General features: G+C 49.6%; 1 protein-coding gene across 1 annotated transcript; it reads right to left on the bottom strand.

Annotated features, from left to right (window-relative positions):
* Nucleotides 1-26149: 26149 nt before the first annotated feature.
* Nucleotides 26150-41248, bottom strand: LOC122904118 (leptin). Its single transcript, XM_044244593.1, has 3 exons — nt 41234-41248; nt 30709-30880; nt 26150-28848 (listed from the first exon to the last, which is right to left on the bottom strand). Exons 2-3 carry the CDS (start codon nt 30850-30852, stop codon nt 28492-28494), a joined length of 501 nt encoding a protein of 166 aa, XP_044100528.1. The 5' UTR covers nt 30853-30880; nt 41234-41248; the 3' UTR covers nt 26150-28491.
* Between the last annotated feature and the right edge of the window lie 29637 nt (nt 41249-70885).

The following is a 70885-nucleotide window of genomic DNA, read 5'->3' as shown; positions in this document are numbered from 1 at the left end:
GCATCCACCACACGTGCTGGACTGGGCACCCCTCCTTCCTTGTCTGTTCCTTCAAGTGGACCATGACCTCCTGGGAGGCAGGCAGTAGCAAAATCTTTGTGCTTCCAGCATGATACCAATTAAAAATAATACTGATAATAAAATTAATAACTAACACTCTCTGAGTCCCAAGCCAGACACTGTTCTTTTTTTTTTTTTTTAAGATTTATTGTATTTATTGTAGAGCGAGAGCACAAGAAAAGGTGGGGCTAGGGCAGAGGGAGAGAATCTACAAGCAGACTCCGCACCGAGCACAGAGGCTGCAAGGGGGGAGTGGAGGGGGTGAGGGGGGTGGCGGGGGTGTGCTCCTCACAGGGCTTGATCTCCAGACCCTGCTTTAAATCCTTTCCACACATTCACTCATTGAATCCTCACCCTAAGAGATGAATGATATCCCCCACGCTGGGCTTACAGATGAGGAAAGGGAAGCCCGGCGTTACGTCACCTACCCGAGCCCTCTCAACTGATCACAGGCAGAGCCAAGACCTGGGCCCAGAGTTTGCTGCAGAGTCTGGGTCCTTAGCCGTACACCACAGGCACTCAGTGCTTCGTTTTGTTTTGTTGTTATTGTTGCTTGTTTTTTATTTTAATTCCAGTGTGGTTAGCATACCGTGTTGCGTTAGTCTCAGGTGTACCATACAGCGATTCTACAATTCTACGTATCACTCAGTCCTCACTGTGGTGAGGGCACCCTTAACCCCATCACCTCTTCCAGCACCCCCTCCCCCCTCTGGTAACTCTCTGTTTGTTCTCTGTAGTTAAGAGTCTGTTTTTTGGTTTGTCTCTTTTTTCCCCCTTTGTTTCAATGCCTCATTTTGAACAAATACATGGGTAGATATATGATACAGCCTTTACCTTAGTTGGGGTTCTCCAGAGAAGAGAGTGATTGATCGATTGATCTATCTATCTATCTTCTGTCTATTGAGACTTATGAAGAATCGGTTCATTCGATTATGGAGGCTGAGATGTCCCACAGTCTGCCATCGGCGAGCTGGACACCCAGAAAAGCCAGTTGTCTCCTTCAGTCTGAGTGCAGAGGCCTGAGGACCAGTGGGGTCCATTGTGTAAGCTGAGGCTAGGAGAAGTCTGAGGCTGGGGGAAGATGGGGTAGGTCTCCTCCTTTGGGGAGGCAGAGAGAGGGGCCCTCAGTGGACTGGATGAGGACAGTTGGGGAGGACAGTTCGGGAGGACAGTTGACCCGACAGAGTCCACTGATTCGGATGCCAGTCTCATCTGGAAACCCCCTCACTGGTATACCCAGGAGTAACATTGAATCTGGGTTAAATGTGGCCCAGCCAAGCAGACACATAAAATTAAGTCAACCATCCCATACAGCCTTTAAAACAACACCCTGAAGGGTTTGAGCCCCTAGGGAACAGTTTATCCCCTACTGTTAAGGGAAACAAGCTACGTGAAGGAAGCGAGCCAAGAAGACAGTCAACGAAGGGTGACTAGTGTTTGCTTCTGCATTATGGACCACGAGTCATTGTTTTTATAGTTCTTTCTATTTTTCTGCACTTTTCATATTTTTGGCAATGCACACGAATCACTGTGACAAGGAAAAGACTTAAGGAAGCAAACCCTGAGGGCTCAGAAATAGTGGCATCTCTTCGCTGCCCAGAAGATTCATTTTGGGGTGGGCGTGCTCCCCACCTTGTGGCCATGACCTTGTGGCTGGCCTCTTCCTGTAGACCCTCAGCTGGGCCGGCGGCCGCACCCTGTCCTCCTTGTGGAGCAACCCCCTAAGAGGAGAATCCAACTGTTGCATGGCGGGAATTCTGTCTGGGACTAGGGTGCTGGGGGGTCCTCTTGAGGGTGAGACCAAATGGAGGGATGTGGGGGAAAGGGCAGGCACAAGAGCACTGGGTCTTGTGTCCCTCGGTGCCACTTCTTGTCTGCTCTTCTCCACACACAGCCCGAGGAAACTGCCAGGAGCTGCCAGGTCCCCTCTGCGAAAGCACCTGAGGACACAGGGAGGGAACACCCCTATCCTGTCCTCCTGCGGTGGGGTGGGCTGGGGAAGAGCAGGGAGAGAGGCCTGGAGACTGGGGGGTAGGGGTGGGGCAGAAAGTAATGCTGACCCTGCAGGAGAACCACAGGCAGCAAGGGAGGCCCTGCCAAGGTCCCTTCTGCTTGCAGGTGGTTTTCAGAGAGGCCCTTGACTGTGGCAGGTACCTGTGACCGTGGCCACTGCACCAAGGTCCACGCTTCTTCCATCTCCTGGAGTCTCCCTGGGTAGCCAAGATGAGCTGCCAAGGGAAAACCACAGGCCACAGGACTCCATGGCTGCCCAGGAGAAAGCCCAACAGATAAACTCTAAATAAAACCGAACTCCACACTCTCTCCTTTCCAAATCCCCAAACACAGCTAAAAACCAAATACCTGGGAGGGCCTGGCCTTAATCGGTGGAGCACACGAATCTTGGCCTTGGGGTTGTGGGTTCGAGATGACTTAAATACAATGCTAAAAACCAAAACCAAAACCAAATACCCCTCGGCTGCAAACATCCACCCTGACCAAAAATATGCATGGGCAATTTTAATGTTACCTGGTCCCCGGGCTCATATCAGTGATTAAGAGTACAGATGGGTTTCTAGCCAAAGGACAAGTCAGATCGGAAAGATCACTGCCCAGGTCTTCTCTTGGCCCAGTTCTGGCCCTGAGGCTGGTGAGAGTGAGCTGGCTTCCAGGCCTGGAGGAAGGATTCACACTCAGGCAGAGCATTGCTGCCCCTGCCCTAGATCCAAGAGGCACAGAGAAGCCTCTGGCCTCCCGGGGAAGTGAAACAATACTTCTCTCCCTTTCCCTTCCCCCGGCCCCAAACTGCCATCTGTCTAATGTCCTTCTCCAGGGGCTACTCAGACAATGGGCCTGTGGCCTCAAGACTGCTGTTCTTTTTACAAACATTACTGGTTTTCTTTAGGCCTAAATCTGTTGGAGTAATAATACCAGAATTTTCTGTCTGGGGTGCAGGCTTCGGTTACTATAGTATTTCGTGGCCATAGTCCGCAGTGGCCCTCGTATTTGGTATCTATCCCAGATAGCGGTCACATTATTGAGTGGCTACAGAATCCGGTGACCTCCTGGAATCCAGTGATGAAGAATGTGCTCCGAGTTCCCTCTGCCGCCCCCGGACAAACCGCGTTCCCAGCAGTTCTTCTGTCTGCCCTGTCAGTTCAGCTGCTCCCTGGGCCCATGTCCTCTGCTCATAAGCAATTTTTCAGTCCCCTGGCACAGCTTCATGGAAAAATGCACTCCTCTGCAGCGCCCGAGAGATTTTTCTGCTGTTTTTCAAAGTTCAGCTGTTTCTGAATCATTTCCTAGCCTTTCTCCTTCCATTTCTCCCTTGCCCCCGTATTGAAGTTCTTTTCCAAGTGGAGTCTGGATTTTTCCGTCCCTTGCCTCTACCTGCAGAGCAAGAATGTGATTTGGCACAGTCTTTGGGACCACACTGGGCAGGTGTCTGTCCCAAGGGGTCACGGAGCTGGTGAGAAGACGGCTACTTGCCCTGACCTCAGTCGCAGGGTCTGCGGGGGAGGGGCGCGGCTGTGGGCTCAGGCTGGGAGGGCAGGTGGAGGTTCCTGGCCCAGACCCGCCCTGCGGCCAGTCAGCCAAGGCTCTCATAGAACAAGAGGGTCCTGACCGCCACAGTGGACGGAACAACTGTCCCTTCCACGGGATCGGCTCCTTGGAGGAAAGTCCTCAGGTCCGTGGCCCGGACTCACTCGCTGCGGATGAGAGCCGTGACCACAAGCAAGGTTACCTGACCTGGAACAGCAGTGTCCCCTAGGACAATTTGAGGAGCAAAGGGAAGGCTCTTCCCACCTTTTCTTCCCCAGCAAGAAAACCTTCCACTGAGAGCCGGCCGTCCACCATCGGAGAGTTAACTGTGCTCGTATTTCCTTCCCTCTCCTATCTTAAATTTAAAATCCCGCTGGAAGGGAAACGTAGCAGGCCCAACCCTTCCACTGAAACTCTCTCTCTCTCTTCAAGTAAATTCTGTTTAATTCTATAAACACTTGCTGAGCACCCACTAACCTACAGTATGCCTGACACTGGGCTCGGTAGCGCAAATACATAAGTGAGTAAGAAAGACATGGTTTCCGCAATTTGAAAATTCCCACCATCCTTACACTCCTAGGGATGTGAACAGGGGTTTTCCTGGGTCCCCATTTGGGTCCTTGGAGGCATCAGACTTGCTCAGCTCAGATCTGGTCCCACCTCCTGCCTTCGGGATGATGCATGCCCTTTGCCTTTGAAGCCTCCTCCCTTTGACTAGCCCAGTAGGCAGCCACTCTGGCCTGGGAGCGGCTGTCTGGGCGGGAGGGGTGGCCCAATGGACCGACAGGAGACTTTCGTTTTCTTGGTGACAGTTTGTCCTGTGCTTTGGGTTACGCTCTGAAGCATCTGATAAATTCAGACTCTTCTGACAATTTAAGAATCGCAGAGGCAGGAGTTTAGTCTGGCCCCTGGGGTAAATGAGATTCTTAGCCCAACCCTTTAGCCCTTTTGATTAAAATGCAGGCATTTAATATCATTAAATGGTGCTCCTAAACAGCCTCCAGCTTTATGAGTTAATTCCTCCTTCTTGTCTCTGCTCAGAAGGCTTTTCTTTTTTTTCTCCCTTGGTCCTTTTCTCCCTCCCCGATATCCCCTAATTCTCCCAGTACTCCCCCGACCCCCACTCTAAGCCTGCTGCCATCCCTGGAGACACCAGCCTCTGTGGAAATGGCCAGCTTCTGGCCTCTCACATCCTGGGCTCCTTGTGCCCAGGGCCCTAGCCTCTATTCCAGCCCATACCTGTGGCCAGGCTGTGTCCTGGGATCCACTGGGTCTAGACTGTGGATCTCCACCCCCCAGGACTGTGCCTGCGGAGGTTGTATCCCCTGAACGCAGCCGCCACTGTTGCCCTGAGTCCCTTGTAACAACCCCGCTCCTCAGGCTTCTGGGGACCCCTGGGTTACAGATGCCTCCACACCATCCCCATCAACCAGTCTCTGCTGCCTGCACATACCTCCCTTCCCAGCTCAGGGTCCACGCTCCAGCTTCAAGCACGGATGGTCTCTATCCTAGACTCCTTCTCTCCCTCCTGCCCTGGCAGGACCCCTGGCAAAATCCCGCTCTCAATAAAAGCCGGCAGCAGCTTTCCACAGTTCTAGGAAGATTGTGGAAGGGCCACCTTCAAGGGCCACCTTGAAGTTCTGGTCTCCACCTCAACTGAGCACACAGCAGAATCCAGCAACCCGACGACCCTGTGTTGAAAGACCCTTCCCCCAGTTAACTAATTAACTGCTCTTTTGCCTTTCTGTAACCGCTTGGCTTTTAGGGGGTGATACTGGTCTCCTGTTTGAACAAGATACCTTCTGCTAATAGCAAAGGCATAGGCAGGAGGCAGGGGGCCGCATAGTCACGTAGGCAGGATGCTTCTCTGCTGAGTAATAAGGTCCAGCTCCCCCTCTTCACTCCCCCTTCCCGCCTTTTTCTTCGGACGCGCGGGTCCTCCAAAGCCAATCCGCAAACACCAAGTATGCCTTTTTCAAATGTTCAAATTGTCAGCCAATCAGCTCTGCCCCATCCAAAACTTGTTTGTATCTGTCTATAAAAATCCTGCACCACCCCAGCCTGGTGTGCTCAGCTAGCAGGAGCTGCTGACCACCCGCAGGCGCCTGCGCTACAATAAAGAACCTCTTGCTGTTTGCATCCTGTGGCAGTGTTTAATTCTTGGGTAAGGGGATCCGCGGGTCTTACAGTGTCTCTAGACAACTCTTGATTCTGGGCCCTGGAAAGACGGGTCCACTTGCTCAGACTCCCAACAAGCCGCCGGGCCCGTGGTGAGCTGGTGGTTTTAACAGTTCGTCCGACTGAGACGCCAAGGCATCCCTTTAATGTATTTTTAAAGTAAACTTTATTTTGAGATCACTATAAATTCACACGGAGTTGTAACGATACAGAGATCTGTACCTCTATCCACTTTCGCCCAGGGGCGACAGTATAACGTCACAGCCAGGACACTAATGTCGACGCGGTCAAGATACAAAACACCTCCATTACCACAAGGATCACTTCTGACATCCTTTCACAGGGACCCGCGTTCTTCCTCATTCCATCCTTGACACTTGGCAACCATCATCTGTTCTCTACTTCTATCATTTTGTCATTTTGAGAGTGTTCTATAAGAGGACTCATAAAGGGAGGCTGGGATGGCTCAGTTGGTTGGGCGTCTGCCTTCGGCTCAGGTCACGATGCAGGGTCCATGATCCATGATCAAGCCCTGCATCGGGCTCCCTGCTCAGCGGGGAGACTGCTTCTCCCTCTGCCTGCCACTCTCCCTGCTTATGCTCTCCTTCTCTCTGACAAATAAATAAATAAAACCACTAAAAAAATAAATGGATGCCTAGAGTACAATATCTTTTGGAATGGGATTTTTTTCTTCCCCTACACAGGATGTTATGTTGAGTAAATAAAAAAGAAACACAGTTCCAAAAGAGCCTATACTGTGTGATCCAAGTTGCTATACATATCAAGGGTTTGTTCCTTTTTCTTGTTGGTTAGCATTTCATGGTAGGGATGCACCATTCACCCACTGAAGGACATCTGGGTTGTCTTTAGTTTTTTTACTATGACAAGCCGCTATGAACATTGCTGGGCAGATTTTTGTATGAATGTCAGTTTTCATTTCTCTGGGATAAATGCCCAAGAGCACAACTGCTGGGTTGGATTGTAGGCACATGTTTAGTTTTGTAAGAAACTTCCATGATCTTGTCCAAGGTGACTTTACCAGTTTGCATTCCCAGAAGGAATGTATAAGTGATTCAGTCTCTCCATAACCTTACCAGCATTTGCTGTTATTGTAACTTTTAGTTTTAGCCATTCTGGTAGGTGTGCCATGTTATCTTGTTGTGGTTTGAATTTGCATTTCCCAAGATGTTTAATGATCTTGAACGTGTTTTCACGTGCTATTCACTATCTGTATCTCCTTTTCAGTGAAACTTCCATTCATACCTTTTGCCCATTTTTCTAACTGAATTGTTTGTTTTTTGCACAGCTGAGTTTTGAGAGTTCTTTATGTATTTTAGATATTGGTCCTTCGTCAGATATGCAGTTTGCAATTATTTTCTCCCAGTCTGTAGCTTGTCTTCTGATTCTCACAGAGCAAAAGCTTTTCATTCTGATGTGGTCCAATTGCAATCACTCATTGAAAAAGCAAAGTGCTTTTGCATATTTTTAAAAATATTTTATTTATTTATTTGAGAGAGAGAGTGAGAGAAGAAAGCAGGAGAGTGGGGAGGGTCAGAGGGAGAAACGGACTCCCTGCTGAGCAAGGAGCCCAAGGATGGTCTTGATCCCAGGACCCTGGGATCATGACCTGAGCTGAAGGCAGATGCTTAACCAACTGAGCCACCCAGGTGCCCTGCTTTTGCATCTTTATAAAAAAATAGTTGAGCATTTTTGTGTGGATTTACTACAATTTAATTTTAATAACAGCTCTGTTTAATAATTGGCTCACAAAATCCTTGGAAACTTCACAGTAGGTTCTCTGAGCCATTATAGGCATATGCCAGGCCAGCCCCCCCATTTTGCCTACAGCCTCAGTATTTGACCTTGACCCCTGCTTCAGTGACAAAAAAGAAGTTGTGTGCAAATTCCATTCCCTCATCTCTAGACTTACAAACCCTGGTACTGCCCAACTCAGCCCTGCCCCTTCTTCTTCCCTCCTCCTAAGAAGAAAGGGGTCTATCCCTCCTCCCACGGGGCCAGGTCTCCTGGCTGCTAATTCTGGCTCCACCCACTTCCTTAGAAACCCCCCTCCCCCCCAATTGCTTCCCTCTCACCCTTGAGCCCTCCCACCCTGCCAGCCTAACCGCCCCCCCCCACCCCGTATTGCTTCTCCCTGAACAAACTTGTTCTGAGAATCAGTTTCTGCTTCTTCCTCCTCCTTTTCTCTTCCTCCTCCTCAATCTACCCCAATCTCCCTTCAGTCAAGCCCTATCCCCTCAGGGTCACTAGTGACTGACCTGTCCCTGAATCCGAGGGACACCTGTGTGTCCCCACCTGCCTGACTCCCTATGGCGTTCCACATGGTGGACCACACCATTTTGCTCAAGACACATCCAGTCATCCCCAGTTCTGTCATTCAGCCTGTCTGTCCCCTGAATCCTGCCTTTCTCTTCCCCCGTTGCCTGGTTCTGGTCCCTGTGATCCCTCATCCAGATATGGCAGCAGCCTCCTAACTGGTCTGTCCCGTCCTCCTTTTGATGCATCCTTCCCACTGCAGCCAGAGAGATCTTTCTAGTAATTTTTAAAAAAATTATTTCTCTATTTGACAGAGAGAGATCACAAGTAGGTAGAAAGGTAGGTAGCGAGAGGGGGGAATCAGGCTCCTTGCTGAGCAGAGAGCCCAACATGGGGCTACATCCCAGGACACTGAGATCACGACCTGAGCCAAAGGCAGAGGCTTTAACCCACTGAGCCACCCAGGTGCCCTGAGAGATCTTTCTAAAGTGCCAATCAGGGTATCTGGGTGGCTCAGGGGGTTAAGCCTCTGCCTTCGGCTCAGGTCATGATCTCAGGGTCCTGGGATCGAGTCCCACATCGGGCTCTCTGCTCGGCAGGGAGCCTGCTTCCCCTCTCTCTCTCTCTCTGCCGGACTCTCTGCCTACTTGTGATCTCTCTGTGTGTGTCAAATAAATAAATGAAATCTTAAAAAAAAAATAAAGTGCCAATCGGACCATGGGGCCCAGCTTCAAAGCTCCCCTTGGTTTTCACAGCTCCCAGGTCCAGTCCATCTGAGGTGGTCCAGCACGAACTGGCCTGGCTGACTCTCTTTTTTGTCCCATATGCTCTGGGCTTCATTCAGGTGCTCATTGGGCCTCCTACCCACCCACCCCCACTTTGTAAAAAATGGAGATGTCATTCACAGACCATACAATTCACCATTTTAAGGCGTAAAAGGAAAATTCGTCAGTTTTAGGATATTCGCAAGGTTGTGCAGCCATCACCACTAGCTAACATTTTATCCCCAAAAGAAACGCAATCCCTTTAGCAGTCACTCCTTATTTGTCCCCTCCCAGCCCTGACAACCTTAATCTCCTTTCTTTATGCACTGACAGATTCTGAACGTTTTGTATAAATAGAATCATACCACATAGGGCCTTTTGTGTCTGGCTGTTTTCTCTTGGCATCACGTTTCCAAGGTTCCAAATCCTCTCTCTTGCTTTGGGGACTTCAGAAACACTGTTACTCTCACCCCAAGCCACCTCCTGCGTCCCCTCTACCTGGAGAACTTCTGCTCAGCCCCTGGGTTTTTAGCTCACCTCTTCTTTTGGGGGTCCTTCTCTGCTGTAGTCCCCTGGTCACTGGGCGCCGCTGGGACCCTGCTGTAGGTTTTCTCCCAGCAGAAACCCCCATCACAAGGTGTAACTTCCCTAGTAATTTGTTTTCCTGCTAGACATAACGCTCCATCAGGACAAGGCCCCATGCTTGACTCTCCTTCACTCCAGTCCCTAAGGCCCGGCGCCTAAGCACGCGCAGCTTGAAAAAAATCAGTCCACTGGCCTTCTGGCAGGGTCCCCCGGTAATTCAGCAGAAACATCTCAAAGCCTCGTTGCTTGTCCTCCTGTTCTTTTCTGCCTTTCTCCTCTCTGGCATCAGGATGGCATTAGGGGTGGGAAGGGCTCTGGACAAGGCCCTGTATCCTTTTGTAGCATGCGAGGTGGCTAGCTATGGGGCAATCTGCTTCCCCGGGCAAGGGTGGGGTGAGGCCTTGTGAATTTGGGAAGAGGCTGTAGAGCTGGGGAGAGAGGGAAGAAGAGATCCTGGTGAGTGTAATCAGCAGAAGGGAAAGGAAATAGGAGTGACCTGGGCTCCCCACCCCCAGCCACAGCTGGGGTCCTGGCATTTCTAGGTAGGTGAGGCCTCTGTGCAGGCTTGAGGCAGGGTCCATAAGGCTAGGATTGCCAAATTTAGCAAAGAAAAATACAGGGCACTAGTTAAATCTGAATTGTACCAGCGATGAATCCTTTTTTAGTACAAGTATATCCCAGACGAGCAACAGAGCAATTCTGCATGGGACACACTTCTCCTAAATACATACACTGGTAAGCTTCGGGACCTGAGTGTGGGGTGATATTTCTGTGGGTAGGGACCTTTCGAATATCCCTTCAAATCTTCATGCAAAGACGAAAAATTGCTGGTTTGCTCTACTCTGATTATTATATTATGATTGCTCGGTTTGGCTGCTGACAGCAACAGTGTGGGATAATAACAGATCAGGCACAGACTGGTGGAGAGACTGAAATGAGCTCAAGGTAAAGCACTAATTAAAGGGTCTGGACTCTGCGAGGTTCGCAGAGCTGAGGAGAAAGGAGGAGCCTTTGCGGGGGAGGGAGCTGCAGGCAGGCAGGGTTCTGACCCGGACAACGCAGGTGACTGGCGCCCGCCTTCCCGGCCAGAGAGCCCTCCGACCCGTCCTGGAGTTGGCGGACAGCACTGAGTTCCTCCGGCGTCGGCAGCGCGGGGCCGGCCCGCTTGGACTAGGCGGGACCTGGGGGCGCCGGGGCGCCTCTAGCCCCCTTCACCCCATCTGCTTCGCTGGACTCCGTGTTGCTGACTCAAGAGAAGAAAGGAAGAAGAGAAAGAGGGGGAAAAGCCAACAGACAAAACCAACAATAAAGGGAAATTTGCTGAGCCGGTGGAATTCTCTCCCCAGACGCAGCAAGTGAGCGCGCGTCTGGGACTCAGCCGGCCAGGCGGCGGCGCGCTTCTCACCCGCGCCGCATCCGCGCCTCCCCAGGCCAGGAGCGGGGATCGGCATGGGCCTGGGGATCGGGAGGAAGACCCTTACCCGAAGAGGACTGAGTCCCTCGCGGACCCGCTCAGCGGGCGGGCAACTGCCACCCGCTTCCCGCCATCTGGCCCGAGAAAGGGGTAGAGGGTGCGGGCAGCAAAGGCATTTCTGGAAATGATAAATCTCCAGGATAAAAAGAAGAGGGAAAGAGCAACTTAGCTGTTCCACGAGGATTTGGGGGTGGGCTGTCTCCTCTCACTCGTTTCTATCCTGTTGAGATTCCTAATCACTTTTCCGGGGAGAAACAGAGAAAACAGCCAGCGTGATCACTGGGTTGAGAAGGAGATAATGTAACAGGGCAGGTGCCTGTGCATATCTCCTTCCAGGACCCTCCCAGACCCACCAAAGACAGCTCTGGCCATCTTCCTGGAGCATGGGTTATGTGCCTGATCCCGCGCAAAGATTTTGGGGGCATTATCTCATGCATCATCACAAATAGCCCAGAGCTGGGAGAGATTAAGTAATTTGCCCAAATCATGCAGCTCATAAATGGAGGGCTGTCTGCGTCTGAGCCCATTTTTTTTTTAAGATTTTATTTATTTATTTGACAGAGAGAGAGAGAGAGAGAGAGTGTGCACAGGAACAGGGGGAGCAGCAGGCGGAGGGAGACTGGAGAAACAGGCTCCCTGCTGAGCAGAGAACCAGGATGTATTCGGGACTGGATCCCAGGATCCTGGGATTATGACCTGAGCCCAAGGCAGACACTTAACTGGCTGAGCCACCCAGGTGCCCCCTGAACCTAGCTTTTAACCCTAAACCATCCTGTCCCTTGCTGTACTGAGAGAAGGCTTCAGACTCCTTCTCAACACAGCACTCCAGATAGCCACTGCTCACAGACCCAAGTTGGTGCATGAAATAAAACTTGTTTTCCAAATGCCTTATGTTGGTGTGTGGGCTCAAGCAAATAATTGTGGCTGTTGGATGACTTGACTGGGTGTCTTCCCACCTGATACATTTATTTATGGGATTGCATAATAGTAAATCTAGAACAGACCTAAGAAATGGAGTCCACGGGGCGCCTGGGTGGCTCAGTGGGTTAAAGCCTCTGCCTTCAGCTCAGGTCATGATCCTGGGGTCCTGGGATGGAACCCCACATTGGGCTCTCTGCTCAGCAGGGAGCCTGCTTCCTCTCTCTCTCTGCTTGCCTCTCTGCCTACTTGTGATCTCTGTCTGTCAAATAAATAAATAAAATCTTTAAAAAAAAAATAAAGAAATGGAGTCCAGGATGCAGATATGCAATAAGGAACCCGAGGCCCAGAGAAGTGAACACACGTGCCCAGGGCTACCCAGCTTCAGGATTAGAAGCTTCCCAGCGCAAGACCCTTGTTAGCCCTCCTATGTGGCTTTGTTTCTCTCCCTAAGACCAGGCTGCGTACCTGAACCCCAGACTTTAGACTACTTCCTGACCTCCCCCTTCAGATGGGCTTGGAAGCCCAGAGGCCGACCAGGTCCCTGGGCAACTCTGTTCCCATCTCACCTGTTTTAGATGGCCCCAAGGCTGTTTTTTCAGATGCTTGGCGCATGGTCACGAAATGTAGCAATCACAAAGATATCCCACTTACACACACACACACACACCTTTTTATTTACCCTCATTAAATATTGTATTATTTCAACAACTATTTGTATATAAATGAGTGTGAACAGTGCTGAGTATAAAACTCAGCAGCAGGGCACCTGGGAGATTCATTTGGAAGAGCTCAGGCTCCTAAGTTCGAGCCCCATGTTGGGTATAGAGAGCACTTAGAATAAATAAATAAGATTTAAAAGCCAACAGGAAGGGCTCCCACAGATGAGACCTGCCTGAGCTGCCCCAGGTTCTGTGCGTCTCCATTTCCTCTCCCACCTGTCTATCATCTAAACAGCACAGAGACTCTAGAGGGTTGACTAGAGAGCTTCGGTGACTTGTCCCACTCACCCTGCTGGAGTGACAAGACATGGACCAAACCCCAGGTGTCCTGACTCAGGCCAGTATGTGATTTATTGAAGATGATCCCCCAAATTCCTCCCCCTTAACAGATCTGTCAGGATTCCTGAAAAATTGCCATTAGAGTTCCCCAACTCCCTTACTATTGGAGGGTTTGGGGGGGGGCTTCAAGAACATCCCTTTAAAGAAATCATGGTGGAAGGAACCTTTCATTAGCACTGTGACTGGACAAGGATTTTGGCTCCTACAGAGGTGAAGGCATGAGGGAGGGCATGGCAGGGCATCAAGGACCTCAAAGGCCACTTCTGCATGCTTCCCACATCTCCGGGAACCCCTGTTCCCTTGGTGCAGCTGTCTGCTCCACTCGGTTCTCTTTTTGCTCCTTTTCGCTTTCTCCAGGGTCCGGCATATAGTAGGCACTCAAGAAATGTTTACAGCTATCTTTACCCCAGCTCCGCCTATGCCCGGTTTTAAAGGGCCTGATCAGAACCTGCCAGGATTGGCCAAAGGGCTGCCCTTAGCGCTCCTCCCCCAACCCTCCCACCCACACGCAGCCTGAAGATGAGCACAGCGACTAGGAGGCCACAGGATTCCTCTAGAAATGTTTTTCATAATCGAGGCTCCAGCAAGGGACTTGGGAATTCCTTAAACAGCCAGTGTGCATTTGGGCATAAACACTTGGCCTGCCAGCTCCCCAGCATGTCTATTAAAGGCATCAATCAACCAGCCCTCCTGGGCAGGCAGCGCTGAGCAGGGCAGCTCCAGACCTCCAGGATGATGCTGCCCCGGGCCCCCTGGGGCTGCCGGTTCTGGGCCAGTGCCTCCTTCTTCGCCCTGGGCCCCCTGCAGCCCACAGCTGGCCCCAGAGACAGCAGCTGCTCATCCTCCCTCCCGGGCTGGGGACACATCTGCGCTTGGCAGCGCCCAGATTAATCCCTATTACCTTCCCCGCTGACTGTGCAGGAGTGGAGCCGTGCCTCCCATTCCCACCCCTGTCTCCTGGGAAAACAAAGCCGAATGTTCCCGCAGCCAATGTCCTCGCTAACCAAGGAGATTATGACTGCATCCTGTTCTCGGAAGAGCGAGGCCAGAGTGTGTTCTGGGCAGGCAGGCACCGAGGGATCTCGGAGCTCCCCAAACGGGGCAAGCGGAGCTAGGCTGCGAGACTGAGTGATGCAACACTGGCGAGTGGAGACGGGAGAAAATTCAAGAGAGGAAGGGGTGAGGGAGGAGGAGGAAGGCTCTTTTGTGGGAGATTTTATTTATTTTAATTATCTTGGAAGTCAGACTGCAAGTAGCATCAGGAGTGGAAAAGCAATAGAGAAGCAGGGAATGGAAAAAGTTGAGATCTCGGGCAACTGGTGTGTGCCTTGGGGAACCTGTGGGGTTGGGGGGCTTGCTGCGTGCCCAACCCCATACCAAAGGCAGAATGCCAGGAGTCACCCACCCTGGACACAGACAGGTGACCATGAGAGAGGAACTTCCTGCCAGCATTTTGCTAGGAGACAATAACGTCCTGGAGAGGGAGGATCACGGCACTCTGGTTCATTTCTATAGCTAATACGCCAGCTACAGAGCCTGGTATAGAGTAATTGCTCAATAAATAAGAGCTACGTGCTAGGAGCTCCTCGAAGCGCTTCGCACAGGTTAACCCATTTTTATCCTTTCACAAAGTTATGAGATAAATACTATCATCTTCATTTTTCAGAAGTGGAAGGACAGAAAGGTTAAGTAACTTGCTCAAGGTCACAGAGTTAGAAAACAGCAGAGCTTGGATATGAACCCATGCAGATCGGTTTGAGAGATGGTGCTTTTACCGTGCTCTACAGACTCTTGAAAGGAAGAGAGCAGAAAGAAAGAAAAATATCTTTGCCATGGAGCTGAAAGAGACCTGGATGTCATTTAGAGGCAACTCTTTGTTTTATCAGCTAAGAATTAAAGAGGAGAAGAGACTGGTCCAAGAGCCTTGGCACCAGCCAGCGACTGGCAGAGCTTGGATTAAAACCCACATCTCCCTGGGCCTCCTTTCTCTCCCACCTGCTTGTCTTGGAAAAGAACAACCAGTGCCCTCTAGTGTTCTTGCCAACTGGCCTTTTAATAGCTTTGGTGCTGGGCACCTGGGTGGCTCAGTTGGTTAGGTGTTTGCCTTTGGCTGAGGTCATGATCCCAGGGTCCTGGGACTGAGTCTTGCATCAGGATCCCTGCTCAGTGGAGAGTCTGCTTCTCCTTTTCCCTCTGCTCCTCCCTTCTGCTTTGTGCTCTCTCCCTCTCTCAAATAAATAAAATCTTAAAAAAAAAATAGCATTGATGTCCACCAGGCTTGGGCCTCTTTCCTCTCTCCCCAACACCTCCGCCACCATCCTGCTCTGGGCTGTTTTCATGTGAGGTCTTCAGGCCTCGGCAGCCCAGCTGAGCAAGAAGACAGCAATGCCAGGGAGGTGAGCACAAGGAGTCACTGTGGGAAGCCACCCAGGCTGGTCCTCAGCAACCAGGGCTCAAAGCTGTCTGAGGTGCCTGGCCTTCTTTGGCCGGGCCCGGGGCGTGTGGGTGTCCAGGGTGGACGCTCTGTTCTCACACTGAGGCATCAATTACCAGTTCTTTGGCCACCTGAATACTTAACATTTTCAGGGTAATTTTTCTCCCAAGGCATTTGTTCTGGATCGCTAATGTCTGATATGTAGGATATCATTTTTGATTTAACATATTTAAAACTCATTTTTCCCCTAGACAAGACAAATTGAATTTGTATCTTCCCATATGGAGCTTTTCAAAAAGATCAGTGCTGGGATGCACTGGGTTCCCAGAGTGATGTCATTTGATTAGTCCTGACATTCTTTTTCCACTTATGGGGGGGGGGGTGAGTAATTGCAGACATTCCCACTGGGAGAAGTGTGATTGGGTTTTTTTCTCCTATGGGGGAAATCCTTTCAGATGGATAAGTTTCTGGCATCTGATATTTTCCTCTGCCACCTGGCGGAAGCTTCTAGAAAAGAAGCGTCCCAACAGCATGTAACCTGATCATCTAGGGAAGGCTTCAGCTAGGTCAGGGAAGGCATAGTTAGCTGTCTAGGCTCCTTCTCTTCTGGCCCATGCAGGTTTTGAGAAGTCCTGTCCCATTCACCTCAGACAATGCTAGAAAGGGGTTCTGATCTACTAACCCCCCATCTTTGTGGGGCCTGGGGCCAACACAGTAGGTTTCCCAGAGTGCTCTTGGGCTGGGTCATTTCCTCTCTGGCCTGTTTGTCCTGCTGAGTGGAGGGACAGGACTGGATGGGTGGGGACAGGGCCTACTTTTGTAGGGGGCACCATTTACCTCTTCCCTCTGGCTTTCTCTGGATACTGGCGGAATGTTGGGATGAGAGGATGGCATGGAAGTTTCCAGGGACAGGACAAGGAATGGAAGGTTCCCCAGAAGCTCTTCCTCCTGTGAAAGGGACTCCATCTCTTCTAGTTCCTCTGGGTCCATTCTTCCTTTGGTAGCGAGCAGAATTTGTGAGTTGTGTGGAAACCAAACCAACGAGGACAGCCAGGCAGCTCTCTGACTGGGCATTTCAGTACAGAGGACAGGCCCAGAGGGGAAAGGCAAGGAGGTGGGTAAGGAAGAGCAGAGTCCTCGGAAGGGAAGCCCTCAGCCTCTCAGGGTGGGGTTTCTACCCAGGCCTGCAATTTTCCCAGCATTCCAGGCCCTTCCAGACTTGTCCCTTCCCTGTCTGTAGGCCAAAGTCTCAATTCCATGCGTGGCCCAGCCGCCAGCCTCTCTGAGAAGAGAAGGAGCTAGGGAGGAGTGCAGGGCTTCCCCAGCACTCCTGAAGCATAGACTTGGGCCCCTGGGTGCTTGTCCTGTACCTAGAATTTCTCTCCAGGGGACCGGGCTGGGACTGCCTCTCTTGGACTTGCTCATGGGTGAGTCCAAGGGCAGACAGGCTGGGCTGGGCTCCAGTCATACCCGTTGGTGCCTCTGTGACCCTGTGTTCATGTTTGGGTCCTTCTGACCTACCATAGTTTACATACTGCAAAATAGCTCTTTGGGGAATTTAGCTTTGATTAGCTTTGCAGCAATAAAGTCTAATCTTGGTAAATAGACGAAACCTAGAATAAATGTCTGTCTAATCCTTGCCAATATTTTCCTTCTACCCTAGGCAGCATAGCTCTGTGACCTTTAGTCAGTCACTTAACCTCTTGAATCTATTTCTATATCTAAAGAAAACGAGGGTAATACCATACTCCTCCAGCCTAGTTATTGGGGGGATCAAATACAGTAATGTGTGCGAACAGCCTTTCTAGATGGCAAGGTGTTAGTCCATTGTAAAGGGTCATTATGGTCGTCATACTTATTGCAAAGCCCAGAGAACAGCCATGCCTTCTAAGATAAAGTCTTGGCTGCATGACCTCCATTGTAAGGGAGGAAAAAAAGGAACCAATTTTCTCAATGGAAAAGAGTGACCCTGGACAGAGCAGAGAGACCAATCCAATAACCCGAATGAGAGCAATGACAATTTGGCTGATTTCATAGCAAGGCCCAGTCCAGTATAACCAATAACGAAAATGGTCTCCATTCTTATCAGAAATTCTCAGAGCCTAGGACGATTGCTTCACCTTCTTCAAAGCCGAAGGTCAAACATCATTTTTTATTTGATGCTGTGTGGTTGAAGTTAAGAGCCAACTGAAATTGGTTCTGGTTCTCCAGACAAGAAAGTATAGGATCAAAGTGAGAGCCTCCTGTCTTCATTCTCCTTGAAAGAGATCATATGGGAACAAGGCTCTGGAAGGCCGTCAAGAATCAGAGAGGCAGGGTGCCTCGGTGGCTCAGTGGGTTAAAGCCTCTGCCTTCAGCTCAGGTCACGATCCCATGTTCCTGGGGTGGAGCCCCGCATCAGGCTCTGCTCTGCGGGGAGCCTGCTTCCCCCTCTCTCTCTGCCTGCCTCTCTGCCTACTTGTGATCTCTGTCTGTCAAATAAATAAACAAAATCTTAAAAAAAAAAAAAAGAGAATCGGAGAGGCAGAACGGAGAGGCTCAGAGCATTGTTAGAGACATTGTCTGTTGTTTCTGCCTCCCCAGAATAAACTCCTTTTTCTTTTTGGTAATGGAACCCTTTTTTCCTTTGGAAAATTACCCCTTACACTTCTCATTCCAACTGGGACTGAGCCCTTCCCCAGTTTCTGGGATGACTCAAACCTCTCCCAGCAGAGGCCAGCGTGACAGGCTCAGAGAGAGGCATGTGATCCAAACTAGGCCAGTGAGAGCCAGCCCTGAGACTTTGGCTGGAACAATCAGCAATCCAGTGTCCACAAGGCCCCCAAATGGCAAAGTATCAGACAGTCCAGATAATTAAAAACGTGCTTCATACAGCGGGGATGGTTGCAGCTCCTCTCCACTTGGTAGCTCATCCTCTGGGAGGCTAGTCTGGGCTGGCTCTGGGATGGCTGAAGGCTTTCCAGCAATGAGAGAGGACAAGCCTCAGAGTGCAAGCAATTTTCCAGGCTCGTGTAAGGCATGCCATTGTGCCATTGGACAAAACAGGTCACATGGTCAAGCCCCAAGTCACGTGACAAGAGACTGCCTAAGGAGGTGGAAACCAGAAGGCAGGACTCATGGGAGCCATCACTGCCGTAGTCCACGGTAGGACAGCTCCCCCTGTGAGATTAAGTCCAAGTTTGCCTTCTGTAGAATTCTACCTGTTGATCTTCAAACTTCCTCCAGTCTTGTCCACATGGCAAGGCTTCAGCAACTGTATCTGGCTTGGGACAGACTGCCCAGAATTCTGCCTCCCCTCATGGGGCTTCTTTTGCTTCTACACTTAATGGCCCAGATGCAAATATCTATGGGTGGCTCAGCTCTTGAAGTCAGGTGCTTATTCAGGCAACAAATAACTGTTTTGTACGTACTCTGTGCCAGGATCTGGTCAAGGTGCTAGCGATACAGTAGAAAATAAAACAGACCCAGAGACCATCCTTGCTTACGAGGAGCTGACACATGTTGACTGGGGGCGGTGGGCAGTAGAGAGGGAAATGTGAATTTAAAAATGTCCAGTAGGAGTGTCTGGGTGGCTCAGTGGATTAAGCCTCTGCCTTCCGCTCAGGTCGTGATTCCAGAGTCCCGGGATAAGCCCCATATCGGGCTCTCTGCTCAGCAGGGAGCCTGCTTCCCTTCCTCTCTCTCTGCCTGCCTCTCTGCCTATTTGTGATCTCTGTCTGTCAGATAAATAAATTTTTAAAAAATCTTTTAAAAAAATGTCCAGTAAAATATAAGCAAGCAAGAGAAGCTGGATAGATGAGGGTCGGTTTCCTGATCTGTGATTTAAAGAGTTCCTCACCCAAGAAAAGTAGCAGGAGAGTTGACTAATTCAGGGATCTTCTAGAGTGCTGATGGGGAAGGTAAGCAGACCTATGAGTGAACCCTGGAGTCAGCTGTGTAGGCATCTGTTTCCATGACGTGTGTGTGTGTGTGTGTGTGTGTGTGTGTGTGTGTGTGTAAAAACAGTCCATGCCACAAGCTCCAAGCTCCTCAGCACCAGGACAGTGACATGGCCAGCCAACTTTTCCAGAAGGCTGTCTCGCTGATGGGGAGAGGTGGTGATGGAAAAAATTGGAAATCCATATGTGTGTTCCATATATATCCAGCCTGGCCATATATATCCAGCCTGGCCATATATATCCAGCCTGGGTATTGCAAAGCTGAAGGCTCAGGTTCTAATCCTCAGATGGGAGTCTCGGGCAAGTCTTGTTGAGACCTCTAGGCCATCATCCAATGCATGGGATAAGTCACAAACACCCTGACTTGCTCCTCCAAGGGGCAAAGGGAGGGGACTGGTTCTGGGCCATTACCGTGAACTCCAAATCATTACAGGGCTGTGATTTTGAGACAGGTGCAAGGTCCAAGCCCAAGTGTGAAAGGGAAGGGAGCAGAGGTTTCCCCTGCCGTCAGGGTCTCAGGCCTGGCAGGGTGGGGGTGGGGAGCTCCACTCCGGCTACACCGGCCAGTGTTCCCGCAGGTAAATCCACACATTTTATGAACAGAGAAAGGGAAGCCGTGACAGTTGGTATTTCCTCAGGAATGATGGCCAAAAAGAGGGTAGGAGGGTGGAGGCAACTTCAGGGTTGGTTTTCTGGTCTGTGAATCTCCCTGGGGACAGCCGCCTCAGATGAAACCCTGGCCATTGACAGGAAGGCCCCATCTGAGGTTCCACAGTGTTCTGTGCCAAGGGAAGCCTCGCTGACCTCTGAGTCGGTCCGTTGGCTCGCCCTCCTCTGCACTCTCAGGTGTACTGAAGTGTGTGTAGGGGGTGTGCGGGGCTAGGTAGAGGTGCGCCGTGATTTGCTCCTGCACTCGGCGGGCTCTGACGTAAGCCAGCAGAGAAATGGGAGAGCCCGCTGCGGGTTGCAGCCCGAGGCAGAGCCCAGGGACAAGGTTTTGAAGGTTGGGATGGAGTACCTTTTCATTACAATGGCTGAAGTGGGAAAATGAGACAGGAATCCTATTTTCCTTCACAAGTGGTCCCAGGGCTCCTCACCCTGTAGAGTCTATTTAATATGGAGGGATAACCATGGAGACGTTGGACACCACGACGCCCCCTTGCAGAGGGAGAAGGGGAGTTCTGTGGCCTCCATGGGGCACCCCACGGCCCAGCAGGGCTAAGACAATGCCAGAGGCTCTCATTTCCACTCCTTTGGCTTTTTCTTCTAAGCGTCAGGACTCGCCTTTCCAGTATCTTTTTTTTTTTTTTTTTAAGATTTTATTTGTTTATTTGACAGAGAGAGATCACAAGCAGGCAGAGAGGCAGGCAGAGAGAGAGGAGGAGCAGGGAGCCTGATGCGGGGCTCGATCCCAGGACCCCGAGATCATGACCTGAGCCAAAGGCAGCGCTTAACCCACTGAGCCACCCAGGCGCCCCGCCTTTCCAGTATCTTGCAGCTGGTTCTTACCACTGTCTCCTTGTTTGATTTGTCAAATCTCTGTCTTAGTTCAGTTTCACACCCACTGTGACGGGCTGTCGCCCCTTCCCCTCCTCCCTGCCCTGGGACATCTGCCAGGCAGTAAGAGCAAATGTGAAGTTAAACACAGCTCAGTCCCACATGCTGTTCTCCTTCTTTCTCTTCCCTGCACTGCCCCCTCCTCCCCTACCCTGAACACACAACACCCAGGTGGCCGAGGGGCTGGGGTAGACTGCACTTTACCCCAAAATGTTTCTTCTGGAAATTCAGCCCCAAAGTAGAGGGCTTGCCGTAATAAAGTCTTATGTCCCTGTCACCCAATTTTAACAATTACCAACATTTTACTTTATTTTTTAAGATTTTATTTATTTATTTGAGAAAGAGAGAGAGAGAGAGCGAGAGTGGGGTTAGGGGCAGAGGGAGAGGGAGAAGCAGACTCCCCGCTGAGCAGGCAGTCCAACCTTGGGTTCCATTCCAGGACCCTGTAATCATGACCTGAGCTGAGGGCAGACACTTAATTGACTGCGCCACCCAGGTGCCCAATTACCAACATTTTACTGAGCTTGTTTATCTACCCTCTTACATATATTTTTTTTCTGAAATATTTTAAGGTAAATCCCAGACATCACTGCATTTCATCCTAAATGAGTTCAGTTTGAATTTCTAATAAGGAAGCATTTAAAAATAGAGGTACCTGGCTGGCTCAGTTGGTAGAGCATGTGACTCTTGATCTCAGTGTTGTGGGTTTGAGTCCCAAATTGGGTGGAGAGGCTAAAGACAAAATCTTTAAAAGTTTAAAAAAAAAAAAAATAGGGACGCCTGGGTGGCTCAGTGGGTTAAAGCCTCTGTCTTCAGCTCAGGTCATGGTCCCAGGGTCCTGAGATGGAGCACCACATCAGGCTTTCTGCTCTAGCAGGGAGCCTGCTTCCTCCTCTCTCTCTGCCTGCCTCTCTGCCTACTTGTGATCTCTAGCTGTCAAATAAATAAATAAAATCTTTAAAAAAAAAAAATAGGGGCACCTGAGTGGCTGAATCTGTTAAGAGTCCGACTTGGGCGCAGGTCATGATCTCGGGATCCTGGGTTCAAGCCCTGGGGCTCCCGGCTCAGTGTGGAGTCTGCTCTCACCCTCTCCCTCTGCCCCTCCCCGCCCTTGTGCTCACTCTGTGTCAAATAAACACAAAATTTTTTTTAATTCTTTTTTTTTTAAGATTTTTTTCTTTCTTTCTTTTTTTTTTTTTTTGTCTGTTTGACAAAGAGAGCACAAGCCGAGGGAGTGACAGGCAGAGGGATAGGGAGTCGCAGGCTCCCGGCTGAACAGAGAGCCGGATTCTGGGGCTGGGCTCAATCCCGGGACCCTGAGATCATGACCTGAGCTGAAGGCAGCCACTTTAACCGACTGAGTCACCCAGGTGCCCCCTAAATAAAATCTTTTTTAAAAATAAAAAAAAAATTAAAATAATGACCATGCCATCACCCCAGCTAACACAATTAGTGACTATTCCTTTCATCATCTAACACAGAATCCATACTCAACTTGCCATCACTGTCTCAACACTGTCTTTTACAGTTGGTTTGGGCTTATATCTTTTTTTTTTTTTTAAAGATTTTATTTATTTATCAGAGAGAGAGAGGGAGAGAGAGCAAGCACAGGCAGACAGAATGGCAGGCAGAGGCAGAGGTGGAAGCAGGCTCCCTGCTGAGCAAGGAGCCCGATGTGGGACTCGATCCCAGGACCCTGGGACCATGACCTGAGCCGAAGGCAGCTGCTTAACCAACTGAGCCTCCTAGGCGTCCCTGGGCTTATATCTTTGAACTAAAAAGGAAGAGGTTTGCTGAGCAAGTTAAGAGTGACCAGAATTTTAAGAAGTTTAACCTTTAATGGTCTGGACAGCGTTCAGGCTTTTGACTGAATTAGCAGACATGATAAAATGGGCTTGGTAATAATACAGGAGTCTCCTTTCCTTTGGTCACCCTGCGATAGCGGAAGGGCTGCGCTGGGTGGGACACAGCAGCCAAGCTCCGGGAGTGGGGCGGGGGGGCGCCGAGACGGGGGTGGGGGGGGTTGATCCCGCCCGCACAGTGTCCCAGCCAGGCAGGGAAAGGTACAGCGCTCAGTGACCAGGGGCCCTGGGAGTTCAGTGGAAGGAAGAAATGCTAATAGAGGTCCCTTTCTTGTAAAAAGACATCTGAGGCAGGTAGTAGTCAGTGATGGAGGCTCCCTTGATTTGGCCTCATCTTTCCTCTAATCGGTGATCATAGAGTGATGCCCTAGAGTGAATGTGTCACCCCCAAATTCATACGTTAAATCTTAACCTCCAAGGTTAGGTATTCAGAGGTGGGGCCTTTGGGAGGTGATTAGTGTTATTTTAAGTAATAATTGTATATATAATAATCAACGACGAGATTAGTGCCCTTGTAAAAAAGACCCCAGACAGCTCACCTGCCCCTTTTGCCAGGTGAGGACATAGTGAGACACGTGGTCTGTGTACCAGGAAGCAGGTGCTCACCAGACAGGGGATCTGCTGGCCTCTTGATCTTGGATTTCAAGCCTCCAGAAGTGTGAGAAATAAATTTCTGTTGTCTATAAGCGCCCCAGACCTCTTTATTCAGTAATAGCAGCCCAAGGCAGTAAGGCGATATTAAATTTATATGCATGTCTTCTCTTTTCATTTGCCCCTCCTTCCCTTCTTCCTTCCTCCCTCCTTCCCTTCTTTCCTCCCTTCCTTCCCTCCTTCCTTCCGCTTTCCTCTGTCCCTCCCTTCCTTATTAATCTTGTCATTATTTCATTTCGTAGACTCCTCATTCTGTCCTGTTGTCTTTCTCATGTCAAGCTTTCCTGTAGTGGATTTCCCCTCAGGGGGCCTCTCTTCTTCTTCTTCTTTTTTTTTTTTTTTAAGATTTTATTTATTTATTTGACAGACAGAGATCACAAGTAGGCAGAGAGGCAGGCAGAGAGAGAGGAAGAAGCAGGCTCCCTGCTGAGCAGAGAGCCCAATGCGGGGCTTGATCCCAGAACCCTGGGATCATGACCTGAGCTGAAGGCAAAGGCTTTAACCCACTGAGCCACCCAGGCACCCCTCTTTTCTTTTCTATTAGGCCTGCCTCTTGGGGACGGTTGTGAGTTTTGCTGTATGGTGCCTACCCCTCTCAGGAATCTGGCTTCAAGATTCTCCCCGAATCCAAGCCCATCTCCGCTTGCCTTGCAGTTTTCTTACTCTGTTCCTCCATGAGCAGCACCAGAGACAAGGGTTCAAGTGCAGTAGGTGTATTTGGGAGGTGACCCCAGGAAGCAGGAGTGAGGAGCAGGGAGAATGGGAATGGGAAGGAGGAGACCCAGTCAGGAGTGCCCCCATGGACATGATGCCTGTGGGCACCCAGGGCTCAGTCCTACAAAATGCACCTTTGAATTGCTCCTGTGGGGAGGGTGGGAGGCAAAAGCATTTATCCACAGACCTTTATTCTCCGCTGGTTCAGATTTGCCCCTCTGGGAACTTCCCCTTCTCCCTCCCCTTCTGCCCTGTGTGGGCTGAGAGGCTCTCTAAGGAGCCAAGGGGAGCGGTGCAGGGAGTCCAGTTCCCCGGGCGTCCACACCACAGCTGTGGCTATCTCATGGAGGACTGTCCGGTACAGCAAGTCTCACTCCTTTGGCTTCTCTGACACTTCAGTACCAATAACAACATCATTTATTGACTGCTTTTTTGTATATCAGTCATTGGGCGAATAGCTTTCCAAATATTTTATCATCTAATCTTCTAAAGACTTGAGATGAAGAGGGCTATTATATTCCCATTGTACAGATGGCAAAACAAGCCTCCGAGTGGTTAAATAACTCACTTAAGGGTTCAGCCTCCTCTTCGCTGGGAGCTGGGTTGAGATGAGGCCTGGGCATGGAGGCTCCCTTGACTCTACCATCTTCAGGTCTGAGAGGGTGTGTTCCCGGGGTAAGGACACCGGAGGGCTGAGGACGTCAGTGTGCCCGTGAGCTTCACCCAGGTGGATGTGTTTGTCAGACAGCACCAGACTCAGATCCTGTTGGTAAAAGCCTGGAATTACTACTCCCTGTTCTTTTTGGGAAAGTGGGGTCTAACTTTTTGGTCATGTGCTGTTGTGCAGGAATATAGGATGGGTTCTTTGGAAATAACCTGCTGGACTGACCTGACTTCTTTCTCCCTAGACTCTGCAGAAGTCCTGCCTTCAGAGGTTGGACATGGTCAGAAGCTGCCCCCAGAGTCTGCCTGCTCTTTGGGAGATGTGAGCTCTGCCTCAGGGGAGAGCAAGAGAATGCCCAAGGATGGAAAAGTTTCTGGAAGGGTAACTTAGAGAACATGCCCTTCCACTGTGACCCTGGCAGTGACCTCCCAGAGCGGGCTGACTTCTGGAGCCACCTGGGGATTGTGGGGGTGGGGGGAGCTTCCTCGTGCCTGCTCAAAACAAGACATCTCCTGCAGTCCAAGACAGCCACCGAGGGGCAAACACATTGTCCCCGAGCCCTGTTCCCCATCTTAGTCTGGCAGAGACTGGGGCGGGACATGGCACAGGTACCTTTCTAGGTCCTTGGGGATGTGTGCAGAGAAAGTCTTCTAAGGGACGGACCATGACCTAGACTTTTCAGCAATGTGGGCCAAAAATTCTTTTTTATTTAAATTGGTTTGCACTGGATTTCTGTCATTTGCAGCTAAAGAAGTCTTGACTGGTACAGAGGCCAGCCACTTCCCTGAGCTGCCAAGTGGCCCACTTAGGCTGTTCCAGCCAGATCTGACAACCCCCCACCCACACCCCAGCCTGCTGAGGATTCCCCTTCTTCAGGAGTTCTGCCTCCCTTTCCTCCACCACTTAAACGAGTGCTCAGGAAAGGGTTGGCAACTGTCAACTATCCTTTGAGATCACCCATGGAAGTGACTGCTCGATGGGTTAGCCCCGTCTCCCCCCCCACCCCCGCCCGGCTCCCAGTCCTCTCCAGAACTTGGGTTGAAACTGTCAAGTTCTAATTGCACTGCAGAGATGACTATCTCTGCTCTGTGCCTGCAATGAGGTAAGTCTTGTCTTTTCGAGAATCTACGGCCCTAGTTGGGTCTGCTGTTGGGCTGCATGTTGTTGTTTGTAGGTTTTTGTTGTTGTTGTTGTTCTTTTTTGTTTGAAAAATTATTTGGTGCTTCTCAAGGCTGATTTGCAGACCTGCACGGACTCTGGTGCAGAATGTGCTCGTTTTGCCAGCTCTGTGCTTTGGGGGAATCCTTTAGCCTGGATAACTGGTGGCCGGCTGTGGCCAAGCCTGGGCAGAGCTGATGCCAGTGAGGGATGGAGGCCAGCCAGGCCTTGCCCTGTCACACACAAATAGCTCTTCTAAAGCCCCTCCAGAAAGGTTGACAAAACAAAGACCAGTCGGCAAAGTTAATTTATTTGGATTTTATTTTTTTTTAACAATAACAATTTTTTTTTAAGTTACAAAAGAAGACAATCATTTACATTTTAGAACTTTCACACTCTGAGAATAAGCCCTGGTACCAGGTTTTGGAAAGTGAGAGGCTTAAAAAATCCCAGCCTGACTGGGTAGTCATGATTGATGGTAATGATTACCTAGGTCCTAGTCTCCAGAAGGGGTCTGACTCGGCCCATCTCATGAATCTCTGTTCTGGAACTAACGACATTAATGCTTTTGATATCAAACTTCTTTGCACCTGAAAGCCTCTTCAACACATCCCCTTCCCTCCAGTCTTGTCTTTCCTTTGTCTGACTTTCTTTGTAACCACATACCTTCACCCCCGTCTCAGCACAAACAAAACAACCCCCTCCCTCCAGACAATTCACATCCCTCGCCTCCTGCAAAGTCGCAAAGTCACCTCCAACTCCTTTCTCACGGTAAGCAATCCTGGTCCACCCTGCCCAACGCTGTTGGCACCTCCAGGGAGCATAACCTCGCTCCAGAACACTCTGGGAGTCAGAGGACCTGAACTCTAATCTGAGCCCTGCCACCTGCCGGAGGTTGTGGTCTTAGGTTATGTTCTTATTTTTTAAATTGTCAGCTGCGCTGCTTCAAAGGGAGGTGGCTACGCAGGAGGAAAAGCTGGCGTGCCCTGCAAAGCAAAAATGCTACCACAAGCAAGCAGGGCTGGCCTGGGGGCCCCTGATCACTGGCATCCTCAGCTCCGTGTTTCCTGCCTGCTGAACAGGATGCTGGTTCACCTGCTCTGTTGCCATGGTGAAAAGACCAGCCTTTACATCCTGGTGTGTAAACTTTTTACCATCTGGAATTCAAGGTCCCTGAGGGTAAGACTATTTTAACGTTTACTTGGTGAGCTTCTCTAGCCCATAGCACCCATCGGGCCGAGCGCCAAAGAGGTGCTCAGTCTCCAAGCTGATAGCTTTGATTCAAATCTCCTTGGACAGATCCACCGCTGAGAGTGTGATGGCCTTATCACAGCGGCAGGATGGTGGAAAACCCAAGCCTCCCGGTTTGTCACCCCCAGACATGATCTCCAGTGGGAAGGGCACTCCTGGAGGCCTGGCCTGGCAGTCTGGCACCAAGTGGTGTTGGCCCAGGTCCTGGGACTGCCCACGAAGGCCCACAGACCTTCCCACTGGAATCAAAATCCACTCTGAAGGAGTGGGAAACACGGTCTTGCTTTAGGGGAGCCAGTCAGATGAGAGCCACAATTCAGTAGGTACATCCCAAGTAGGGCTCCTGCCGTGTTACAAGTCCAGTGTGGGATCATCTCTAGACCATTCCAAGGCCCCTACCAAGGACCCCTGTTCCGGGGATTGCCATCTCCAGAGAGTGAGCGTCACCCCAATAAGAAAGACCTCCCTCCAGTAATGGGAGAAGACCGGAGCTCACAACTGCCCCAAGAGACAGTCTTCAGTGCCACTCCCTCCATGCGTGGCTGGCAAAGTCCCCCACGACCTCCCTGAAGGAGTCATCTTTTCATGAAAACCACACCAAGTGGTTGCAGAGATGAGAAATGACTCCCCCAATCCCAAGAGCCCATTGCACAAATGTGATTCAGAAAACACACTCCCGCTAACACGTGCACATTATCTATATATCACAGATGACAAAATTCATCTTCTTTTTGAAATGACCTGGTCCTTGGAGATCCGCTCAGGGCAATGCCATTGCAAAATACTGTAATTTCACATCTGTCACGGTAGAAACAAAGCCAGGTACCAAAGAATTAACTCGAGAGCCCTCAAGTCACTAGAAATGGGTTTGCTTTAGTCAGGCCCATTGGTGGGATTGGAACCAGCATCCTTAACTCCGGCTGGCCCCAGAGAGCCTAGAAAAGCTGATGTTTTGCTTCCAATCCTTCCAGAATAAAAGGCATAATAAATAATGCGTTGCCGGGGAGTTGGCAGCTCTGTGGACGTAGCCTTCACCAGAATTCTCAGACAGAACCTTGCTCGATGGTCCAAAGGCTCGGTGGGCACCTCCTGAAATCACCCCAGGTCACGCTAAAGCATGCAGTGAGGGGGAAGGTGGCACAGAAAGGAAGGTTCTCTTTGGCAAGAATCCCAGATCCAGTTCACTCTTTGCCGGCTGGGTCCCCCTTTCCAGTGAGCATGGAATCATGCATTTTGTCTCCGGAGGTTTCATGCCTCAGAGGCTTATGCCTTTGGAAGAGGGGCACAAAGGTGTGCGAGAGCAATGGCCCGGGGTCTAGAGAAGGGACACCCATACGGACTCTCTCCTGGAGACACCTGGGAGCCCAGGGCTCTCTCCTCAACTTTGGGAAGAGAGGCCTTTGAGGGCTCAGCACCCAGGGCTGAGGTCCAGCCGCCCAAGCATGTCCTGGAGGGCCGCCTGCAGCCTACTAAGGGCCACCACCTCCGTGGAGTAGAGTGAGGCTTCTAGGACACCACCCAGGCTCTCAAAGCTCTCCAGGCCCCTGGCCCGGGGCAAGGGGCAGCTCTTGGAAGAGGCCAGCAGGCGGAGAAGATCTCGGAGGTTCTCCAGGTCATTAGATATTTGGATCACATTTCTGGAATGCAGACTGGTGAGGATCTGTTGGTAGATGGCCAATGTCTGGTCCATCCTGGACAGACTCAGGACAGGGTGGAGCCCAGGAATGAAGTCTAGACCAGCGACCCTCTGTTTAGAGGAGACAGCCTGCCAGGAGAGAGGAAAAGGGAGAGCAGGATCTCAGAGAAGTCGGTGCTGCAAGGACTCAGCCTCTCCCATGGGTGTGGAGGTCTGCTCTCTTGCTTGCCTCCTCTCCCCCTTCCTCACCGCCCTGACCCAGGCCCTTGTTGCTTGGGCCCGGGGGTGCTGCCAAGATTGCAAGTTGGTCTCTTGGACTTCTGTCTTCCTGCCCTTCCCAAATTCCCTCCTCTAAATGGTTTCTGCTGGAGAACTGGCCATGAGGCCCAATTCCTAGGTTTTTTTTTTTTTTTTTTTTAAAGATTTTTAAAATCCATTTATTTATCTCAGAGAGAGAGACAGGGAGAAAGGGAACATAAGTCGGGAGAGTGGGAGAGGGAGAAGCAGGCTTCCCGCTGGACAGGGAGCCTCGATCCCAGGATCATGACCCGAGCCAGAAGCAGACGCCCAACGACTGAGCCACCCAGGTGGCCCGGATTCCTACTTAGTTAAGTCTCTTCCCCAGGCGCTGAGGTCCTCCCCAAGTGTCCCTCCCCCAGCCATCCTTACCCTCTTCCACTCCCAGAGGACTCCTCCCTCCCAGTCAGGTTCTCCAAGGCCTCCCACCCCCACATGGATTAACGTGGGGATGCCCCCCCACAAAGTGTCCCACCTCCCTCCTCTGCTTCAGTAACACACTGGTTACCAGGAGGGCTTCCCTTCTTCCCCACTGCCTGTGGCCTTCACTCTCGGCACCACCCAAGCTGGAACATTCTGGATCTACCACGCATGGCCTCATGAAAGCCAGGAGAGTCCTGGGTTTCTCTCTATAAAATGCCCAAGGCTCTATCTAGTTCTGAGCTGTCCCTCCTTTGGCCACCTAACTCCTCCCTGGCTACCCAAGGCCTCTGTCAGACATGCATAGCAAGCAGAAGATGTGGAAGTTTCTAGATGGTTCCATGCTGGGGGAGCAAGCAGGTTTTTAAGACTAGAAGCTAGCAAAAACCACTGCTACAAACCTTTAATGAGAGCATGCTCTGTTCTGGTTCTTTCAGGGGTGGAGCAGGGAGGGATCACTTGCTTTATCTAACTGAATCTCATAACAACCTTGCAAAGTCCCTTGTGATAGTCCCAATATCTAGCTCCAGAAACCCAGGCTTCAAGACGCTGAGGAACTAGCTTCAGATTTTATAGATAGAGAACAGAAGTGTGAAGATTCCCATTCGGTCTTCCTAATTCCAAATGCAGTCCTCGTCTGGGAAATGGCTGAAGGTCTAGGCCTGTGGACCCCAGGACTCGCAGTAACAGGGAGAAGCTTCCTAGGGCCAGAATTCAGCTAGCAAGACTGCCCAATGTGGGGCACCTGGGGTCACTGAGTTGATTAAGTGTCTGCCTTCGGCTCAGGTCAGGATTCCAGAGCCCTGGGATCAAGCCCGGCGTCGGGCTCCCTGCCCAGTGGGGAGCCTGTTTCTCTCTCTGCTCTTCTGCCTCCCACTCATGCTCTCTGTCTAGTTCTGCTCTCTCTCTCAAATAAATAAATAACATCCTTAAAAAAAAAAAAGAATGCCCAATGATAAGCACATTCTAGCACATTCTGAGGCCTTCTGAGGCCCAGAGGGGATGCAACTGAGAATTTGGTCTCCTGCCAGTGGGACACGAGGACCTTTATGGCTCCCTATGGTCCTAGGTACTAGGATTCCCAGCAGAGAAAAAGGAGTGGGCGGAGGTAAGAGGTGGAGGGGAGAGGAAGAGGAAAGGCAGCCGTCCTTGAAGTGGGGGGGCATCAAGACCACCACTGTCCCTACATGGGGCTGCATAGGCCTCGGCTAGCATATGAAGTCCTGGTTTCTCCAGGGCCAGTCACCGTTCTGTTTTGTCTTCCCTCCCTACCGTGTGTGAAATGTCACTGATCCTGGTGACAATCGTCTTGATGAGGGTTTTGGTATCATCCTGGACTTTTCGGATGGGCACAGCTTCAACATAGGACAGATAGGGCCAAAGCCACAGGAATCGGCACAGGGGTCCACAACGCATCTTCCTTCCCAGGATGTGCTTCTCGGGCCTGAAAACGAAGGAACCACACATGGCAGGTCGCTGGTATCTCAGAACACACCCAGATGCCCCATTACCAACCACATTATCAGATGTGGATAAAAATGAGACTTGCTTTCTGCCATGGCAATCATCCCCTCAGTGCCAAAGGCAATTCATTATCTAGAATTACATTAATGAAATGCATTTCCTCGCGGAGGCAAGGCCTGAGCAATTATCTATGAAGTGGTATGAGCTGGACCACGGAACATGAAGCCAGGGCACGAGCAAATGGGCAATGTGGTGGTGATATGACTTTATCGCACGCCACGAGGAAGAGAACAGGCTTTTAAGGTCTGGTCTGAATCCAGCCATTTAATAGTTGCCTGACTCTAAGCATATCACATAACCACTAAAAACTCCACCTGCATCTCCTGCAATATACCTATCTCTAGGCTTTTATGAGGCTCAAACGAGACAATCGTGTGCAAGAGCTTTAAAGGTGTTGTGAAATGTACTCTATTATTATCTTCATTACTAGAGGTTCTAGATGGTTCTTGTCCTCTCCGTTACTCTCCCATGGCGGCCTGCTTATGCCTCTGTGAGGGCATTCGTCACTGGCTTAATTACGTCCTTTCTCTCCCGCCGGGAGCCTGAACGCAACCAGCGCTGCTGGAAGGTCTGCTAATGCTTCACACACAGAGCTGGGCACAAGTATACAATCATGAACAGATGTTCTCTACCCTCGGGTTGCTTATGCATTAGTAGGAGAGATAAACAGGTCATCAGGCCATTCCAATAGAGAATAAATTCACAAGAAGGATGAGTGCAAGAGATCACAGGAGTACAAACGGGGCTCCCTGTGAGAGGTGAGTATTAAAGGCCCAGTAGGGGTTAGTAAGGATGGAAAGTGGTTGCCACCAGTGTCCAGCTGGTTTAAAGGCATGGAGACAGGGAAGCCAGGGTGGCTCAGTCGGTTAAGTGTCTGCCTTCAGCTCAGGTCACAATCTCAGGGTCCTGGGATCAAGTCTCCTATCGGGCTCCTTGCTCAGCAGGGAGCCTGCTTCTCCTTCTGCCTGCTGCTCCCCCTGCCTGTACTCCCTCTCTCTGACAAATAAATAAATAAAATCTTAAGACAAAATAAAATAAAGGCATGGAAGCAGAAGAGATTATATAACATGTTCATCCAAATTGACTGACACTTTCAAAGTCATGGAACAATGAATTCTCATATTAATGAGATGCAGATCCTTGAGTAAGCAGCAAAGTTTTAATGAAATACATAAGACAAAAGGTAATAAAGTTAAAGGTATGCGAGTCTGTGATCCGTGCTAAGGTTGTGCGCATGAACCTGCAATGATAATCAAATGTAAGTAAGTGTTAGCAGGAAGGTTCCGGAGTAGGCAAAAAAGTTAATCTCTGCTTTTTATGTTCTGCCTCATCTGGGTCTTGAAAAAAACAGATAATACACTTTCTGTCCGCAGGTGGCAATATTAGTATGATTCATATTCTGGCAATATAATAGAAATGAGTAATCTGTATCATGCTTGATCAAGGTATGCTTTTTTCCCCAAAGGTATCCTTTTAATCTGAATTTTATAGAAGGGGGAAAACGAGGGTCAGGAAGATGCGTTAACTTGCTCAAAGCCAAACAAGTGAGTGGCGGAGTCAGGCTGGGGTGCCTTCTCCATAGCTGGGGTGCTACCCCATAGTTTCCCCAGCCTTTGAGGAGAGCCCCAAATTAAAAAACACCCCAATGCTCAACCAAGTTACCTCCTGGAACCATGGTCCTTAGAAAGAAATACCCAGCTCTAGCAGTAAGCTAGGAGACTGAACCCCCATACCAGCTTTGAATATGAAAAATCCCAAGTAATGCAGGAGGGGCTATGCTTCGAGGGTTTCTGTGCTTGCTTTTTCTCTTAAAAACTCAAAGCTCGGGGCGCCTGGGTGGTTCAGTGGGTTAAAGCCTCTGCCTTCGGCTCAGGTCATGATCCCAGGGTCCTGGGATCGAGCCCCGCTTCGGGCTCTCTGCTCAGCAGGGAGCCTGCTTCCTCCTCTCTCTGTCTCTCTCTCTCTGCCTGCCTCTCTGCCTACTTGTGATCTGTCAAATAAATAAATAAATAAAATCTTAAAAAAAAAAATCAAAGCTCCCTCTATTAACTACTGATTGCGTGAGTAAACATTTCCACCAAATGTTTGTGGAATGGAGTTAAAAAGCGCCAATCCCCAGTGTGGCTCCATGAAAGCCTAGCAAAGGTGGAAAGTACAATGGTTAGATCCCAAGGTGTCAGGGAGTCCCTGGGCAAATACTTAACTTCCTTACAGCATCCTTTCCTGTGAGTAAAACGGAACCAATAACAGCACCTGGCTAAAAGGATAAATGAGATGAACCTGTCAAGCCCCCGAGTACAGGGTGTGTAGGTGCCCAAGGGTGGGGGTGGGGGGAGAGGTCAGCCGTTCCGGCATTGTGTGATTACTGGGCAAGGCTTGAAACACTGGGGTAACACTGCCGCAGCAAACCCCAAATCTAGCATTTGGCCCACTGCCTTCCCCCGGCCATCTCCACAGGGTGCCTGGCATTTCTGGGCAGCACAAGATAGAACGGTACCCTTTTCTAGGATTCTAGTGTAAGGATACCCTCCTTCCTAAGAGAATTTATTACCAGATTAAGTCTGGTCACAGTCGCTGTCGCATAATGGCCACCCTGTAGCACCCGAATGGGAAAACAGTTTTACAAGCCCCTCTATCAGCACTGATAACACGCTTCAGCGAACGCAGAAAATACACTGTAGTTCCTTGAGAGGTGGAATTGAGAGGCTGTTGTTGAATCTGCCCAAGGGAAGGAGGCCCGATGTAGGGGAGTTCCGTAGAGAGCCCATAACAAGTCCATCTGAGGTCAACGTGGGGGAGGGAACATGCCCCACCAACACGCACAACCGAACACGCGTGTTCACGTACATTACACCCAACAAAGGCACACACGCAAACACATCAACACCCCAAACCCTTTTAGTAGAGGCTGCTAGTTGTCTCCAATATCTCTCCTTCCCTTCTTCCCAAGGGATATCCAAGTTTAGATGGTGACGTGCCATCCAGAACAAATACTACCCTTCTCAGCTCCCCCCGACTAGGTTTGGCTCTGTGACTGAAGCCTGGCCAATTCAGTACCAGCACGGCAGCCCTGGGGGTGCGTGCCTTTGCGTCTTCCTCTTTCATCCCTCCCTCCATCCCATGCCGGGACTGCAGATGGGGTGGCCCCGGTTCTGGAGCCATCTTGAATCACAAGGAAGAGAGCTTCACCTTACAAGCGGTGCGGTGGGAACCTGGAGGTCAGGTCCCTGAGGACTTTGTGGAGCTGAGGTGACCTACTGGCCTCAGACTGCCCATCCCTGGACTTGTGCTGTGCGTGGGAGAGAGACATAACCTCTGTCTTGGTTAAGCCACTGTTATGTAGGGTCTCTGCTAAATGCAGCCCAACCTGATGCTAGCTGCTTTATACACCTGGACATGGGCATCAGGACAGAGTGGATGTCAAGTGCTTCTGGGTTCCCTTCAGTGTCAGTACATGGGTGGGGCCTGGCTGTGGCCCAAGAAGGTGGTGCACAGGGCCGGTGAGAGCAGCGTTCAGGGACTAGAGAGGGGAGGGATCATTGAAGACGGCAGCTGCAACTTCACTAAGCGCCACACCTGACACGTAGTGGTTACCCTTGATCGCGCCCTGGGGGCCAGGTACAAAGACGGAACCGACCCGGGACCGCAGGAAGGTGGGAATCAGGACTAGGGAGGGTTGGGGCTGAAGACGGCTGGGTTTCCCTGAAGCCCAGGGAATATACCACAGTATTTAATGTGGTCGATTGTTAACGTATATTATTTGCTAGAAATAAAAGTAAAGAGCAAAACTGTGCTCTTGAACAGCCAGCTTGCCTAATTAGCTGTAAGTCCAGGAAGAACGTTTAAAGAGACAGCATGCCCAGGGTGATTCAGGGGAGGGAGATGTGTGTAAAATTATGAACTCTGGGAGTCCAGCAGAACTCTGGGTTGGGGTACAGGACCTTGGACAAGCTGGTCAAACTTTCTCAGACTCATTGTTCTTAGCTATTAAAAAATGGGAATGATACAAACTGTAATTCCCACTGAAGTTGTTCCGGGGATGAAATGAGGTAATACATGTTAATGTGCTAGGTGTTGGCTGGTCCTAATACACATTAGCTGTTATCACCACTTTTTCCAGGAAGGAATCAAGGGGGTGTCCTGGAGGTGGTGGCATTCGATACAGGCTGTAAGAGTCAGGAGGAACTGGGTTTGTGAAGTGGAGGAGAGAAGCAGCCCCACTGAGGGCCCAGAGGCTGAAGATCACCTGTGAACTCGGGACACGGGGGCTCCCAGCCAGCACGGGAGGTGTGATGGGCCAGAAGGACCCTGAGGACAGCATAGGGAGGCTCGGTTTCTGTCATGGAAACGAGGAGCTCTGACTATTCCCAGGCTAATGCTTCCAGTCCAGGTGGCAAGAAGGATGGAGATGGAAATTGGCAGAGGCACAGGGAAGGAGTTGAAATGCCGTTGATTTGCTGGTTGAAACTTGGGCGGACCCATCCAGCTGATGGTTGGGATTGGGGGTCACATAAAAAAAAAAAGCGGGGGGGGGGGCGCCTGGGTGGCTCAGTGAGTTAAAGCCTCTGCCTTCGGCCCAGGTCATGATCTCAGGGTCCTGGGATGGAGTCCCACATGGGCTCTCTGCTCAGCAGGGAGCCTGCTTCCCCTCTTTCTCTGCCTGCCTCTCTGCCTACTTGTGATCTCTCTCTCTGTGTCAAATAAATAAATAAAAATCTTTAAAAAAAAAAAAAAAACAGCAGGGCCGCAGATGCAGACCCAGGAGAGCCCAGGTGGAGAGAGCTGAGGTGGGAGGAACGGGCAGGAGAGGATATGGCCAGCCGGCCGCCGGACTGCAAAACCTCTCATCGCGAGAAGTTTCCCAAAATGGTTTTGAACATTTAGGAGCTGTCATTTTTTGAGAGTTAAAAAATGAACCACTGAAATTTGGATACAACATCCTTTTTTGTTTCTCTCTGCCCATTATTTAAGCAGAGCCTGGGGAGGGAGATGGGCACGGCCGGAGGAGCTGTGGGCAATGAACCTCTGAGCCTCACTCATAGAGGCCACGGCCCCCCCCCCCAACTCTGCTGGATCGCTGCCGCCATCCTCTGCTCACCCTCTGGACCTCCCGGTCACCAGCTTTTGCCTCCTGCTACCTTCCGTCTCCTTCAGTTAAGACTGTGACACTCCCCATCATCTCTACGGCCATCCCTGCCATCCTCCCCATGCACTGGAGAAGAAAAGACAAACCAGAAAATGGAGCCTCCCAGGGCAGCACCAGAAAAGGAAATGGCACCACAGAAAACAGTTCCAAGGCCAGCAGGAGAGGCTCATATAACCACACCTTCCATCCATCCACAATTTCCTACTCTCTGAGCTCACCTGGGCCCTGGGTGCTGGCCCCAGCTCCATTCATCCTTAGCTGACTCCCCTGCCCCAACCCTGCCCCCACTTCTATGCAGGCCCCACACCTCTGCCTTCTCCATGGACAAGCTCCCCTCCTATTTCCCTAGGAAGCTGGAGGCCTCCAGATGTGACCTCCTTCACCTCCACTCTGGTCCTAGGGGATGAGGCCGACCACGTGGGGCCTCTCTCTCAAGACAGGGGGATGCTTCTCTAGATCCTAGCTGGAAGGGTTGCTGGGCCTGCCTATAGTCTTCTGATGGTAGCAGTGGGGGTAGAGGGCTTGGGGAGAGCTTAGGGTCACAGAGGCATTTACTGGTGGAGGCTGCTAGCCTTGAGCTCTCCAAAGTCCCATGTCGTCTCCTGGTTGGAAGTGCCAGAGTTTAGCAGGAATCCAGCACACACTTCTCTCTTCTTTCTTCTCTTCTCCAGCCATTGGGATTTCTATACCCTTCTCTTCAACAATCCTCCGTGTGCTAATATGAATTAAATTCAGATAATGGGATTTTTGATGTTAATTATGAGGGAAAAGCTTTGGATGGTCTAAGATTCTTCCTGCAGAAATTCTTCCTATGGGCTCCGTCCCATCCCGTCCTTCTACTCTCCTTTCCTTCCTCTCTCCATAATTCCAAGTTGGAAGGGACTTAGGGACAGGGAAAAAAACAAAAGATGAATAGAGACAAGGAAGACCGGATCTTGGTCATGAAAGGTACTCAGAATCCAGTGGAACAAAAACAGAAGCTAAAATAACTCATTTTAACACAACTTCATGAGGAGGGGGAAGAGCAGAGAATCTGGGGAACACAGAGGAAGGTGGGGACTCTGGGGAGGGGAGGACAACTTTGTAAATGAGGCAGTATTTGAACTGAAACCTTAAAGACACGAGTTCCCCAGGCAGGAGAGGGCAAGCAGGGTATTCCAGACAGAGGTGAAAGTGTGGAGTTGGGGAAAACTGTGATAGGCTTAGAAGAATTCAATATGGCAAAAGGGGAGTGTGTAAGGGTAGAGAGCTAGAATGTCCAGGCTTGATTCCATCTCGTGGGGAATCTGCCCTATTCAGAGCACACACACACACACACACACACATACACGCACACGCACACGCCCTGGAGGCCATGGTTTCATGACCAGTGGTAGACAAGAGCCTGAGAATACACTTCTCTTCCCTTTCCTTATCTCTTTCTCCTCCAAACCCTGATGAGGTCAATTAGCATCTGTCCCAGGAATTGAAAGTAAGGCTTCAGAGGGCCCAGTTTGTCCCAGCTGAGGGCTCCAAAGCTCTGTGGAAGCCGTGGTTGCCCTCCTGTGCACGGAGTAGCTGAGAAAGACCAGAGGTCATCCCATAACAGGTGGGGGACCGTCAGTGCCCGTGCTCCTTCCTGACCTCCTTTCTGGTTCCTGACCTCGTTGGAATACTCTTCCACATATACTCACTTGAGTTGCTTTCCACTCTCTGAATATATTTTTAAATCTAGGGGAGAGGGGGCACCTGGGTGGCTCAGTGGGTTAAGACTCTGCCTTCGGCTCAGGTCATGGTCTCAGGGCCCGGGGATCGAGCCCCACATCAGGCTCTCTGCTCAGCAGGGAGCTTGCTTCCCTCTCTTTGTCTGTCTGCCTCTCTGCCTACTTGTGATCTCTGTCTGTCAAATAAATAAATAAAATCTTAAAAAAAAAAAAAAAGCCAGGGGAGAGGGGTGCCTGGGTGGCTCAGGGGGTTAAGCCTCTGCCTTCGGCTCGGGTCATGATCTCAGGGTCATGGGATCGAGTTCCACATCGGGCTCTCTGCTGGGCAGGGAGCCTGCTTCCTCCTCTCTCTCTCTGTCTGCCTCTCTGCCTACTTGTGATTTCTGTCTGTCAAATAAATAAATAATCTTAAAAAAAAATAAAATAAATCCAGGGGAGATACACATAAACACATGGAAGAGGAACAAGGGTCAAAAAATCAAATTCACCCTTACTATGAGTGATGTACTCTGAAGAGTTCTGTTTTTTCAATGTCGTTTGCAGTGTCTTGTTGGAAACACGGATATAGCATGAGTGGTTTTCTCTTCTTTGTAACCGGGAGCCTCATTTGAAAAATGTTAACACACTTAACTGGCAGCCAGAGTGTGGGATGGGGGTTACATTCTTCCCACTCATCACAAACCACCCTCAGATCTGATCCCCATCATGGATAACAAATAGGTTTCAATTCCAATGTCAAAGTCAATCAGTTTTCCACGGCTCCCTGGAGCTCTGTGCGGAGGAAGACCGGAAGCCCCATCCAGCCTCAGAGGAAGAGAGTGCCTCCATCAATTAGTGCTCTCTGCCAGACGCAGGAGGCATGGACATGCTATTTGTTCCAGCATCTTCCAAGGGCCTGGTGCAGAGCAGGCACTCATGAATATTTGTTGAGAGAATTAAAAAAATATATATTTCTTATCTCTCATTCTTCTTGTCTAACCAGGTTAACCTACCTCTACCATGGTTCACCTGCCCTGATCTCAAAAACACATCATAGAATTCACTTTTGCCCAGCAGGCACCCCCTAGGAAACTTTCTTAATGAAGGCAGAAAACACTTGCGCTTCCAGGTTTCCTTTTCACGGGGACCTTGGTCAGCTTCCTGCCCCTCAGGAGTGTCCTCCAGCACCCTGCAGGTCCTCATTCCTTTCAGCTTCCCTAGCTCTGCTCCTTCCTGATGGTGGTCCCAGGTGCTACTTAGCCCCTTTCATCAGCCTGGCTCCAGCTGCTTCTCTGTGCCTCCCACACTTCTTCCCCCCCCCCTTCTTAAAGACCTCTTCCCCTCCTTTTTTCTCTGTGGCTTCCTCCCCCTGCCCTTGCTCTCCTCCCCAGCCCGTGCAACCCAGAGTACAAACACCATGCACAAACAGATGAGGATGAGATCTTCAGTGAAATCAGTGAGATGTCAGCATGGACACCTATCACGCCTCCAGTTCTAGGGAGCTGACAAACGGGGCAGGAAAGACTGTAAAACGCAGTTTGCGGAGAAGGAAGTCACATCTGTCGTCACACGTGGAATGAGCATAAAGAATTCCCTGAGCCCAGGTATCAGGTCTGTTGTTTTTCAGCAAAAACAACCTCTTTCTATTTCTCTGAGACAACTGTGTGGACAAGGAAGAATTTCAGGGCTCCGGGCTGCCAGGCCCAAATGGAGCTGCTGCCACAGAATCTTACTGCCGGAGAGGACAAGGCCTCCCGACTGACGGATTGCACGACAGTTTGGCTCGATTTTCCTTGAAATCACATGCATGCTCTTCAAGGATGCATACCCCGCAAGGACTCTACTTCCCTGAAGCTCCTTCTTTCTCCCCAAATCCCGTGTTCCTTCGGGTGGCATCTGGGCTGCAGCAAGGGACAATGACCTGGGTTCTGTGAGGAGAGCTCTCCCAAGCGGCCACCTCCACACCCTGCATGGGCTACTCAGACACGAGAGGCATCTGCCTGGGGCTGAAAGGCAGGAATTCACTGCAATCTCCCTGGCTCTGTCCTTGGCGCTTGGAGCCATTTCCTGGAATGGAGAGGGGGGGAAATACTTCCCCCAAATACCGAGAAGAGTTATTTTGGGCATAAGATGTGCAAAATATGAGAAGGACGCTCCTTTGGCCAACATGGACATGTTCCCCTCAGCCCAATGTCCTCAATTGCTAGAAAAGGGAAGAATCTAAAAACATCCGCTGTTTTTCTCTTGCCCTCTCCCCCTACCTAAATGAGGGAAATGATCCGCTTGGCATCTCTGCTCCTGGGGACATGGGAATGACAGCAACTATGGTTTTGCAGACCAGCCTGGTGGGAAAGAGATTGGGTACCCTCTCTCCCACTGGTCCCACCTGACTGTGGCCCACCTCAGCACTCTACAGAGCAAACGTCCCCATTCCTACCATGGGCGATCATGGAGCTGGTGGTCCTGGGGCGATACCTGAAAATACCTACCCTCTGCCCCACCCATTCTTAAGACCCCCCCCCCCAACAGCAGAAATCAAACATCTCATCCTCTCCAAAACTTCTTTCTCAGATGACAAGCAGGCCACTCGTCTTGGATCTAGCTGTATGTAAGGATTCACAATTCCAAAATGCCACCATCTTGCAGCTATAGAAACGGGAAGGTAAAGGCAACCACATCCGCAGTGAAATGGAAACCAGGCTGGGAGGGAGGGCGGACTCTGCCCGGGGCCCACCTGCCCACACACATGAGAAACATGCAGTAGGCCTTTCCCGGACCGCTGCTCTGTCACCTCAGAAAACCCCAATTTCATCCATGGTCTAGAAGGCAATATGCTTGGCTTTGAGGCCAGATGTGGTGAAACTCGGCAGAATTACTCCAAGATATTCAGGTTCTTCTGAACGGTTTTCTCTCCACCTCTACCCCACAGTGGTCCTGTTCCTAGGCTCTGGCCTTACACAGATCCTTGAATTCACACATCAGAGATGAACACCCCACTGGAAAATGATTTCGGAATTCTTAGCCGCATTGCAAAGCTAGTCCCCAGAAACTGAATGCTCCTACCTGAATCCCCAGCACCCCAGACTTTATCCCCTCCAGAGGGGGACAGGGTACCCTAATCTTTGGGGATGTGCTCAAGGCAATTTCTAAAGCATCTCACCAGCTAGGCTGGCGGCTCTGCCAGTCTCCCGGGACCCTGGCTGGCTCCGTGGCACAGATTCCTGCTCCATGGGCACTGGCACAGCCCGGTCCCGAAGCCAGACCTCCCCAGCCGCCTTCCCTCCGGTTAGAACTCTGGTACAAAGCCGCCATAGTCCAGAACCAAGCCGTCTACCCCGGTTTCCGTCTGCCCTTACTTTCCCTGGAGTTCAGGGTGGGGTGAGGTGGGGTGGCTGGCCAAGAAAGACCGGCGGAGAAGGAAAAAGGAGAGCGCCCAGGGCCTTACCTCGCAGCTGCTGGCGCCGCGATTCCTCCGGGGCTCCATGCCTGCCCGTCCCTCTTATAGCCAAAGAGCACCACTTGCGCAACTGGTCGGCAGGCCCGGACGCACTCCAAGCGCCAGCTCCCGCCCCGCCCTGCCGGGCAGCGTGGGACAGAGTCCGGCCCGCAGGCTGCGGGGCACGGGCCTCGAGGGAGGGCCTCCGCCGCGCGCGGACCCATGCGCGCACCCTCCGGGACGACCCGAAAGCCCAGGGACAGGGGACAGGGGGCGGGAGCCGCAAGTCCTCGAGGTCCCGTCCGAGGCTTGGCGCGGCGGTGATGCCAGGATCTGCCTCTCGGGGCCAGAGTGGCGGCGAGGGGCTCCTCTGAGCCGGCGGGGAGCTCGGACAGCGCGCCCTCCACGGAAGCCGAGGCGCGCCGACGCCGAGGCCCGCGCGGCCGGCCCGACGGCCCCGGGCTAGGGGAGCTTCCCGTTCTGCTGCCTGCGCCCGCAGCCAGGATGGGGGTCTGCTCTGGTGCGCCCAGAACCCGGCTCCCAGTGCTCAGGCACGAGGCACTGGGTTGTGCGGAGTCTGCCCCTAGTCTCCACTGGGTGCGCTGCTCCGGAGGGCTGTGAGGAGGACCACGCACTGCCTTTGGGGGATACTCTGGACCCACCGCGAGTCCATCTTCTACCCAGTATTTCCCACATACATAGGAGAGTGTGCGAAACTGTATTTTCCCCTCCCGGCCTGGAAGTAGGAGCCTTAGCCGCCCTCGGGCTTCAAGGACGAGCAAACTTAAGTCCAAGGAGGTTAAGTGACTTTCCTCAGAACCCCCAGCTGGGAAAGAATAGAGATGGGCCACGAAAGCAGGTGCCAACAGCTAGATCAGGCCCATTCCCGTCCCCACAGCAAACAGCAGCCCTGAAAACAAACCGTTGCATTAAGAACGGACCCATCTTGTGCGGGAGAAGTTGGCAAGTTATGTGGATGGGCCAAATCCCACCACCACCTCTTCTGGGATGGCCCTGAGCTAGGAATGGTTTTTGCGTTTTTAAATAGTTGAAAAAAAAAATAAAAAGAATAGTTATGGCGCGTGAACATGATATGAAATTTACATTTTGATGTCCAAAAATAAAGTTTTGCATTTTGGCCAAAAAATGTGGGGAGAACTTATCTCTGATGTTGCCCCTTGGTCTGAAAGCCTAAAATGTTTATTATCCAGCCCTTTGGAAAGTTTGCCAGCAGGGGAACTAAAGGATACCCCGCACGTCAGCTCCTCTAGGTCTTCATTCCTGCCAGTTGTGAGTGGGCATGCAGGGCTGCTCAACCAGCCTTTTTCCCAGCAGACTCTCCCCATTGCACTGGGGTCTCTTACTTTCTCATTGAAGAAGCTTGTCCTGGTCACCTTTCCAGCCACTCCCCTCCTTCCAGCTGGCTTGGATGACCTCTTCCACCTCCTCCCACAGGCTGTAAGTGGAAGGCAGGGGTCGGGCCATCCCCTTTTTAAGTCCTGCTACCTTTGCAGTGTCAGGCACACGTGGGTGCCCAGAAGTTTCCTGAATGGAATCCCAGGGGCACCATGAGCCACAGAACTGATTTCCGACATGCAGTATTAGTGACCACAGTGTGGTCAAGGTCACTGGGAGGTACAGATATTAAAAGGTGGGGAAACAGACCTGCATTGATGACAGTGTGGAGGGGACAAAGAATGCTAGTCTGACACAGGTCCTCCTATCACCGTTAGATTGCACTGGAGACATTCTGGTGGAAACGTGTTCCCCAAAGGCTGTGCCCCACGGTCTGTTTTTTTCACCACTACATCTCCAGCTCATAGTACAGGACTGAGCATGATATATTTCCCTTTTAAGACATATTTTTTAATGAAAATTTCAAATATACAGCAAAGGAAGCACTATATCCCTCACCTAGATTGAATAGTGATTATTTTCCCGTATTTGCTTCATTTATTTTTTGGCTAAAGTATTTTAAGGCAAATTACAAGCATCATGACATTTCATCCTTAAATACTTCAGTGTGGGTCTCTAAAAATTAAGGACACATTTCCCCATAACCACAAGACCACTGTCACACAATTATAATTCCTTAGCATCACAAAAGAGCCACTCTACATTCAGATTCCCCCAAATATCTCAAAAATGGCCCCTTGTAGCTGCTTTGTTTGAGGCTGGTTGTTTCACACTTATTTAGTAATTAATTATTGAAGGAAGGAAGAAAGGAAATTGAACTAATATTTGTGGAAGTCAGAGAGTGTTAGCACTGCCTGTGATTTGTAACAGTACTACCACAGAAAATGTCCAACGTAAGAAATTGATAAGACTATTAAAAACCACATAAGAGGAACATGCACACATTAAAAATTATGTTGTAAAATATAACATTTAATGATGCAGGAAGATAATTCTATTTTGTGAACTGGAAAGAGTCCAATTACAGGGCATCTGCCTGCTTGATCAGTGGAGCATGTGACTCTTGATCTCTGGGTTCTGAGTTCGAGCCCCATGCCAGATGCAGAGGTTGCTTAAAGAAATAAATAATAAATAAATAAATAAATAAAAATAAATAAATAAATTCATGAAGAATCCAGTTACAAAGTGGTGTTTTCGGATCACACACATTCACACCAAAATATACAGTATTGCTTCTTAGGAGTGGGACTATAAATGATGTTGAATCTCTTTTGTTGTGCTTTTCTGCTTTTAGAAAGTGTCTATAACAGAATTACATTATTTTTACATTATATAGTGTCTATAATGGAAAATATAAAGTGTCTATAACGGAATTACATTATTATTACGAGAAATACGTTATGATGCTGTGTTGTTTTCCTACAGTGGCTGTTGCACTCATTGTAATCAAGTTTTCCTTGTCCCCAGCATCTTTATAACTTAGCTCTAAGTCAGGGCTTAGCTTATTTGCAGGAACCTGTAACAGCCTGGTGTTATTCATCTCAACAGTGTCATCTTCAGGGTTACAGGCTGGATTTGAACAGATCTCTTGGGTGAACATCAAGCAGCACTTGAGTCCGCATTGCAAAGATATGGACTGCCTATCTGTCTATCGCTCACCTACACTTGGCTGATTTATAAATCTTTATGTTGTTTTGGGGCACCTGAGTAGCTCAGTCGGTTAAGTGTCTGCCTTCAGTTGAGGTCATGATCCCAAGGTTCTGGGATCAAGTCCCTCATTGGGATCCCTGTTCAGCTGGGGGTCTGCTTCTCCCTCTCCCTTTGCCCTTCCCCTGGCTTGTTCTCTCTCAAATAAATACATAAAATCTTTTAATAAATAAATCTTTGTTATTTTATTTTTAATAAAATACTATATAATAAAATCTTAATTTATTTTTTTTTATTCAAAGGGGACAAAGGGACAGGCAAACTCAGTCTCTTCCCAGTCCTCTCTCTTTTCCTAGTAGTAATTGTTGTTACCAAATTCTGCTGTGTCTTTCCATGGATATTCATGTTCTATCCTTTATCCCTATATTGCTTTAAAAAAAAAAAAACCACACAAATGATGTCATAGTAAACATACTACTCTTCCTGCCCCTTGTCTTGAAATTTTTTTATTTTGGTGAATTTCAAATCTCCATAATACATTTATAAGAAAACATGACCTAACAAATCCCCATGTATCCATCATCCAGTTTTAACCACTATTAATCTCACTTTTTCCATTAACTATATCCAGAATATCACTACTTGCCAGTGTATATATATCTTAATGATCTTGAATGTAATTTCTTACCAGTATACATAGAGCTGTGCTAATCTTTTTAAAATCATATGTTTCATTTTATGGATGCACGGTCATTAATCTAACCATATTGTTGCATACGGGACATTTAAATTAATCTATTTAATTAAATTAACCAATATTCAATGTAATTACATTTCAGTATGAATAAATATAGTGATATAAGTATATTACCTGTGTGTGAGTTTATCTGTGGGACAGATTCTGATAATTCCGTGGAAGAATTGAGTCAAAGGGTAGGTACATTCAAATAGAAATATATTACAAAGTTACATCTGTAGAGATTGCACCAATTTACATATGCAAATGGCGGCAAGTAACAGTGACTTCAGCATTAGCAGCATCTAGTTATCTCTTATAACCAGAAGCCTGGAGGCAGGCAGATGCAGAAGAGCTCAGTGGCATCATCAAGGATCCTACTCCTTCTAAACATGCCTGGAACAAAGGCACACGAATGTATGTATGAACAAATTCTGTTGGTTCAGATACAATTTTTCACACGTAAATGTTCTGGCTACTCACCTGACTGTGCTTTGTGTTTGACTCTATAATCAAATTCAGATGCAAAACTCGAAGGAGAAGGAGGAGGAGGAGGAAAAGGAGGAGAGGGTAGAGGAGGGGGAGAAGAAGAAGGGGGGAAGGGGGAAGGGGAGGAAGAGGAGGAAAAGGAAGAGGAAGGGGAGGGGAAGGAAAAGGAGGAGGGGAAGTAGGAGGAGGGGGAGGGGGAGGAGAGGAGTGGGGGAGGGGGAGGAAGAGAAGAATCCTCCTCTTTCTGATCTTCTGTTCTTCCATTGTGTCCTTGTGCTTATTGCTCCATAGTTGCAAGATCTATCCTACTCATTCAGGCATCATGTCCTCACATGATTGCCCAGTAAGACAGAGGCAAAAGGTTTTCTTTTCTTGAAATTCTGTTTCAAGTTGGGGCAGGGAAGTCACATTTTCCCTTATTTCTCATTGACCAGAACTGGGACTTAAGCCCACCCCTAGGCCAATCACTGGCAAAGTAGAATGTGAATGCCAAGACTGATCTAGACCAATCATAAGTCTCCCCCTGGGGCTGGGGCAGATCAAGGTGGGTGAAGGAAAGCTCTGGCCTTACCTGAAAGAAGCAGACTTCCTTGAGCTTGGAAGGAGAGGAGAAATGGCTCTTGGGTACCCAACAAATAGTGCTTACAGTGTTATCGAGCTTCTGATAGACTTATTATTAAATAGTAAAACTTAAAACTCCTTTTTGTTTCTGCCCTGACAACTCCAAAGTTAAAAAAAAAATAGGTAATCTAGCACTTTATATTTGAATATTGCTTTTTCATTTCCAAAGCACTTGCATGATCTCATTCGATTTTGACAGTGACCCCAGAAAGAGGTAGGCGGGTCTCATTCCAATATTACAGAGGGAGCCTGAGCTTCAGAACGGGTCAAAGAACTGGCCCGGCATGTGGTGTCATTGGATGCAACAGCTATCAGTCAACGCGGACCCGGGGATTCCGCACTGACGTCAGCCCTGAGAAGCAGGCTGACGAGGGTGCGGTGGGGTCTGGAGGTGGCCTCACAGAGCCCTGTGCTTTGCAGGAGCCACTGGTGGTGCCCTGTCCGGGAAGAAGAAAGGCAGACAATGGTTAAATCTCAGTTCTGACTTGAGGTAACCATGAGAAGCGTCACTCGTATGAAATAGGCCTTTCCAACTACACCGAGGAGTCATCTCAGCAGGCCTATAAATTGAACTAAAAGAGCAACTGGATACTTGAGCCAAATAATAGGTTTTTAAAATAAAATTAATATTAAATATATGTATGAAGGGTGGTCTGGATTAGATCTTTTGGTATGTACGTGGCCCCTTACAGGTGAGCTTCCCAAGGGCAAAGACCATATCTTATTCACCTCATTGTTCCCAGCCCCTGACAAAGGACCTGATCTGTGGAAGGTGCTCCCTAAATGCCTCTAGGCGTGTGAGTGCTCTACGTTATTTCTGCTGATGACTGATGCTCCCCCTGCTATCATGTCAGAGGACCCTGCTTATGTCTACATAGAACCAATCAAAAAGTATAATCAATCAATCAATCAATCAATCATGAATTTGTCTATATTTCTGTCTGTATCAGGAGAATGTAAGTTCTATAAGTTCCAAGACTGAGCAAATGTTTGTCTCCCTAGTTTTTAGCAGTGGGCTCATGGTGGGCCCTCAATAAATACCCATGGATTATCCTACCTCTGAACAACAGTGACTTTGTGAAAACATACCTCTTACAGGTTGGGGTGAAGTGGAGCAGGGTCAGGAAACCAGACAGTGTCCCAGGTAGACAGACAGCTACCTTCTGTGGGATCCCATCTGAAGGGTCAGGTCAGCTAGAGGAGAGACTCAGGGAGAGAGAGATCAAATCCTTTACAAAGGAAGGTAAAGAGTGGCTGGCTTTTGGAGGACCTTGATAGATAGAGAGTGGGAACCATTAAAGGCACCATGTGAAGAATTCCCAGGGCCAAGTCACCATTTGGGGAGATTCAACTGGCAGAGAAATATGGGAAGGACTGCAAGGAAAAACTAAAATCTAGGAGACAAATTATAAAAGATCCATTTTTTTTTTTTTTGGCCCATTTGTTCATTTATTCATTCAACCAGGAAGCATACATGGAGAGCATACGTGGACTGGGTCCTGTGCTAGATCCTGGAGGCAAAAAAATTTGTAAGATTTACTCGTGGACCTCTGCAACAGTTCCAGAACCTTGAGTGAGGGGCGTGGGGAGACCCAAGAGACATTTTGAAGACCAGAACACCAGCCCTCCCTGTTCCCTGAAGAACCAACCCTAGGAGGGGCAAGCAGCCATGATTCTGTAAGCCTACCATTGACCGTGCTGCTGTCAGAGATGAGGAAAGTGGGAAGTGCCCGGGCGTGGAGGGGAGACAGTAGGCTGGGGCCACGATGCTTGTGACCGTGACTGTTTGGAACACCCCGTTTCAGATGTCCGATGGTGAACTGGGGGATGAAGTCCATGGGAGGGGCCAAGGATGGAGACATGGTTCCAGGCATCCCCTTCAAAGACAGGAAAGACGACTTCTCGTGGCTTCGGGTTTGTGGAGCGCAGCAGGCTCAGAACAGTGATATGCTGTGTGATCTGTACAATTCCAGTACAGTCGTGTGCAATGAAGGGGTGTGAAAGAAGTGGGGTTGCCGGGGTAAAGGTGAGGAGGTGCTCAGAGGAAGCCCCACAAAGTAGAGGGTACCCAGGAGTTCAGCAGTCTCCAGAAGGTTGGAGGAAGAGCCCTGGGAAGAAGGCAGAAAGAACAGCACCGCCACTGTCCCTGCCTTTAATTATTTAATTGCCCAAATAATCATGTTCATTGCAGAAAACTAGAAAATGCTAAAAAACAAAGCCACGAAAAAAAAAAAAAAAGCCATCCCTAATCCCCCCACGCTGAGATAACCTCTGTTAATATGGTTGTGCTGATTTGCCCAGACTTGGTAACAGTCTCTTCCCTCCTGGGTTGGAACCCAGCCTGGAAACTCTAAAAAGAAAGGACAGCCAAGAGGTCGCCTCCAGCAGGCTCACGCTCCGGGCTGCACGCTCTTTCCCTCCCTGAATCTCTCCTCCCAGCTGGAGTGGAAGGACTCAGGCCATGATCCTGGGTAGAGCTGGACCCTTCCCAGAAACCTGGGGACTGAACAGGCGTTGGGGGAGACGCTGCGGAGAGACAGGAAGAAGCCTTCGGTCCTACAGGAAGCCTGAGCCCTGATGCAATCTGCAGCTTCCAGAGTCTCAGGCGCAGGGTCTGTCCCCAAAGGAGGGGTTTTACCAGGCTCCTTACATAACTGTCTGTGGACATGTCTCTAGCAGCTAGGGACCAGCTCAGGAGGACACACCCGCTTCTCCTGCAGTTAGAGTAGCAAACACGCCTGGTGTGCAGCTCCTCCTTTGGGACCCTTCAGGAATTCAGTCTTCCAGGAACGGTCTGGGAACAATTCAAAATCACCATGGAAACATGACTGGCGACATCGATTGTCTCAGAGGGCCTGCATGGCTCGGTGTCTCTGAGGTCTGGCCTTAAGGCCACACTGCCTGGGGTTGAATCCTGACTCTGCCATTTATTAGCATGAGTTTTGGGGTAAGATACTCACCCTCCGTCTGCCTCTGCTTCCTCGTCTGTGATGAGAGCATCACAGGGCCAGCTCAGAGGGTTACTGCAAGGGTGGCTTGTGGTCATTCGGAGAAAGCACTTGGTAACCACTCCACGAATGGGACTTCCTACTGAGAGCAGGGACATTCAGAGCACACAGCATGGTGGAATCAGTCTGGAAGGCTTCCTGGAGAAGGCATTGGGTTTGTATGGGCTGAGCAGTCAGTGAGGGAAGGAGTTCAAATGGACCTGCTCAGCTGAATGGACCACAGTGACCAGAAAAATCCATCCATTCTGTCTTTATGCGACTCTCAGGCCTGAGTCCTTGTTTGTTCCATCGTGGCCTGTAGTGAGGCTGACCAGTGGGAAGATCTGCGTGCCCAGGGCTGAGGCCAGGCTGTCAAGCACCTTTCTGGAGGACATCTTGTGAGTAGGGTTGGTGCATGGCTAAGCAGCATGGTCTAGTATCAGGGAGCTCCTGTGCTAGGCCCGCTCTCAGAAATGTGGCTCCCTAGCACCCAGCCCCTGCCTGGGCATGCCTTGTGCTGTGCCCAGGGAGATGTCACTTTATTACACTTTAAAAAATAGAGTATCTTTCACCCAGATTATACAAGTAATGAACGTGTCTTGTAGAGAACATCCTGAGATGATATTTTACATTCCTTCTAATTCCCCTACCCTGAAGTCACCAACGTTTTCTATTTTTTAGGCATAACTTCCCCCTTTCTTGTGTCTTGCTATACGTGAATATATACTTTTTTCCTCTCATAAATAGGATCCACCAGTGCATATTGTTTAGCAATGTGATGTCTTCAATTGTCTTCGACGTTCTTTTCATGGTGGTAAGCATCCCTCCCTGATGTAATTTATAATGCTAGCATTGTGCAACTATGCTGTAAATTATTTAACCTATCTCTTATGGTTGAAAATTTAGATCCTTTTTGATTATTTTTTTCTGTCTCATAAACTATGCTCTCATGCATAATCTTGTAGATAAATCTATCACATATTCACGCTTGCTTCCTTAGGATGATTCCTAAAGGCAGGGCTAACAGGTATGCCTAATTTAAGGCCTTGGATGCCTACTGTGAGGCTCCCAGATGAAACCCCCCCCACCCCCCGTGGTGGATTTCCTACCCATGAACCTGAGAAGGCTCGGCTATACCATTTGCAGGGAGCTAGGGAGATAACCACCAAGCACCTTCGAAATTCCCCCATGGCTGAAGGAATGTGGCTGGGACAAGGGATGTGGCAGAATGTTGTGTCAGCTGATGTGTAACCAAAAAACACAGTTGTCCCTTGAGAGCCAGGTAAGCTGAAGACAACTGGTGGACTGAGGGCTCCGTGGAGGAGAGGGCGGTGCCTCAAAGAGGAAAGGACTCAGGAGGGACAGACTTTCCAGCTCAGAAACCTGCTCATAGCTTTCAAGGGAGACCCAGTTTTGCTCATGCCTCTAGACCGCAGCTGTCTGTCCACCAGACGGAGCTCGCCAAGGGCAGGGATGTGTCTGCCCCCCTCTACAAGCCCACACCCAGCCCTGGGGCTGGGAAGGATTTGTTGAACAGAGGGGACAAACTCCACCCCCACTCACAGCCTCTGTACCTGCTTGTCCTGCATTTTTAGGTCAAGGTGGAGGCTGCTGGCACCCACCTTACTGCCAGCAGGGTGGTACATTACAACATCTTTTGTGGGAGCTGCTTGAGCCATGTGTCCCAAGGCCTTAAAATATGCACATCTTTCAATCGCAGTTTCACCTGTAGGAGCACCCCAAGAACTGCCCGCCTGCCTTTCCCTTCTATTTCCCAACGATTCTCTTTATACCCTCTCCGCTCACATGGAAGAAGACACTTCCGGCCCCATGACCTCCACTCCACTCCTTCTCTAAGCACAGTTAAAAATACGACCTCCACAAGCGCACCTGCCTTGACCCCAGCGGCCGGCTTGCCCACTGTGTGAGAGTCACTTACGTGCGTGACTTATTTGAACTTCCAAACCCCAATCTATCTGAGGGCCGGCAGGCAGAATGCACATCTACTTTATCTTCATCCTCCTCTCTACCTGGCAGAGCACAGTCCCAACAGCAAGTTCAGGGTGCTCTTGGGAGGCAGAGACGGTCCGCATTCCGGCAGCGCCGCCAGCCGCGCCCTTCTGCCTGCTGATGTGGGCACGCTGGCGTCGGGCACGAGCACGCTGGCGTCGGGCGCGAGCTGCGCCAAGCGTGCACCCTTGCCAGGAGTTGCCCCATTTTCAACCCCAGCCTTCAGGTTCTCCACCTAAAATTTAGTTGAGCAAACGGGGGCTGGAAGAGGTGAGGGGCATTGGCCAAAGGTACACAAATTGGGTGAAATCCACGTGATCGGAACTCAAGTTTGAGGCTCATTTCCTGAGGCAAGCTGTTTCATATTTATTCTGGGATACAAATATGATTATTTCTGGTAGAAAAGAATTCCTTCCTTTACAATAAGATCAAGGACAAAGGACTTTAAATAGGCGCAAAGAGTTCCCTGGTGAATTACAGGGAGGGTTTAATGAACTGATATTTGATTCAAAAGTGCCAACACCATGAAATGGCTTTTTTTTTTTTTTTTTAAGATTTTATTTGTTTATTTGACAGAAACCGCAAGTAGGCAGAGAGGCAGACAGAGAGAGAGAGAGAGGAGGAAGCAGGCTCTCCGCCAAGCAGAGAGCCCGATGCGGGGCTCCATCCCAGGATGCTGGGATCATGACCTGAGCTGAAGGCAGAGGCCTCAACGCACTGAGCCACCCAGAAGCCCCATGAAATGGGTTTTTTTGAGATAAGGAGCCACTGTCATGGCCTTTCCAAAGACTGTGAGGAAGGAGGCCCTGGCATCCTCTCTTTCTCATCTCAAAAACCAGTGCCTTTTTACTAATAAAAACTGAATTTGTATTGGTAGTACAGTTAATTACTGATAGTAAATCTGCAAGAGGGAGAGTTACTGAGATACTTAATCCAAGCTGTGCCGATGTTCCAGTGTTGCAAATGAGAAAGTCAAGGCTCAGAGAGGTTAATTAACTTGCTCAAAGTCACCCAGCAGAGCCCCAATTCCAGTCCCAGTCAGTTTGACCGAATAGTTAGGGTTCTTTCCCCTGTGCAGGTGGTTCTTGCCCCAGCTGTGTATCATTGGCTCCTGGTACCCAGGTCACAACTGAACCTAATAAAATCAGAATCGCTAGGCTTGGTGCTGGCCATTAGTGCTTTTTAAAAGTTCCCAAGGAGCTTTAATGAACAGCCTGGTAGAGACAGCCTGACCCTTGCAACCCTCACCCCGGGGCCTCTTTGCTCCCAGGGAGAGCCTGGACAGAAGAGACAGAGGTCCCCACCCCTCTCACCTCAGAACCTTACAGGAGCTTTTTAAGACTGACGACGGCTGGGGGCACCAGCACACATCACTGAAGGCAGGACCTCTGGGGTAGGATATATGCATTAAGCAGATGTATTTTCAAAGCTCCCAAGGCGGTTGAGAAAAGGGCAGCCAGTGTTGAGAATTAGTCCAGAAGCTTGAACCAAATGGCCTCTCCAGGGCCATGCCCTCAGGCAGCCAAGGAGCCCCACTGACCAGGGCGGACACCAGGTGAGGGCATCTACCCTTCATAGGATTCCTGGCCAGCTGCGGGCAGGAAGGACAAAGGACAAAAGGATCAACATCCCTCAACCCAGTGTGCAAAGACATCATTCAATGCTCAGGAAAAGTCTTAACTCTCCAGTCAATTAAATGCTTCCCCACAAAATTGTTGACAAATTTACTTGACATAATCTTTCTTCACAGAAAAAGCAACATGCACTTGAGTCTTGGCATAGAAAAGTGATTAAAAAAATTTGTCATGAATGAGGTCCAGAAGAATGGGGTTCACTGTGGGAACAAAAGGAACTCAGCAGAAAGAGAGGGACAGGATCTTCAGCCTCCTTGGATCTATTGTGTGCGGGCTTTGTATGCAAAGCGGGGAGAGAACTGCTGAATAGGATTGTGATTCTAGGGGTGAGGGGGGACAAAAGAAGATTACCAGTCAATGCATGAAAGGGAGCTAGGCGCACCCAGAGCAAAGAGCCCGGGAAGGAGGGCAGGCTGCGGGCTGGAGGACCAGGGCCAGCTGCCGAGGACTTGAGCCTGATCCCTCCAGGTGACTCCCTCTTCCTGATGGGCCCAAGCTGGGCCTTGCCCTGAACTCTCTTTAAGAAAAATATGGGACAAAATCTCCTCCCAACTCAATCAACCTCTCCACAAAGGTAGAAGAGAAAGAAAACCAATTTTCTTATTCAATCAGCATTAAACCCGATTAGGTTGCACATCAGAGGCAATCTGCTAAAAGATTGCAAAGACAGAGAGAGACGGTTCCCTTTGATAGAAACAGCTACGACCCGTCAGGTAAGAAAACATCACAGCATCATTGTCATGTTCAGCTCATCCTGGATTCCCCTGGTTTGGGGGATGGCCATCTGTGCCTGCTCATAGTTTTTATTCAAAGAAAAATAAACTTCTCTCTTTATGACAGGAGCTAGTTTTGCAACTTGAAGCCGAAGTTAGGGTCCCACCCTCCCACAGAAACTAGGAGGTGGGGGGGCTGTCTGTCCAGATGATTGTATTTCAAAGAAATGGTTCCTGGGTCCTTGAGAAAGGCAGGCCTGGGTCATAAAGCTGGCAAGAAGCTTCTATAGCTTTTGAAAAGATTTACATAAATTTCAGAGAGATGGAGAAAGCATTTCCAATCACAAATTTTCTTAAGTAAATATTCTAAGACAAGGGAAAGGGGTGGGAGTGGGGAAGCCATGTCCATTTTCTCTACAAGGAGAATTAAGCCTCTCTCTCTTTATTTATTTATTTATTTATTTATTTTAATTTCTATCTGCCCTGCAGAGCTCTGCTTTGCCCTCCGGGGGTTCCTGATGGGGAAAGGATGTGTCAGACCCCAGGGTGGACTTCCCAGACCCAGGAACATCTGAGAAATGGTATTTATCTTGCAACTGGGGTGGGAACAGGGTGGACGCGCTTGGGGTTTTTGGATTTGTCTAAGGTGTTAGTCCCGATGGGTGGTCGCAGGAACCACAGATCCCCAGGCCCCTCTGCCTTTCTGGACTCATTTTGTGCCCTGGGTCACTCTTCCCCACCGCCAACCCTATCCCCAACATGGTCTGGGTGACTCTCAGCTCCCTGCTGGGGAGGAAGGCGGCTGGGGGACCGTGCGCTGGTGTGGCTCCCCGGCTGTGGTTCTCCCCTCCCCGCCTTCCCCAGCGTGGCTCCTGCCTTCGGCTCCACTCCAGTGTGACTCTAACCCACTAGAAGATGCAGCCAACTCTGCGGAAAGTTCAAATCTTTAGGGACTTCATAAATTAGCTTTACTGCTAAGTATTCTCCAAAAAAAAAGAAAAAAGAAAAAATGGGGAGTTGAGGGGGTGGCGAGGCCCTGCAGAGCTGCGGCTGACTCTTCTCCAGCTGCTACCGTTCACTTTGCTGGTCAACTGGCAGAACCATCCCCAGAAGGGGCCGTGGGGCAGTGGGGTCCATGGGATTCAGAGATCGCTGACTGGCTGAGGGGGCGGGGGGGGGGAGTGCAGTGGGGAGGGAAGGGCTATTCTGAGGGGCAGGGGCTGTGACAGCACTTTCTTGTGTTGGCAAATTCTGAGCAGGACCTCGTATTTGTGTGTGTGTGTGTGTGTGAGTGTGTGCCCTTTTGTATATATGGTAGGAAAGTCAGGTCAGGATCCTCCATTTCTGCACCCAGGTGTGTCTCTGAGCATGTTTTGCTGTGTCTGAGCGTCGCGTGTGTGTGTGTATTCTTACGCTGGACGCGGAGGGGAGGGCTCCATGAGATCCCACCATGAGATCGCACCATGGATGTGGGGCAGGCCAGCGGTTTCTTGGTCCTAGCCAGTGTCAGCAGACAGGATCACTGACAGTGGGATGATAGGGTCTCGTCCTCATGAGACCGGGAAGCAGCCCTCTAGGCTATACCCTTGTCCTCTGTTCCTCCTGTTTCTGGCCCAAAACTTGGCTGCTGGGGGCTGGGACCATAACTGTCAATGTGTCAACTTTCTCATACCTCCATGCCTTTGCTCCTACAGGTCCCCCTGCCTGGAACAACCTCCTCCTTTTTTCTCATCTGGTTAAATTCTGTCCATCCTTCAGGAAGGTCACCTCCTCCAGGAAGCCCTCCTCCACCTCTCTGGGATGAGGAAGGAGTCCCTTTCCTTGGACCAGGAGCACCTCACCCAGGACATGCCTCTGTTATAACACCCACCACACCCTGTTAGACTCCCATCTGTGGGTCTGTCTCACGCCCTGCCCAGAGAGCTCCTTGAGAACAGATTGCCACTTTCATCACTGGCTTTCTGTCCCCAGCACAGCTCTGGGCAGAAAGTGGACTTGTGAAATGAGTGGCCCTGGGGTGACAGCACTTTCACTGCATCATTCACGCAGCACTTCACATCCTTTGTTCTCTGCTCATCCTCCTGGCACCCCAGGGTGCAGGTGAGGCAGACCTTGTTGTTCCTGATCCTGAGGCCGGACTGGTTAACAGCTCATCATATCCCTGCACCACCCAAGTCCCTGCTTTCCAGCCCAAGAACAGTCCTTCCCTTCAGGCAAAGCCCACAGAGAGAAGGTGGCTGTGACCTGTGGCAAGCAGGCTTTGGGCAGCTTTGCCCTAAAACCTCAAGCCACTAACACACTGGTTGCTAAGAGATATGTGTTGGGGGGGAGGGGGAAGGAGATAATGTTCTGGAAAATAGATATGGGCTCCTGGTCCCTTTGAGATGTCCCTGGCTTGGCTCCCTTCCTTTTTCCACATTCAGGCCCAGGGATCCCTTTACTTTTCCTTGAGCAAGTGTATTCATCAAGGCTTTCCAGAGAAACACAACCAAAAGGATCATATAATAAGGAATTGGCTCGTGTGGTTATGGAGGCTGGCAAGCTCAGAATCTGCAGGATGGATGGCAGGCTGGAGGCCCAGAAGGGCAGATATTCCAGTTGGAGTCTGAAGGCTGTCTGCTGGGAAAAAAATCTCTCATACTTGGGGGATGGTTGGTCTTTTTGTGCTACCCAGACCTTCGACTGATTAGATGAGGCCCACCTACATTACAGCGGGCAATCTCTTTTTCTCAAAGTTTGCTGATTTAAATGTTAATCTCATCCAAAAACACTCTCTCAGAACCCCCTGCCCCTCCCTGAATAAGGTGTGACCAACTATCTGGGCACCTTGGCGCAGCCTGGTTGACACGTGAAATTAACAATCACAGCAACAGACAGCTGGGGTCCCAGGGGTGCAGGGAAGGGGAGGCAAACTGCTGAGTGCCAACACCATTCCAACTGTCCCAGCCCCTTTATAATGATATAGGAGTCCCATGCGAGAGTGGATGGATCGCTAGATAGCTGGAGGGATGGAGAGGCAGAGAGGTAGGTAGATCAATAGGGAAAGACAGATGCTAGTACTGGTACCTCGTACCTTCCCAGTCAGGATTAGACTGACATTTTCAAAAATACACAAGTAGAGAAGGACTGAGCAGAAAGGTCAGCTTACCCCACTCTTAAGTTTCCACGTGAGGAAATGATGCCCAGAAAAGAAGAGCCATTTCCTCAAGGTCCTGTCAGACTCATTGGTATGGGGTTCTGCGTCCTCCTAGTCCGACTACTGGGACTGACACAGGAATGAGGCGTGTGGGATGTGTAGACCAGGAGGGGCGACCCCGCAGGAACTCCCAGGCTTGTTGTGGTGTGACGTGGGCTGGTGGAGGAGCTCTACTCCACGTCCCCGTGTGTGGCCTCTGCAGCCACCGAGGGGAGAAACGAGAGCTGGTATGTCAGAGGCCACTCCGCGGGCTTCGGTCCAGAAATAACACCTGTCACGTCTGCTCTCAGCCACATGGCCCCTTGCGGAAAAGAGGGTTAGCCATGTCGGGGAGCACATGGGTATTTGGCGAGAAATCCGTGTTTCTGACACAGGATACTTTGCGATCTCTTTGTCGGCACCCCCAAGGTTTCCTCTTCCACATCTCGGAACCAGAGGAGTTGCTCCAGGATATCCCAGCTCCCAGAGCATCTCGCTCCAAGGGGTCTGACTTCACTTGGCACAGAGCATCTCTGCCTTCTGCAGAAGGTATAGGGCTTTGTGTAGGTGAGGATTCGAGGGAACCTTCCTGTCATCCCTTCCATCTAAACAGATGGAGCCTGAGGAGCAGGGTCTGCCAGAGACCTGGGCCTCCCTTGGGCCACATGGCCTGGACCATTTACTCCTGTTTTTGCCCAAGGCTCAGGAACATCGCCCCAGAGTAGTCCTGTGTCTGATCCCCCTCACTGTTTATTCACTCATCCCTAGAACATTGGCTCTCAGTAATTTCAGGTGTTTAAATCTAGTCCCTTCCAGGGTTTCTTAATAAGTCTTGGTCAAGCATATGGCATTTACCAGAACTCTGTGGGTTCACGTCACTCGCACCTCATGGATCATCTGGGTCCTCTGAAGTTCCTAGCTTGTGCGCAAAACAAACTGTCACCGGAGAGCGGGGCCGGAATTGCTTGGTTCCCTGAAAGCATTCGGAACTGAAGCGTGCTTTTCTTTTTCTTTTTAAAAAGATTTTATCTAGGGGGACCTGAGTGGCTCAGTGGGTTAAAGCCTCTGCCTTCGGCTCAGGTCATGATCCCAGGGTCCTGGGATGGAGCCCCACATGAGGCTCTCTGCTCAGCAGGGAGCCTGCTTCCCCCGCCCTCTCTCTGCCTGCCTCTCTGCTTAAAAATATTTCATCTATTTATTTGAGAAAGAGAGAGTGAAATAAAGCATGAGTCAGGGGAGAGGCAGAGAGAGAAGAAGACTCCCCACTGAGCAGGGAGCCCCACGCGGGGCTCCATCCCAGGACCCTGAGATCATGACTTGAGACAAAGGCAGACACTTAACTGGCTGAGCCACCCAGGCGCCCCTGAAATGTGTTTTTCTAGTGGCATTGGTGTTCTCTCAATAAATTAAAATAGAGCTTTTTGTTAAAATAACCAAGAATAAAGAAGAAAATATATTATTGTAAAATAGGATTTGCAGTTGGAATTAGATCCAAAGAAACACCGGCACCAAGGCATAAACCGGCGTCTTCGTTACCAAGACTGCTGTCCTTTGTTTAGTGTAATCCTGGTCGGCCTTAGGCTTGGGGAGAATTCATCGACCCCAAATCTTTTAACTCTCTTAGCTGTGTGCCAAATCTGATTGGATCTGTCAAGAGTCCTGGTTGGGAGCTTTTCTCCTGCCTTGATCTCCGATGTTTAATTAAGGACCTCTCCCGACCTCTTATAACTTCTCAGAAGAAGGCTTTGGTTTCCTGTGTTTTTGTTTGTGTCTTAGCCCTGTTTCCTTGTGATCTGCAGAGAGAGAGAGAGAGAATTATAGTAAGGTGTGTTATTTCCAGAATATTTGACTCTTGAGACTGCCTTTTTCTGAATCAGCAGGAAGATTTTCCTTACCTGAGTTCCTTTCTCAGTCTCAGCTCTTTGTTGAGTTCATTACCTCTAACCTCCCTTGAGAGGTCCCTTGGCAACCAGGTCCCTGAGAAGGTTAGATGGTAAACTGACCCGTCACGTTGTCTGACTCTGCAAAGCCCACTCTTCCGTAGGCACAAAGCAGGCCATCCCAGAACACGGCTTTTAAAGTACTTGTAACCGGAAGGTGACACAGAACAAAAAGTGAATTCTATCTGAGCATCTCCGTGCACTCAGCATGATCCCAGGGACGCGAAAACAGAAGAGTGCTTACAGGCATTTTTCAGCCTGACCCAGGGAGTCAGACACGAGGCAACAGGGCCCGAAGGTGGCAACTCATCGAGTTTGACTCGGTGAGGCAAACACCCCTGGGTCCGGACCGCGGGTCAGTGGAGCCGGTTCCTGCTGCAAACCTACTTCTCGTGCCTGATCAGGGCACACTTCGTTTCCTATTCCCTCCCAGGTCACAAGTCTTACGGTGAAGGACTTGAGAGCCGTGTGGCAAGCCCGTTGGAGGTCAGTAAAGGCACAAAGCTGAGTTGTCCTAGAGCGTGGGAGGAAGATCAGGATGTCAGGAAGGACAGCTGCTGGGCTTTGCTACACCCTGATGACTGGGGTCATTTTGGCAGGGGCTGGGGGTGGAGTGGGGTGGGGGCGGTCTCTGCCTGTATAATCCCAGATGTTTTGGGAAGGCTTGGAGAAGGCTTTGGCATGAACAGAATCTACATAGCTTACAACTCAGATGGCTTGTTTTCTGTTTTTGTTTGCTTAATGCTCAATTTTGCAGTGTGAGACACCTTTCCATAATTCCCCGTAGAGAAGCTGAAACAGGGGTGCCTAAGTGGCTCAGTCGGTTGAGCGTCTGACTCTTGATTTTGGTACAGGTTGTGGTCTCAGGGTTCTGGGGTCTAGCCTGCCTGGGGCTCCGCACTCAGCAGGAGTCTACTTAGGATTCTCCCTCCTTCTCTGCTTCTACCCCTGCTCCAAAAGTTCTCACTCTCTCCTTCAAATAAGTAAATAAATCTTTTTTTTAAAAAAAGATTTTGTTTATTTATTTGACAGAGAGAGAAGCAGGTTTCCCACTGAAGAAGGATCCTGAGGTGGGGCTCGATCTCAGGACCCTGGGATCACCCCTGAGCTGAAAGCAGACGCTCAACAACTGAGCTACCCCAGCGCCCCTAAATGAATAAATCTTAAAGAGAAAGGAAAAGAAAAGAAAAGAAAGAGTAAGGAAGGAAGGAAGGAAGGTAGGAAGGAAGGAAGGAAAGCTGAACTAAGTTGACTAGTAAAGTCACTCAGTGCCATTCTTATCAAAAGGTCTAAATTACTCTTCAGTCCTGTGGCCACAGCTGCTCTGAGGGGTGATGTGAAAACGGCTTCTGGGAGGTGAGTAGATAGATATCATTCATGTTTATTGAGTGCTTGCTGAGAACCAGGCTCTCTGTGAAACCTTTGCTTCGTTATCTAATTTATTAAGATACACAGTGTTCGGGCGCCTGGGTGGCTCAGTGGGTTAAGCCGCTGCCTTCGGCTCAGGTCATGATCTCAGGGTCCTGGGATCGAGGCCCGCATCGGGCTCTCTGCTCAGCAGGGAGCCTGCTTCCTCCTCTCTCTCTGCCTGCCTCTCTGCCTGCTTGTGATCTCGCTCTGTCAAATAAATAAATAAAATCTTTAAAAAAAAAAAAAGATACACAGTGTTCTCCGGAGGAGAAGTTCTAGTCCTGTTTGGGAACAATCAGGAGAGAGAAGAAGTCAACTGGGGGCAGGTCTTGGTGTCAAGAGGGGCGGTTCCAGCCAGATAACACACTCCTCCACAGTGCAGGTCACCAGGAGAGGAAAAAGGCTACCCTCCCATGTACATCCCCATGGACATACTTAGGTCACACCCCAGATGAGACAAAAAGGAAAGCCCCAGGGGAGCTAAGCCTTCCCACTACCGCAGGAGACCCGGCTCCCCTCCAGGCTGCACCCTAGCCTGCCTGGGCCTTAGGAAAGAGGCCTCGCAGATCATTATGCTGTGGGTTCACTGTTCCATTATCTTGTTTTCTCCTGACTATAATCATGTAGGGGAAGATGGTATTTTTGTCCCCATCTGACAGATGAAGACACGGTGACACAGAGGGGAGGAAAGTTTGCCCACAATCCTACAACTAGAGGCTGACAGAGCAGGGTTTTCCCGTGTTCAACCTTGGTCTCCCCGCTACAGTAATCTGCCCATGTTCTGACTCAGCCTCACGGGTTCTACCCTTTGGCATCACAGTTGGGTCACTGGGACCGTTGAGAATCTCAGGCAGGGTTAAGAGAATCTGAAGAATTATAGGAAGGGGTCTTACACTGCAAAATTGACCAATAAGCAGATAAAACCAGAAAATAAGGGATGTGCATTATGGATTGTTCTAGTTGGCTAGGCCTCCTGTAACAGAACACCATAGGCTGGGTGGCTTATATAACAGAAATTCATGTTCTCACAGCTCTCACAGCTCTGGATGCTGGAAGTCTACGCCCAAGGTGCCAGCAGGGTCAACGTCTGGTGAGAAGTGCCGCCTACTCGCTGTGTCCTCACATGGCCTTTCCTCCGGGTGTGCACACCCCTGGTGTCTCTCTCACTTCTTGTGAGGACACCCGTCCTATTGGATCAGGGCCCCACCCTTATGACCTTATTTCACTCTACCCTCTTAAAGGCCTTATCTCCAAAGACTCACATCAGGGGTTGGCGCACCACTGTGGGAATTTTGAGGGGACACAACGCAGTCTGACCATAGATGCTTCAAAGCTCTGTGTCCCTCCTGGCGCAGCCCCCACAGCCTGGGTCCATCAGGCAAGTCCCAGGTGTCAGCGCCTCTCTGCAAGACTTGGCAGCTGAAGACGGCTCCTTGCAATCCACAGTCATGAAAGACCACTGCTCCACTGAGAATTCTGGAAGGCTTTCCACAGCACTTCTGCAGACTCCTGCAACTTTATAAAACCCAATATTTGCATGTAAGTGTTTTCACGTCAGCCAAAGCTTTTCCATTTACTGTCTCAGCAGAGGGCCTAAAGCCACAGCCCTTTATCTGGTCAAAGTTTTTATCATTATTACTTTTTTTTTTTTAGTCCCCATTTCTTTTGAGTTCTCATTTAGTCCTCATAGGTTCTAGAGGGCTATGTTCTTCCAATGTGCAAAGCTGATTTCCTTATTCCATCCCTGCAAGAGCTTTTCCAATGACTATTCATTTTTATAAAAGATTTATTTGCTTGAGAGGGAAAGCATGAGAGCGAGAATGGGGGGAGGGGGCAGAGTGAGAGGAAAGAGTCTCATGCAGACTCTGCCCTGAGTGTGGAGCCTGATGTGGGGCTTGATCTCGCAACCCTGAGATCACAACTGAGCTGAGACCAAGAGTTGGACTCATCCAGCTGAACCACAAAGGTGCCCCATTGCTTTTCCAGTGAAAGAAATGCCTTTTTAAGAAGCCGTTTTTGCATACCGGGATGCTGGGTGGCTCAGGCAGTTAGGCGCCTGCCTTCAGCTTAGGCCATGATCCCAGGGTTCTGGGATCGAGTCCCGCATAGGGCTCTTTGTTCAGTGGGGGCCTGCCTCTCCCTCTGCCTGCCACCCCCCTGGCTTGTGTTTGCTTGTACTCTCTCTCTCCCTCTGATAAATAAATAAAATCTTTAAAAAAAAAAAAAGTCACGCAGACCTTGGTACACTAGCTCTAGAAAGAAAGAAAGAGAGAGAGGGAAGGAGGAAGGAAGGAAGGGAGGAAAGAAGAGCCGGCTGTCCCCGATTTGTAGTTTCCTAATTTTCATGCTGTGAAGATTCACCATGAAAGATTTCAAACTATCAATGGTTTAAAAACTGGCCTACAAAGTTCCTGAATTTTTATACTCGATTCCCATGAGCCAGTGCTCCCAAGTTGTCACCGCTCATGGTCACGGAAGCCATTTCCTAGATTTTAATTTGGATCAGTGTGCAATCTGAGATCTTGACCACAATGAGGTTGGCTGGCCCCTCCAGGACCCAATCTCACAATCCTATTTAAATTCTTTTGATGCTATAATCCTCTGACCACAGTTCCACATGCATCTAATACATTCTAACTTAAAAGAATCACCCACGTGCTGGAGATCAGTCACTCCACTGGCTGTGGGAATTCTCAAAAGACCTTGGTCTTCATGGGAAAAGTCAAAAGTTAATCAGGAACAAGTCAGGAGAAGATTGCTGGCAGGTGTGGAAGCTGCCCAAACATGCTGTGCTTTGTTGGAACTGAGCATTTCTTTATTTTTCATTCAATGAGGACCATGGGGCATCTGCCACTACTTCCTGTCTGACCTACTGCTGATGATAGGGTGATCGAGTCTTCGTGGGGCCCTTCTTGGGGCCCTGAATGACTGCATACCATGTAGGTGAATATGTCCAGGAAGCTTTCATCTCAGAGTCAGAAGGGGCTCCATAGTAACTATGTCACTATGTTATATAAAACATTACGCAAGTCATAATACCAAGTTTGTGGCCATGGTGTGACATCTCAAGGAAAAGAGATCTGGGAGCAGACCTTGGACATAACAGGGCTTGAAGGCATCATAATCCACTGAGTGAAATATAAGTGGGAATTTTAGCAAGTTTTGGCTCAGGAACAGGTTGGTTTTCAGAGTGACCAGCATGGAGAAGGAAGGGTTAATTCCCCTACCTCCTCCCCTGACCATGCCCCTGATGCTGTATCAGGCCAGGCTTGGTGGGGAGCGGGAGGAGGCAAACGGCCCCTTAATCTCCCTTCTTGGCCCCCTGTACGTTCTCCTTCTCTCTGTCCCTCTGCATTTGCTCTTCCGATTTTTCCTGGGTCCTGGGTCCTGGGTGAGCTGGGGAAGTGCGCATGATGCTACTAATAAGCCTATTTAAAGAAAGAGTTTTTTTAGCTCAAGAGTTTTTAGTTTTAGTTTTAGCATTGGACCTTTGGGGAAAGATCTTGTCTGGCACCTTGCTTGGTAGGCTAACAAGCTTCAGTGAAGCTAGCAGTGATACGAGCTTACATCTCTGCCATACTCCTGATCAGGAATCACCTCTATAGATGAAACCCGCCCTTCTTTTGGCAATAGAAAGGCTAAATTGGAAATTTAGGTATCTTGGGGGCCTCCTCTCCATTCTAGAGCTTCTCTGAGCTCAGGGGAGGGTGGGCAAGACAACCTCACATAGTCACAGCGTTCTCCATAACTTATTATGGTATTTGAAACAGCAATAATGAATTTTCTTTTCTCTTCTACTTCTGGGGGTCTCTGTTTACACATAGGCCTCTCTTGAGGAATTAAGGAAATTAAAACAATTTACAATTGAACATCTACTCTGTGCCAAATCCTGTGCTAGGTATTTTATAAATACTATTTCCAAGCTTAATAATATCATGAGATAGGAATCATCACTACTATTTTATAGATGAAGAAGCTGAGACCAAGAGAAGTTATGATTTGTTCAAGGTCATTGAATGTTAAGCCAAGTCTTTTTAACTCAAAAACTCATATTTTCTTGCTGTGTTACTAGGTAATATAAAACACTGCATCAGTCAGCATAAAGTTGGGTTGTGCTCCAGTAATAAGCAATCCCAAAATATTGGTGGTTTATAAAAACCAAGTTTTATTTATTTATTTTTATTTTTAAAGATTTTATTTATTTGAGAGACAGAGAGTGTGCATTAGTGCAGAGGTGGGGGAGAGGGAGAACCAGGCTTCCCACTGAGCAGGGGGCCTGATGATGTGGGGTTCAATGCCAGGACCCTGGGATCATAACCCGAGATCAAGGCAGATGCTTAACCATGTGAACCACTCAGGCACCCCTCACCCAAGTTTTATGATATCCTCTCATGTGATATGTAATTCACATGCATCTCAGTTGGCTGGGAGCTTTGCTCCATAGTCCCTGCAGGACTCGGGCTAATGGCGGAACAGCCACCATCTGTTGCCAGCCCCCATGGTAGAGGGAGTGGAAGCTCTGGAGGGTCTAAAACTAGCACTTAAATGCCCCAGCATTGAACTGACACACATTGCTTCTACTCACAACTCACTGGCCTGAATATTACATGAATATCGCAAACCACAACGGGGAGGAAGTGCAAATCCCACTGGACAGCTGAGAACAGAAAGTTACACGGCAGGTAGCATTGAAACCTGCCATAATTGTCTGACACAGGACTTGGCACCTACGTGCTCAATAAACATTTTTTCACACCCCTTCCTTTCCCCCAACTATGGACAGCTTGTGGTGAAATAGTGCTATTTTGGACCAAGAGACAGGCCTTTCATTTTGTACTCTGTTCAACACTTTCTTTCCCCATTGGCTTGCAGCTGGGTCATGGGATATGGGCAGCAGTCCACATCTGGATTAGATTGTTCCGGGACCTGGGTCTCCAGTGACTTGATGTCTAACTATGTATCAGGGGGCTCTATCAGTCGTCCTCAAACGCCACGTTGAAAGTGACGGATGACACTCACATGCACGACCCATGACAGCCTCCCATGGGCATCCCGGATTGGCTCGGGGCTGCAAGGCCATCCCTGGCTAGAAGCTTTAAGTCTGCCCCCTTTTCCTTCCTTATAGGGCAGGACGTCAGAGCGCAAGTGAGTGAGAGGGGCATTACCACAGGGATACATCGAATCTGTTCTAACCGGTAAAAAAATTCACCCATCACTTCAAAACCTCCGTAGTTCATGAGTAATAGCGAATTGCCTGGGACACATCTTATAACTGCCCCAGACAGGCAGTGAGTCAGGAAAGCCCCAAGGAGGAACTGCTAGTCAACAATACATCGGAGCAACCAGTTGTGAGATGAAAAATTATGTCAATTAACAGGTTGTTCCATCGACACGGTGCCAAAGAATTGATCGGAGAGGACATTTTGTCCACGCTAACTGAATTGACTTGTGGTCTTGGCACTGTGTACACACAGCCTGAGTATTAAGAATGTGAGCGTAATACCAAATCACAGAGTGTTGGACTGGAAGGAATCTCCAGAGACATTCTTCACGAATTGCCCTCATATTACAGATGAGAAAAGTGAGAAGAGCCAGCCTTAAAGATTTGCTGAGGGGCACCCAGCACAATTGTTAACTATTGTGTGTGTTAGTGCACCCACAGCATTTTTAACATTTTCTGTAGCTATTTCAGAATCAAGACGCTCAACTGAATGGTATTGCATATTTTCTAAAAGTAGACAAGAATTTGAGAAACACCCCGTGGTGCAATTGTTCATTGCTTAAACTTGCTGCTGACTCATTTGCCTTACACCACTTCTTTACCAACATCGGTCATGGCATCCGTCACTTACATTGGCTCTTTTCCTCAGCTGGTCCCATCCTCTCAGGCTGGGCTGGGAACAGGATGTAGTGATGTCACCTCCGTTCATCTTCATTGGCTGGTGGACCAGGGCTCAGAGGTGAGGTCTCCGCTGGGAACTTCTTGGTGCACAGATGTCCTCCAGCCTGAAGTAAGCACACCTGTTGCCCATGAGGACAAGCTGCTTAGACCCAAAAGAGTCTGTGGAACAAGGAAGCCAAGGGTTTCAGGCTTCATATTTTTGGAAAGGGATAAACACAGTACTCCCTACAAACAAACACGGTTTGAAGTGTTGAGGGGGAAAAAATCCCATTCGAAAGTAGTCCTTACTTCCACTGAACTGCGGCACTCCGTACCTCCACTGAATTGGGACTCGAAATTCCTTCCTCACCTTGGGTTCCTGCCTCTTGAAGTGTTTTTAGTGTGAGACAGGGGATTCTGTGGTCGTCCCTTCAATCTATCCCCCTCTTCTGTAGTCTATGTCAGACGTCTTGAAGACTCCCTGCTTCAGGGCCCAGGAGGGAAGGCATCCAGACTGGTTCAGTATGGCCCTGGGCTGAGGGTCAGGATCAGTGGCCAGGATCTAGGCTGTCCACTGTCACTGCCCAGTCTAGGATTTTGGCAGCTCTCCCAACCCTACAGGCCCAGATGCAGGAGGCAGCCCTTGGCATGGACAGAGAGCTGTTAGACTCGGGCCCAAAAAGTCAGCCCTTTCCCGGAGATGGAGCCCATGGGACTGCCCCTCCCCCATGCAGCACCCCTCTTTCCCTCTCCCATGTGTTTCCATGGCTTAAGAAGTATTTGGAGGTTGGTGGGGATCAGACAGCAGGGAAGATGGAGCAGTAGAGTGACATCTTGGGACAAGTCTTTCCCCAACCCACATGAAAGAAGTGAGGGGGAAGAGGAAAGGACCTAAAGCATGCGAGTGGATTCTAGGTCACACTGGGTACCCTTCTCTCCTGGTTTTATGCATTGTTGAGAAGACATCGTGAACGACTTGCCCTTCCCAGTCCATCTTCTTGTTGGCTTTGGTCCAGAGCTACACACATAGACACAGAGAGTCACACACACGAACGAACGCTCAACTGAATGGTATTGCATATTTTCTAAAAGTAGACAAGAATTTGAAGTGACTCAAATTCTTGAAGCACTCAAGGTGACTTCACCTTACAACGCACATGCCAATCATCTTTTCTGGGCCAAGGGGTTCAGGTTCTGGAAAACCCTGGAGGTGGAAAAATCCAAGTCTGCAAAACTTAACCCTTGAAGAGAAAGTAGAGCTAGGAGGAGAAAGGTCAGAAATGAGCTAGAGAAAATCTTTATCATTGTTCTTACATTCAGGAAAGAATACAAACCAAGAGCGCATGGAAGAAGGAACCCCTTAGGATGTATCCTGTCCACACTGGTGGAGGTGTGAACTGGTTCGGCCAAGCTTGTGAGGAATTTGGCAACGTGCATATAACTGGGAATGTGTCCTCCCAAGGGCAGACAGCAGCATTCCTAGGGACATACTCTAAAGAAACAGGTTCAGGGCGCCTGGGTGGCTCAGTGGGTTAAGCCGCTGCCTTCGGCACAGGTCATGATCTCAGAGTCCTGGGATCGAGTCCCACATCGGGCTCTCTGCTCAGCAGGGAGCCTGCTTCTCTCTCTCTCTGCATGCCTCTCTGTCTACTTGTGATTTCTCTCTGTCAAATAAATAAATAAAATCTTAAAAAAAAAAGAAACAGGTTCAAGCATGTTCACTGCAGAATCATTTGTGACAAGTGAAGAGTTAGAAATAACTTCAATGTCCGTCAGCAGGTTATGGATGCATTGTGGTCTCTTTGTACACAGTTTAGTGTTATTCATCCACTAAAATGAATGAACTAGACCTTCACCCAGTGACACAAACAGACCTTAGAAGCATCATGTTAGGTGAAAAAAAGCAAGTTCCAGAATGTCGCAATGTTCAATGCGACACCACTTACATAAATTAAGAAGCACTTAAAACATTGCTAGGTATCATTTATGAGTAATTCATATGTGATAAAGTATGAACACATTATGAGAACAGTATCCATCAACTTCAGGATAGCTCCTGCATCTTTGGAGGAAGGAAAATGGAGGCAAAGGGGACTTTGTCATGTTTGTAAGGTTGTATTATTATTATTATTATTATTATTATTTTAAAGAATCTGACATGAAGGGCACCCGAGTGGCTCAGTCAGTGAAGTGACCAACTCCTGGTTTCTGCTCAGTCATGATCCCAGGGTTGTGAGATCAAGTCCCACTTTGGGCTCTGCACTTAGCTTGGCGTCTGCTTGAGATTCTCTCACTCCTCCCTCTTCCCCTCCCCCTGCTCACATGTGTTCTAAACAAACAAACAAATAAATAAAACCTAAAAAAAAAAAAAGGAATCCAACATGAATGTGGCAATACTTTAATATTTATTATTTCCGATGGTGGGTGCAAGGATTTTGTTATTATTGCTTCTTATATTTTTCTGTGTGTTTGAAATATTTCAACATTGGAAAAAGGAAAGAAGTCTCCAGTGGCATTTTGCACACATTTACACGAGCGGTAATGGATCCGGTGCCCTGATTTTGCATTTTTATCCCTTCTTTGAAAGACATTTTCCAGAATCTCCCTTCTTCGTATCTGCAATGAGCTGCTTGTCAATGCCTTTTCCTGAGTTGCAGAAATATCATCTGGAGGGGCGTTTTTCCAGCCAATTATTCCACGCCCTCCTGATCTTGTGACTCAGAGTGATTGACTTCATCTCCCTCACCCAGCTATCTGAAAAAACCAGAGCATTCCAAATAGGCTACATCCAAACCGCCTCAGGTCCTCTTCCCAGTGCTGGGGCTGGAGGACTCAGCTCTGTCCAGGAAGGCTTCCTGTCACATGCCTGGTGGCCCTTCTGCTGGAGGGAAGGCCCAATATCTGGCTGACTTTCTTTCTTTACCTTCCCCAAAGTTTCCCTGAAAGACATCACTCTTTGGCTACCCAACATCTCCCTTTTTTTTGATCCCCAACCCCTAGTTTCCTCCTGTCTCTCTTAGGATTCCACCATTGCTAACCAACTAGAACAGTGGTTCTCAAATTTGACTATGCATCATGGATTTGTGGTGTCTGCCAATTCCCCTGGTGTAAATTGTTCCCACAATGGCTGATTTCAAGCCCCCAGTGTGACCGTCACTAAATGTGGAGCTGGGGAGGGAACACACTCAACTGAGAAGATACCTTTCTGCTAAGATCCCAGGTGATGCTGAAACCGCTGGTACAGGGACCCCACTTCCAGAACTGCTGTCCTACAAAGGCTGAGCCACGGCAAGAATGGGGTTTGGGAAGGGATTCCTGGAGTGTGTGAATTGTGCAACCTTGACCTTAAAAAATTTCACCTCCTTAAAAGGAGCCCAGGAGATTTCCTGCTCTAACAGCAAAGGTGGCTTTAAGTCCTGGGGACTGGCATGGGCTACCCTGTAGATAAAACAAGTCCAGGGTCCACCCCGAGGTGGTGCACGGACCTGGATGTTCTGTGCCCCACCCTGCCCACCAACCCCTGACTGTGCTGCTCCCACTTCATGCAACAGTCCCTTCCCCTTCCCAGCCCCAAACCCTCTAGCCAAGGAGCATAGCCAGCAAGATGAGTATCCATTAACCCCAAAGGGCTCACGAAGGAAAGAATTGTGTCTGAGGGCACCCCTGGCAGAACAAGGCCTAGATGCTAGGAAAGAGGAGACGGGGAAGGAGGAATGAGAGAAGGAAAGGCTAGAGAGGGAGAGTGCAGGAGAAGGGAGAAGCTGGTGGTGGGCTCAGCAGCTTCCAGGGGACTTAGGTCACACCCCGGATTAGACAAAAAGGAAAGCACCAGGGGCACTGGTTCATCTGGGCTGCAGGTTCTGATCTCAGGGTCTTGGGATCGAGCCCTGCTTCAGGCTCCCTGCTCGGTGGGGAGTCTGCTTCTCCCTCTCCCTCTGCCCTTCCCCCCTCATTCATGCTCACTCTCTCTCTCTCAAATAAATAAATAAAATCTTAACGAAAGAAAGTGTCAAATGACAACTGTCCATAACCTTACTTGTGACCCAACAGCTCCATTCTGGGAGCACATTGGTCCTCCCACTTTGACCATGGGCCCCCTCTGGGAGGAACAAAGGAGGCTCTGTAGGTGCTGGGAGATGAGCAAGCCTGTGGGGGAGAAAGAAAGGCAGGATTCATGTGCAGCAGTATCGCCCTGCACACTCCGGATGTCATCAAGTTGGTATATAGGACTGTATGTCATTAGGATTACAGGGTGTAGGGCGCCTGGGTGGCTCAGGGGGTTAAGCCGCTGCCTTCGGCTCAGGTCATGATCTCAGGGTCCTGGGATCGAGTCCCGCATCGGGCTCTCTGCTCAGCAGGGAGCCTGCTTCCTTTCCTCTCTCTCTGCCTGCCTCTCTGTCTACTTGTGATCTCTCTCTGTCAAATAAATAAATTTTAAAAATCTAAATAAATAAATAAATAAATAAATTTTAAAAAGAAAGGATTACAGGGTGTAATAACTCCAGATGCGCTTGGCATTTCTATTCAAATTGTACTTTGGGGGAAACTTACAGATCTTCATCACTGGTAATTTCTCTGCCTCCTTCCTCCCAGAGCCCTCCTGCCCCCATCAGCGGCTGGTACACACTCCGGCTCCCTCACAGCTCTCACCCTAAGGACAGCTGGTAGGACTCCCATCCTTGCCCTGGGAGGTGGGGCAGAGAGGAACGGAGATGGCTGGGAAAGAGAATTCAGCACATTCTTCTCCTTTTACAGGTGCAGAAATGCAGCACAGAGAAGGAAGGAGATGCACGCGAGGATACTCCAGCAGTGTGGCTCAGCGGGGATCAGCAGGGATGCCGGGCTGGGTACTGCTGCTGGCACCCTGAACAGCCTGAGAGGGGGACACCAGCCCCTGGAGAGACTTCCCATGTCTCCGTGCACTCTCCTCCCTTCTGCTCCTTTCTTGACTTTCTTCTACCCTTTCTGTACTACTTCCTCCTCCCCTCCCTCTCATTCCCAA

The sequence above is a fragment of the Neovison vison genome, chromosome 4 (assembly GCF_020171115.1).
Source record: "Neovison vison isolate M4711 chromosome 4, ASM_NN_V1, whole genome shotgun sequence".
In the NCBI taxonomy this organism is placed as follows: Eukaryota; Metazoa; Chordata; class Mammalia; order Carnivora; family Mustelidae; genus Neogale; species Neogale vison.
The sequence above is the reverse complement of the archived record's forward strand: the minus strand, read 5'-3'. Positions and strand labels throughout refer to the sequence as shown.

Bases quoted from the DNA above. Each gene is read 5' to 3' on its own strand.
- LOC122904118 (XM_044244593.1), bottom strand. From the start codon at position 30,852: ATGCGTTGTGGACCCCTGTGCCGATTCCTGTGGCTTTGGCCCTATCTG. The intron at 28,849-30,708 runs GTAGGGAGGGAA...CTCTCCTGGCAG, and splicing joins TCAGTGACATTTCACACACG to GCTGTCTCCTCTAAACAGAG.